The sequence below is a fragment of the Silene latifolia genome, chromosome Y (genome assembly GCF_048544455.1).
Source record: "Silene latifolia isolate original U9 population chromosome Y, ASM4854445v1, whole genome shotgun sequence".
NCBI classification, from domain to species: Eukaryota; Viridiplantae; Streptophyta; class Magnoliopsida; order Caryophyllales; family Caryophyllaceae; genus Silene; species Silene latifolia.
This window is the reverse complement of record NC_133538.1, coordinates 425989688-426061776: the sequence shown is the minus strand read 5'-3', so window position 1 is coordinate 426061776 and position 72089 is coordinate 425989688. Positions and strand designations below refer to the sequence as shown.

General features: G+C 38.5%; 1 protein-coding gene across 1 annotated transcript; it reads left to right on the top strand.

The window, feature by feature from the left end:
• The first annotated feature begins 35891 nt into the window (after positions 1-35891).
• LOC141633187 (NAC domain-containing protein 73-like) lies at positions 35892-52411 on the top strand. Its single transcript, XM_074445630.1, has 3 exons — positions 35892-36298; positions 36921-37113; positions 51612-52411. The coding sequence occupies exons 1-3, from the start codon at positions 36185-36187 to the stop codon at positions 52097-52099; spliced, it is 795 nt and encodes a 264-aa protein (XP_074301731.1). The 5' UTR covers positions 35892-36184; the 3' UTR covers positions 52100-52411.
• Positions 52412-72089: the final 19678 nt, after the last annotated feature.

Here is a 72089-nt window from a genome sequence, read left to right as displayed (position 1 = left end):
TAGTCTTGCCGGGCGAGAGAGGAATTTGGTTTTCCAGTTGGCGAGTTTAGAGTGGAATTTATTATGATTGGTTGGAGGTCAGCTTTGTTGGGCTTTCTAGGGAGCAAGGGAAACAAAAGGTAGGTTCCAAGGTTGGAGGTCTTCTTAATGTCAAGGGAAGTTTCGAAGAGGGAAATGTGGTTGGGGGAGGTTTTCTTAGAGAAAAAGAGTTGGCGTTTGAGGTGTTGATTTTTTCTCTCGACACAAGACAGAAGTTGTGGAGGACATCTTGGAGGGCACAGAGGTTCTTCTCAGTGGCTCTACCAAAAAGAGGAACGTCATCGGCAAAAAGGAGGTGGGAGAAGGAGGCTCCCCCACGGCCAAGGGGGAAAGGGGACCAATGGGACTCGGTGCAAGCAAGGTGAATGGACTTAGAGAGGGCTTCCATGCATAGGATGAAAAGATATGGGGAAATAGGGTCACCCTGGCAAAGTCCCCTAGAAGGCCGGAAGGGAGAGGTAGGGGTCCCATTTAAGGAGACCGAAGAGGTAACACTTGTTACACAATTCATGATGAGGGAGATAGTGTTGTTGTCAAAGTTAGCATTTGTGAGACAATCACGGCCAAAGTCCCATTCAATACGGTTATAGGCTTTTCCATATCAAGTTTGAGGGCGAACCACCCTTTCTTGCATCTAGAAGATTTCATAGAATGGATGATCTCGGAGGCAATGATAAAATGAGTGTCAGTGCCGCAACCCGGGATGAAGCTCCCTTGGTTGGGCGAGATGATGAGAGGCATAATGGGTTTGAGGCGGTTGACAATGACTTTGGTAATAATCTTGTAGAGAGTATTGCATAGGCTAATGGGGTGGAAGTGTCTAATGAAGGAATGAGAGGGACTTTTTGGGATGAGGGAAATAGAAGTTCCATTGATGTCGGGAGGCACACAACAAGACTCAAAGACACGGGTAATAAAGGGGATGAGGTCAGGGGCAATGGTGTCCCAGCAACCTTTGAAGAACCCGACATGGTAACCATCGGGTCCAGGGGCCTTATCAGACCCAAGGGAAAAGAGGGCAAGGTGAATTTCGTCAATAGAGGGAGGGTGGGAACAGAAGAAAGAGGGGTTCTGAACCTTGATGGGACGCACGCACTGGACCTTTTCAGAGGTGTAAAGGTTGAGGAAGAAATTGGCGATTTGATTGGTAAGGTCGTAAGGAGAGGTGAGAGTGTTACCAACATCATCCGTAAGGGAAAGGATGAGGTTGTGAACATGGCGGAGGGAGACAGATTTATGGAAAAAGGCACTGTTACAGTCCTCGTCATTGAGCCAACAAATGCGGGACGTATCTTTCCAGAAGGCACACTCAAGGTCAAGGAAATGGCTGAGGTCGGAGGTGAGGGAGTCATTTAAGGTGTTAAGGAAAGAGGATTGGGGTTTGAGATAAAGTTGGGTCTAGGTTCCTTTAAGACGGACAATAAGAGATCTTTTCTCTTTGGATAAGTTTCCAATAGTGGAAGATGGTCAAGACAAGAGATGGGTACTAAGACACTTAAGTTTGGAGGGGAGGGGGCCAGAGATGTCGGTCCAGGTAGTGTAAACAAAAGGGCGAAAGGTGGGCTCGAGAAGCCACATTGACTCGAACTTAAAGCTCTTAGGTTGGGAGGGGGAGTTAAGCATAGTGTCTAATAAAATGGGACAGTTGTCAGAAGAAAGGCGAATGAGGTGGTCATTGTGGGAGTTGGGGATTTGGTCAAGCCAAGTGTGGTTAACCCAAACCCGGTTAAGCCGTTCCAGAATAGGGTTGGTCCATCTACGATTGGTCCAAGTAAACTTAGGTCCCGTGAACCCCAAGTCAAGCAGGTTACATAAATTCATGGACTCATGAAAAAGGTTGACCCTGCTATATTTAATCCCCCTACCACCAAGCTTTTCACTAGGGCACGAAACCTCATTGAAGTCACCCATACAAACCCAAGGGAGAGACAGATTGTCGGAGATGTTCAAGAGGTTATCCCAAAGCAGTTTTCTAAGGCAAAATTTTGGACTCGCATAAATAGCAGAGAGGAAGAAAGTAAAGTTTGTAGAAGTTACCTTGACCACCACATTGATGAGTTGTCCTCCTTTGTTCACAACCGAAACCGAAGTATCCCTAGCATTCCAAAGAATAATGATACCACCAGTGAAGCCAATAGGGTCCAAAATTTTATGGGAATCAAAGGGAAGCTTCTGCACAATAGAGGTCGAGTTTGTTCCAGCAACCCTGGTCTTAGAAAGGATGACCATCTCAGGCTTATAGGTATTGAGAAGGTAGGATAGATGGGTAGTGAAAGAGGGTCGGGCGATACCACGACAATTACAAAAGAGAATTTTCATATTCATGGGGATAAGAAAGGAAACAATGAGTTCTGCTTGTGCTTGCGGACTTTGATTTTCCGCAAGTACATCGATTTCCCTTTCTAAATTGACGCTGAAAACTGACCTGAAGTTCCCTTCCAGTGTCGCTGAAATCATTCTCGGTCCCACAGAACGAAACTCCTCCCAGCTCATCCAAATGTCTAGTTGTCTTATCGGAAGAGCTGTCCGAGTCAGAATCAACCCCATTGGAAAAGCTTGCCATTCTAATTTCCTTGGATGTTAAATTCAAGGGATAAATATTCCTCAATCTAGGCAAGATGGGAGAAGGATCTAGGAGGAAGCTCAACTCCTCCGGGAAGATAAGATGAGGATTCGCCACAACTTCCTGGCGAACAAGCCATTGTATGAGGCAGCGGAGCACCAAAGGGAGTCCCTCTAGGTCGCTGAAGTCTGGGAGGTGGGCCGTATTATTTTCTGCTCGAAGGAGAAGTGGTCCACCATTTTTAGATCTAGAAACTCAGGTGGAGGGGAGCGTGGATAGGCCAGCAGGAACTTTATAGATGGGGCAAGGATTAGTGGCGAGCCTGGGTGAGGATCTTACAGGAAAGTGGTGGAGTTGAGTGGTATTCGGGAAGGGTTATAGGAGAGAGTAGGAAGCAGTCCACGACTGCTATTTTTTCTTCTAGGAGGACTAAGATGACTGGTGTTGGTCTGGTCAGAGGTACATTTCGGAATAGGAGCGGGGTGCGAGGTCGGCAAGATGGAATGAAAAGGCGAGATTGTTTGGGTGGGTGGTCCATTTGTGGAAGATGGAGTGATAGATGAGGGGGTATGTTTCTGAAGAAAGGATTTTTTTGGTGAGGTACTTTTATGAGGTGGGTTGAGGAGGTCCACAGAAGGTGTTATTTTAAGTGGAAAGGGAGACAAATTATTGTACGGGAGGATATTTAAACAATTATTATTACTCAAAAAAAGTTTGCAGATACTGGGAGGAGGTTTAGGAATAAAGTAATCTATATTGTTGAGTAAAGCTAAGATTGGGTCTTTTACTTTTGTGGAAAGGTTGAAAGCTTTTAGGGGCTTATTCTTAAAAGGGGCAATAGAACAAGTACCTGACTTTTGCAAAGGCGTGGGACTTGCAGCAAGATTTGGACCCGAATTTCGAGGCGGCAGCAGCTCCTCGACATGGTGACCCTGTTGGCGTTGAGTGGCTCTGCCCGAACATTTCCCGTTGCAATTCGATTTATAGAAAGGGCATATAATCTATTTATCAGCAAGCAGAATTTGTTGACATAATTTACCAATCCAAATCTTAGATGGAGGAGGGACGGACTGATCAATATGTACCGAAATTATCGCGAATCTAGCATTCTTGTTGAGTAACCCATTATTGTCGTGCTTGATAAAGCCCCCAAGTTTATCCCTGATGGCATAGAGGATGTCAGGCCGGTGATATTCAATTGGCAATTCTGGAAGAATTACCCAGGTTGGGACGGATGTGATGGTGGCACGAGAGGGCTGGAAATCGAGGGTCCTGTAATACTCCGTATTTAATAATTATATAATAATAATATTTTATTGTAATTATGCGGGTTATGTTGAGACGGAATAACAATAATAATAATAATAATAATAATAATAATAATAATAATAATAATAATAATAATAATAATAATAATAATAATAATAATAATAATAATAATAATAATAATAATAATAATAATAATAATAATAATAATAATAATAATAATAATAATAATAATAATAATAATATATGTAACACCCGCAATTTTTCCATTTTGGCAATTATAATTTAATTAACCGTTCTATTGTCTTATTTATATTTTAAATTATTTAATTTAATTAATTTCATTACTAAACATGATTTTTATAAATATTATATTTTTAAAGCTTAAGTTATACAAAATAAATATTTTGGTCGGATAATAATGATAATAATAATAATATTTTCCGTCTGGAGTTGTAGTGGGCTCGAGACGTAAATTCTAGTGTATATCGATTCAATTTTGCTTGTTGGGCCTAGTATGACCAATGGACTCACCTACTACTCCTTCCTCCTCATAAAAATAATGAGGGAAACCCTAACTACACCTCCCTCCTCAATTTTTCAGCATTCATCCTCAACAACAAACACCATTTTTACACTTTCCTCTTACAAATCTTCAAAACACCATAACTTGCTCAATTCTTGTCCGAATCAAGTGTTTTTCGCGTCTATCTCTCCCTCTCATCGCCCTCCATCTTTATAGGTAAGAAAGGAACCGAATTTCATCCATTCATGGGGCTGTCAACCCATATTACACACGGTACCCTTTTCTAGTTTCGATTCTTAGTCTTAATTTGTGTTTTCTTATGTTTAGGAGAAGGTTTAGTTGACCCGGAAGTGGATCCTTGAAAGGTAGACGAGTCTTTTGTGGATTTAAGTGCAAAAAGGTAACGGTGATGGGTTACTCGACATTATGTCAAGTTGGGTGTTTATATACAATAGGTCTTGGTATAGACGGGCGGGGCGAACAGACGGGTAAAGACCTCTAATAAAACGGGCAGGGGGGACAAGGTGGGACACCTCAATGTGCTTTCCACTTTATGACAAATGGGTATTTTGTGAGGGAAAATGGTATCCGTCTATACGTATAGACGGATAGTGCCCGTCTATAATGAGAATTTGTGGTTTATATATGTTTTAGTTTGTTCACATGTGTGTTAAAGTTAGAATCTCTTGGTGGTTTGAAGAAGTTTCTAGTCTTTTGTGTACATGGATGAATTACTAAAGAAACCGTCTTATTCATGCTTAATAATTGTGTTTAATTATGTCATGAAGTTGTTAGTTTGGAATTGTTTGAATTTGAATCGAACCTTGTGTTTTAATCCCTCTTCTATACTTTGATTTCACCCTTAATACTTGCATGAAGTTGTTTGGGTAATATTTGGTGCAATTGGGATAGTAATGGGATGATAAAAAAATGATTTGGGGATGAAGATGAATTTGTTGTGTCGTGCAAATCAGTGAATTTGCGGAGGATGCGCACCTCGGCGCAGGCTGCGCCACAGCCTGGACCAGTTTTCGTAAAATGGCCATAACCTCTTCATTACTTGTTTGTTTGAGACTTATGACCTACCGTTAGAACCTTAAGAGGATAAGCTATCAGCTCCAACTAGTTTCACCTCATTATCATGTTTAGAACTCAAGTTATGACCGTTTGAAGTTGACCCTTGTTGTAGTCGACTACTAAACTTGTTGTTATAGATTGGGTTTTGAGTTTCTTGTTGGGTATGCATCTTAACCTTGGTTATAATGCTTGTGTATGGTGTGTTGAGACTCTTTTATCATGGGAGTACTTGATATTTGTTATACTCTCGTTCTTATGCATGCTTCACATGAATTGTTTACGTTATGTTTATATAATCATTTTTACTCGTATTAGTGACCCCGTGTCATATGACATTTTATCGTGTTTATATTCACATGATCGTTCTTATTCTTTTTGTGACCCGAGTGTGACGTTTTACATTGTGTGACTACTCGACATTCGTTATTTATTTTGCCCTCGGACCTTGGGTCACGATTAGGTGCCATTGTTTCCGAGTTGGGCTATCTTCCGTCCGCCTCTTCGGACCTTGGGGGTACGGCTAGGTACCATTGTTCCGATTTGTGGTTACTCGACCTTGGGGCATGGCTAGGTGTCATGGATCGAGTCTTGGATGTGGATAGGTCACCGCATGTCGAATCGGGTGACATCCATCCCGAGAGTCTGGCCAGATTTAGACTAGGACCGTAATATGATCGTCGTCTTACCAGGAGGTTGGAGTCTAGGGGTTTGTCTTGTTTTGAGACAATCCTTTGTAAATGTCTTGCTTGTTACGGTCATTGGCATGTTCTTATATACGAGAGTGCACGTCTTCTATGATTGTTTGTGAGAGTCTTGGTCCTATCGGATACTAGTGGTGAGAAACAAGCCCCTAGTTGCGATATGATCGCCGGGATTGATGTTCCCATCTGTTCTTATGGTGCGATGCAAGCCATAAGTGTGAATGTGACATTAGTAGCCACGTCACGTGTTATGGTTGTTAAGAGGTTTTCAAGTAATGGTTATTGGTTTCCATCCATGTATCTTCTATTCAATTGATCCGTTGTTTACCTTCTTCATATGATTCGATGCCTAATCTAATATCCATGTTTGGTTACCTTGAATGCATGTTTAATATAATGTACCATGCCTAAATCATTATGAACGCACTATGCCTATCTCATTCTGATTATCGTTTATATCCCCTTGTTCATTATTATTCAAGTATGATGTATGATCAATATGTTTAAATAAGTTCTTGCTTACGTGTATTTTGACATATTGTGGCTGGGAGAACCCTGAGTTACTCCCCACTGACTGTAGCGTTCATGTTTACATGAATGACAGGTTTGTGATGCAGATTATGGGGAAGACGTGTGAGCTAGCGAGAACGTTGACCCTTGGACTTTAGTTATTGTTTTCTTAGACTTACCTATCTTTAGACTCGTGCCTATTCGTGGGATATCTTTTCCCCAACGCACTTTGATTTTAATTGTAAAACTTATTCATCTTACTTTTCATTTTCATTTGATCACTTATGGTGGATTTCACACTTTAAACTCTAAAGGTTTTAAAAATCCCGTATTTTCCGCTTAGATTTAATAGTTCTTTTGATGCCTCATCGAGGGGTGTCACAGTTGGTATCAGAGCATATTTTGCTCCCGACGCAAACACGTATACCCCGAATTTAACCTTGAACTTGACCTTGAATAATGAATGAGAGATGGGTAGAATTAAGGACCTAAGTTGGTAGTCTCTTTGTGCATGCTATTTGTTAGGTGCTAACATGATTGATTTTTTTTGGAGTCTTGAGAAGATGGTACGACCAACCAAGGTGGAGAATACTATCATGGAAGCCCTTACTCTAATTTTTTGGAATCAACGGAATGCTGATTCTCAAGTTAATCCTCGCCCTAACCGCCGTGGCAAGAGGCCATTTGTGTCCTCATCTTCGTCATATTCTAGCAAGAAGAGGTGGATGCCGAGAGTCCAAGGACAAAGAGTACAAGACCATGGAGGACAAGAGCCAAGAGTGCAAGAGCCGAAAGGACAGGTCCCTACATCTACTAATAGGCTTAAGAAGAACCGCATGTGCTTCAGGTGTGGGCAAGCTTATCACCCCGGGATTGGATTCTATGATGTGCCCTTGAAGTCCTACCATTGCAAGAAGCCCCGACATCTCAAGAAGGATTGCCCCGAGAAGAAGATTACTCGTCCTCTCCCTCATGCTCCGGAAGCCGAGCCAAGAAGAGTCATTCTTGTCGAGAATCAAGTCGGAACCATCGTTCCTCCCGACACTACTATGGGTGTGTTTTCTATCCTTGATCTTTCTTTCTTTACTTTTATCCTGTGATGCTCATCCTTCCTTTCTAAACTCTCTTTTGCTCTACCTTGGAAGCTAGTTTGGTACCCACCCGACCTATCCTTCGTTTTTGTTTATCCTTACATAATATCTTGCATATGGATCTCTTTCTCTTGAAGGATTTCTTTACCGTCTCGAAGATACCTTCCTCTCTTTGAGTGCTTTGTCATATTCCCTTGTCTTGCGCTTCTATACCTTTCGCAACTCTTATCACATATCTTGGGGGTTGTCTTTGTACCTTTTCTCCTTATAATGCCCCTCATGTACACCTTCATCTTTGCCTTATGGAATGTTAACTTTGGTTGGAAAATTTGACTTTTATGAAGTTTGTTTGTGTTTGACCCTTGACCCTAGTTTTGAGAGGTTGTGACGTTAGAAAGGCTTAGGTAGTGTGATGAGACATGCTTAGTGACTCTTATACCTAGTCCTTAATAAAGTGAGTATATTTGATTGGCTGAATTCCTTGTGTAAGTGTGAGTTGTATATGTTACTTAAGTCATAGAACTTGGCTTTGTTGTTTATGTTTGGGATTTGAAAGCTTAGCAGGTTGAGCGTTGTTACCTTAGGAGTAATCATGGAGTAAGGCTCATGATATGAACTTGGAAGAAAACCCATTTTTAGATGTTAATGATCCCATATATATTGGGGATGTTATTTGATATTAGTTGTCTCTTGAGAATTTTGTGGAGGAGTCTTTGTTAATTCATTCATTGGTTTTTAAAACATCAAGGTTGTGTCGAGAACTTGAGATAAAGAGATGTTGCTATACTTGAGTGGTAGACTTAATTTAGGGAAATCCTAATATGTGATAGGATAGGTGAACAATGAATCTAACCAATTTATCAACCCTTAAGAGAGCGTTCATTTTTACCTTGATCAGTCATAGAGGTGTAATCCTTTAAGAGAGACTTGCATATAAGGAATGAGATGAATTGCCTTGACCTTCGTTTTGGAATTTGGTCGTTTTGTTATTATGGTACAATATCCTAATAGGCGTGACCTTGTTAGAGAGAACCTTAAGTCTTAGAAAGCGTATGGTTTAAGCCTTAAAATCCTCCTTCATACCTTTAATCATCTTCCTTCCCTTCGTTCATACCTTGATTAGATTTATGTCTTAAGTATAAAAGTTTACTTGTCATTTCCTTGCCTTGAATACCTCTCTAATTCTAATATCTCTTACTGGTGTTAACTAGCTACCTTTATTATTTGACTCCTTAAATCTCACACCTCGTCATGTTCACGTATCCCTTTGAAATTTCCTATCATTTCCTGACCTGGTTATTACTCCTTGTTTCCTTAGTGGAGTGTTGCCGTTGTTGACTACGTTGTAGAATCAGTGAGATGCTATTTGAGGATTCTTTGTGAACCTCGATTTCGTCGAAATTGGATTAGTGGAACTTGAGTTAAGTTGAGTGGGAAAAATTGTATGACAAACCTATTTACTTTTGGTTGGTGGTCTTTATGATTTGGGGAATGTGATCATCTATGCTTGTGAATTCGGGTGTAAATAAGATTTTGCTTGGAGTGTTAGAAAGTATAAAGACCTTGAGATTTTAACCTTTGATTAAGGAGTTTACCATAGTGAGAACTCCTAGTGGTCGATAGTTGGTTATGTGCGTAACTCTTTTAGTAGTTTTGATCTTTCGTGGAAATCGTTTATAGATGATTTATATTTGAGAGTTATGGAATCACAATTGTGGTGGAGTGACTTGACCCACGGGATAGCATAGGAGTAAAGTGTGCAAGTATTTTGAGGAAATTCTTGGGAGTTATGTGGTTATGAGTTTTGTGGTTAGGAAATTTTCGGAACCGTTCAGAATGACCTTGTTGTTCGAGATTTAAGTATTTGGCGTTTCCTTGTTGTCTTTTTCCCGTCGTCTTTGACCATAAGTGTTACCGTTCATACCTCTCTTCCTCGTTTCTGCTTGCTCCTCCTTTAAAATTTGATGTTAACCTTTGAAATTCAATCTTTGATATCCTTGTAGATTCGATTTCAACTCTTCTCCTAGGAAGTTCATCATAGCTCTTTTGTTGGTTAAGTTTGAATCCTCTTAGCGTACCTTGTTTTCATGATGTCTAAGTTCTCTTCATTTCGTACTATTTCTAAACATTTCAAGCTACCAGTTTTGACCCATTGTTAAAAGTTTATGTAAATTTTACAAAACCCTGCCTATTTTAAAGGTTTGAAAATGGAAATTTGATTTAGTTCTCCTTTGTTCTATGAGTATAACTTCTTTTTATTGATTTTTAATTGCTAAACCCGAGTGACTTTTAACTTTGCTCAATTTCTAACTAACTTTGATCTACTTATGATTTCTTTATCAGAGTTTAATATTATGTTTTCAGGAATTTGACTTCCTTTTGAATTTAGAAATGAAACCTTTATTTCTATTTTGACCTTTGCAAAAGAAAATTTGAGTGAATTGCCTTTTCTTTTGACTTTGACGTTGATCGGATGTTAGAACTCGTTATTTGAAACGTTTAATAACTTGTTCTACGCTTGTCGACGAGTGACTTTTGTCTTAGATTTGTCTTTGACTTGGAGAGTTAGCGTTCTTGTGTGCACGACAAGAGCAATTTCGTTCCATGAATGAGACTTATACTTTTGAAAACTCTTCATTAATGTTTTTGAAGGTATTTTGATTTTCGATTTATACAAATGATTTGCTTTTGACCTTATCTTGGATTTGGAATGTGATGTTCTTGAATGCGCAACGAGAGCATTTTCGTTCCTTTGATGAGAATCTGGTTCTGTCGGAAGATTTTATCTGAGACTTTTGAAAGGATTTTGATTCTTACGATAAGTAACCTTTTAATGTTTTGGTTACCGATTTCAAAACTTCGGTCTTATTTTTATATGACTTTTCATTTCTATTTTCAAGTTTCGAGGACGAAACTTTTTAAAAGATTGGGTGATTGTAACACCCGCGAATTTTCCATTTTGGCAATTATAATTTAATTAACCGTTCTATTGTCTCATTTATATTTTAAATTATTTAATTTCATTAATTTCATTACTTAACATGATTTTTATAAATATTATATTTTTAAAGCTTAAGTTATACAAAATAAATATTTTGGTCGGACAATAATGATAATAATAATAATATTTTCCGTCTGGAGTTGTAGTGGGCTCGAGACGTAAATTCTAGTGTATATCGACTCAATTTTGCTTGTTGGGCCTAGTATGACCAATGGACTCACCTACTACTCCTTCTTCCTCATAAAAATAATGAGGGAAACCCTAACTACACCTCCCTCCTCAATTTTTCAGCATTCATCCTCAACAACAAACACCATTTTTACACTTTCCTCTTACAAATCTTCAAAATACCATAACTTGCTCAATTCTTGTCCGAATCAAGTGTTTTTCGCGTCTATCTCTCCCTCTCATCGCCCTCCATCTTTCTAGGTAAGAAAGGAACCGACTTTCATCCATTTATGGGGCTATCAACCCATATTACACACGGTACCCTTTTCTAGTTTCGATTCTTAGTCTTAATTTGTGTTTTCTTATGTTTAGGAGAAGGTTTAGTTGACCCGGAAGTGGATCCTTGAAAGGTAGACGAGTCTTTTGTGGATTTAAGTGCAAAAAGGTAACGGTGATGGGTTACTCGACATTATGTCAATTTGGGTGTTTATATATGTTATAGTTTGTTCACATGTGTGTTAAAGTTAGATTCTTTACATGTTTTTACTTGTTTGTTGTTGAATGAGTTTTGTGTGGAATCTCTCTTGGTGGTTTGAAGAAGTTTCTAGTCTTTTGTGTACATGGATGAATTAGTAAAGAAATCGTCTTATTCATGCTTAATAATTGTGTTTAATTATGTCATGAAGTTGTTAGTTTGGAATTGTTTGAATTTGAATCGAACCTTGTGTTTTAATCCCTCTTCTATGGTGCAATTGGGATGGTAATGGCATGATAAAAAAATAATTTGGGGATGAAGATGAATTTGTTGTGTCGTGCAAATCAGTGAAGTTGCGCAGGCTGCGCATCTCGGCGCAGGCTGCGCTACAGCCTGGACCAGTTTTCGTAAAATGGCCATAACTTCTTCGTTACTTGTTTGTTTGAGGCTTATGACCTACCGCTAGAACCGTAAGAGGATAAGCTATCACCTCCAACTGGTTTCACCTCATTATCATGTACAGAACTAAAGTTATGACCGTTTGAAGTTAACCCTTGTTGTAATCGAGTACTAAACTTGTTGTTATAGATTGGGTTTTGAGTTTCTTGTTGGGTATGCATCTTAACCTTGGTGCTAATGCTTGTGTATGGTGTGTTGATACTCTTTTATCATGGGAGTACTTGATATTTGTTATACTCTCGTACTTATACATGCTTCACATGAATTGTTTACGTTATGTTTATATAATCATTTTTACTCGTATTAGTGACCCTGTGTCATATGACATTTTATCGTGTTTATATTCACATGATCGTTCTTATTCTTTTTGTGATCCGAGTGTGACGTTTTACATTGTGTGACTACTCGACATTCCTTATTTGATTTGCCCTCGGACCTTGGGTCACGATTAGGTGCCATTGTTTCCGAGTTGGGCTATCTTCCTTCCGCCTCTTCGGACCTTGGGGTACAGCTAGATACCATTGTTCCGATTTGGGGTTACTCGACCTTGGGGCATGGCTAGGTGTCATGGATCGAGTCATGGATGCGGATAGGTCACCGCATGTCGAATCGGGTGACGTCCATCCCGAGAGTATGGCCAGATTTAGACTAGGACCGTATTATGATCGTCGTCTTACCAGGAGGTTGGAGTCTAAGGGTTTGTCTTGTTTTGAGTCAATCCTTTGTAAATGTCTTGCTTGTTACGGTCATTGGCGTGTTCTTATATACGAGAGTTCACGTCTTCTATGATTGTTTGTGAGAGTCTTGGTCATATCGGATACTAGTGGTGAGATGCAAGCCCCTAGTTGCGATATGATCGCCGGGATTGATGTTCCCATCCGTTCTTATGGTGAGATGCAAGCCATAAGTATGAATGTGACATTAGTAGCCACATCCCGTGCTATGGTTGTTAAGAGGTTTTCAAGTAATGGCTATTGGTTTCCATCCATGTATCTTCTATTCAATTGATCCATTGTTTACCTTCTTCATATGATTCGATGCCTAATCTCATATCCATGTTTGGTTACCTTGAATGCATGTTTAATATAATGTACCATGCCTAACTCATTATGAACGCACTATGCCTATCTCATTATGATTATCATTTATATCCCCTTGTTCATTATTATTCAAGTATGATGTATGATCAATATGTTTAAATAAGTTCTTGCTTACGTGTATTTTGACATATTGTGGCTGGGAGAGCCCTGATTTACTCCCCACTGACTGTGGCGTTCATGTTTACATGAATGACAGGTTTGTGATGCAGATTATGGAGAAGACGTGTGAGCTAGCGAGAACGTTGACCCTTGGACTTTAGTTATTGTTTTCTTAGACTCACCTATCTCTAGACTCGTGCCTATTCGTGGGATATCTTTTCCCCAACGCACTTTGTTTTTCATTGTAAAACTTATTCATCTTACTTTTCATTTTCATTTGATCACTTATGGTGGATTTCACACTTTAAACTCTAAAGGTTTTAAAAATCCCGTATTTTCCGCTTAGATTTAATAGTTCTTTTGATGCCTCATCGAGGGGTGTCACAATATATGTATTTATACACTCACCCCACATATATACTCCCTCATACCTTATCCACCCAACCCTATCCTAACACAATCCACCATAATCCATAAAAGATAAGGGAGAAGAGAGAAAGAGAGGAAAAGGAGATTCCGTCACCTCGCCTCAAGATCGTAAGGTAAACGGTATTATACTAGCCTTTATATTATTTTATTCATACCAATGACTCATCCCGACCTTGACCCACCTATGAGCCATTCTTGACCACCCATTTTACCGCCGTTGACCACCCATTTATGGGTTTGACCGAGTTTAAAAAGGGATTTTGGGGGGTGCATTTTTGGTGACCCGGTTTAGGGATTCGTTTTTGAAGGGGTTGCGGGTTGGTTTGGGTCTGGGTATGGATAGATCTAGGTCGAGGGTGGTGAGAGGAGTCGAGTGGTGGTTCTGGGTGGTCGTGAGGGTGGTTGTAGGTGGCGGGAAAGGGGAGAGAAAGAGAGATGTCGGGTTGGTTATGGTTGTTGTTGTCGTGGCTGTTGTCGCGGTTGTTGCCGCAGTTATGGGTGGTGGCTACCGGCATGGTGGCACCCTTGGACCCACCTTGGTCAGGCCGACACAGTAGTAGTGGTGGCGGCCACGGTGGTGGTGGTTCGTGTAGGTGTGTGGTGTGTGTGGTTGTGGTTGTTGCGGGTGGGACTGTTGGTGTCGGGAGGGTTGACGGTAGGGTCGTGGGCTGCTGCTGGTCATGGCCACCATGGCTGGTGGTGGTGGCTCATGTGGCAGCGGTGCTGGTGGTGGTGGTGGTTTTGAGTTTTGAGTCGGGATTTGTATAGTAAGACGGGTTTATTTAGTTTAGTTAGTCGTATACGTATTTGTATAATGTATTAGTATATTTATATGTATTAGTATAGATATATTAATATGTTATATGTATTGGTATACGTATTATATTAGTATATTTATACGTATTTGTATACGTATGTATATGATTAGATGAGTATATTTATACGTATTTGTATTATTATCGTATTTTAGGAAATGTGTTTTGTGAGACGGTTTTACGAGACAGACCTAGCTTGTGTGACGGTTTGCTTATGTGGATATTCTGTGAGGTAGGTTTATCCTACTCAGTTTTCATTGTTGTCTTTATTTATTAAATAGTCTTTTATCTTTAATTGCATTAAGTGAGTCGTATTGCATGTTGTTGGTCATGACGACTCGAGGAGTCGGGATATTTGAGGAACTGGTATTTGTGACATATTTGGCATATGTTGCGTTGTATGTTGTGATTTTACATGTGTAGGTGGATTGTTGTTTTTTTATTGTTTTGGAGACGGAAGGCGGTTGGGAGACCGCCTTCCGCTTGGATCGCCTCTTGGAGCTTTCCTACTTCAAGAGGGATGTGCACATTAATGACTTGAGTTTGGAGGGACTCGTGTGGTTGAGACACGACGTCTGGCAGGGGATCCGATTGGCTTCCGGACCCGGTACGTCTGGGCGTGTCCCGGTACCTGTTTGTGGTTATCAGTATGTCTGGGTATGTCCCGGTACCAGTGTGGTTATCGGTATGTCTGGGCGTGTCCCGCTACCGTGGTGGTGATTGTTAATGGTGGTTCATTCATATCATAGTCATGTCGCATGTTCACACTCGAGTCGAGTCACACTTTATTTATTTAATGAAACTGACATTTGTTGTGTCTGTGCATTGTCACCTATCTCTTTTGGGGTGGCCTGTGTCGATCCATATGATATCCTTTGGTTATATGAGGAGCAGGTTATATTCATGTTGTTTGGATAGTACGCGGGAGATGGGACGAGCATGATGATATCACGAGACGAGTCTAGTCGGCTAGAAGAGTATAGATGTCATGAGTTGTATTTTATTTATTCATTTGTTTACGTTTATGTAATTAATTAAACCTTACATTAATAAAATGTTCTTTGATTGGAGTTTTGAAACACTACCTCGGGAAACCGAGATGCTAACGCTCTAATTATCTTGGCCGGATAGTTTGGGTGTTACAAAGTGGTATCAGAGCGACGATTTTGGAACCTAAAACCAATGAACCAAAAATGAACCTAGGAGAGTATAAGTAAAATGAACCCGACATGAGTACAATAGGAGATCGGTTTTGGATGGGTAGGCGCCCGCATGCCAAAGCTAGTGCCTAGTGTCTTAGTTGGTCACTACGTGGGTGGTTACGTGTCGGGAAACGTAATGTGATATGTTGCATGATTATATACGTGATATGAATTTTGTTTAGCCTCTTGCATGATTTACTTATGAAATGTTGTGTGATTACATGTAGTGTTGATCATGGTTAAGTACCTTGCATGATATCTTGGTCCATTTGATGCATGATAATATGTAAAATGTGGTATGCATATATGTATTTTGTGACTCGTAATAGGTTCATAGTATGATAGAATCGCTCATGTAGAATGTGATAGCGTGTGATGAATGGATAAGTAGACTCATGTGAGTAGTATATCGTAGACATGATTAGTGTGTGTTGATATGAGAGACGGTAGTCTCGAGTCTTGCCATGTGGATGTCGTGTGCGTATTTAAGCTTGCTAGTATCGTTGTTAGAGTATAAATGATGATGGTTAGTGGTAGGATGATTATGATAATGAGAGTAATGTGCCATAGTTAATGAGTGTGAGGCCAAACCCAACCGAGTAGAGTAGTACTTGAGCGAGTTGACCAGTCACTCGACCGAGTGGACATTTCACTCGACTGAGTGGACCTGCCACTCGACCGAGTGGGCAAATTTAAGGAATTGGAAAACTTCTGGAAAGTTTCCACTCGATCGAGTAACCAGTCACTAGACCGAGTGGAGTTGCACTCAACCGAGTGCCCTAAGTACTCGGCCGAGTGGGCCTGTTTAGTTGAGAAATTCGTATAAAATTTGTTTTTTCTACCTTATCTTTCCATTTCTATCTCGAACTTCGTGACTTCGGCATTGATTTGTTTAAAATAATTCAAAATTTTCATATTGTGACTTATTGTTTGAATTACACTTTGCTATTCCACCTTTTCTTGATCCGTTTTCTCAAAATTCGACCATGTCATTGAATTCATCTTCTTCATTTTGCAACTTGAAATGGTTTATATATACACATGTTTATTCAAGTTTTATCAAATAATTGCATGAACTTGTTCAATTTCATAGCAATGGTTGATTTTTGATGTCATTAGAGTGATAAAAAATCGTATTTTTACGATAATTTTTTTTCCCACCATGGAGGAACTTGGAAACTTGTGCTTTTGAGTCGATAACTAAATTTTCATGATTGTTGTGGGGACATATTGAACAAGAAAGGCTTAACACTTGTTGTTAAAGTCGGATTTTATCTCGTATATGAATTTCAATTTGAAGGTTTTGACTTACTTTTCATTTCCAGGAGTAAAACTTGTTTTAATCGTCTTACAAAGACTACTATCATCCTTAGTAGTGCGGTACATTGTCTTGGAAACGACTATTTCATTGCAAATTTTTGCTTAAAATTTTGAACCAAGTGAGGAATATGAACATTTTGATTTTTAACCAATTATGGTTTAATAGTATTATAAAACTAATATTATTTTAGAAATTTGTAATAAAAAGGTGTGAATCAAAATTTTTCCGTCTTAAAGGTTGACAAATTTTCTGAAAAATGTTATGAAAAGTATACATAAGCTTTGGTTTTCTGCTTGTGACGTACCTCTTTTATTCCTCATTTCCCTAATCTTTGATTTTGACATTTTGTGAAGTCATATGTGAATAATTTTCCGTCTTAAAATTTAATTTTTCGAAAATGAATGACCTACCCACCCGGATATTCTGATTTTTCTAAGTTATGTTTTGCACTAATCAATTCGTAATGCTTTGAATTTGGCCTATAGTCACATGTACCATCCTACGACAAGTGACCTTTATGTTAAAATTTCATCATAGCATTTCGCAATTGAGTCAAGTTTGAGTGAAATTACATTAAAATCGAGTCTTGAAGTTGCATCGTCTTTCAAAGTTAATATATTTCAAATGGGCTATTAGGGCAATTTTAAGGTGTTGATGTAACACCCCTCGCACACCAGGACGCCTTACCAAGGACCATCCCCGTGTATAAAGGTGTTACCATCTCGGTCACCCGAGGTAGTAGATCAAATAGACCATAAAAGAACATTTATAATTAATTACTTTAACACTTTACAACCACGGTACAAAACTGAATACAGGTAATAACTATGACAGCTAAAGAACTCTTGCGTCTGACACCTATGCCGGTAGCGTGGTGACTCGATTCCCTCCATGCCCAACAGCAACAATCAATCAGTGCACTGCTAAGCCAACCGCTCACCATCCCCGAATGGATCACCGCAGTTTTGAAAACATAACACGGGGTCGATTCATCGAGCAATTAAGATAAGACAAGTACGATAAATAACCAGCTGATCATCCACCAACTCCGGTCTCCCGATCTCACACAGTAACCGACTACACACCAAGGTGTGCAGCCCTGCCAGACTACCCATCGCAACAGGTAGTCCACGGTGCCAGTGGGGGACCGCAGCCCATCCCCACCAAGTCCAGCTCCACAACGAGCGACTAACAATCCATGTCCCTTAATGTGCACATCCCCTCCCGTGACGGGTTCCACGGATGGCGAACTAGGGTGTGAAGCCACTCCCGCAAGTGACTCCACCACAATCACACACACCACAGCAACACATCTGTCACAACACCACAACCGTCACAACACAACCACATCACCACCATCAACACAACACTCATACTCCGATGATCAGCAGATAACAATAATTACGAACAAACACAATCTTAAATCATTTAACAGTAACCGAGTAGGGAAACCCTACCTCGTCGCAAGCCATGAAAAGCATCCACACACAGCCAAGCAAGACTCCAATATGCATCCTACAATGATAGTTATCCCCTATTATACAACTATCCTCAATAACCTACTAGAAGACACAAGGCAGAGACTTACCTAATGATGCGAATCAACAATGACATGGACGACGATCACGCACGCAACCTTCCTAAGCGAATCCCGTCTTTCCCATGGTGGAGATGTAGGCTATATATATGAGGGTGTATGGAGGTAGGGGTGATAGGAGAGAGGGGCAGGTTAGGGTTAGAGAAAGAGGAACTGTCGAGAAAATGAGAAAATGAAATGAATCTCGCGAACTTGCATTTTATATTAACACGTCAACAGAAGCCATACTCGGTCGAGTACTGGAGTACTCGGCCGAGTATAGGCGATACTCGGCCGAGTAGCCTCTGCTAGGTCGAGTAATCAATCCTATAAGGTTCATGTTCCAAACTTAGTCCCTCACCCATTCATCCCTAAGGTCTTTCTTGGTCAACAGGGTCGGTCAACAAAGTCCTAAAATATCCTGAGTATTACAGTCTTCCCCCCTTAAACAGAACTTCGTCCCCGAAGTTCAGTCCCCACGACACCAACAGCGAGGTTACGCATTATGAACACAATCCACATATATAAAGATATACGAACTCGAAGTTCAGTCCCCACGACACCAACAGCAAGGTTACGCATTATGAACACAATCCACATACATAAAGACATACGAACTCTGGCCAACCTTGATACCACCACCCCAACACATTATTCAAACAAATAATCATTTATTCAAACAAACAATCATACCACCATAACTATTCTCCCATGTGTTACCGGCCAACAACTATCACACACAAAACATACAGGGAAATAATCCTACCACAGATTCACAGCAAAAATATGTTCCTATCCCATACTACCTGTTTTTCATTATACACCATCTTGTTAAAAGTAACACAACGACCAACAAAGACACACATCCGCGAAATTTCCATGCAATTTCAAGGAATCATACATGCAACTTCAATGCAACTTCAATACATCTAATATAAATGTAATTTCAAATACTATAGACATAACTTCATCATTTGCTTTTGCGACATTACTCTTCTCCTCTTAAAGGAACTTCGTCCCCGAAGTTCACTACTAACAACTTCCCTGCTCCCAAAATAAACACATATATCCTAATACTGACATTACTCACAAACTGCGACTAACCTTGATTCATGCTACGAAACTCAATTTATGACGTTACACAATTACGACCCATAGCTATATAATGTGACGGAAATTAAGTAATCCATATATATACAGAGACATTGTTACCGAATAATAGTAACTCAATCGATTAACCGTTATCTAGTTGCGTAATGACCATTAAGTTTCACTCATCCAGTTGGACCTGCTATAATTGTAATCAATTACTAACACCACGGAAGATTGCATTAAATAACCAAGCATATATACGTACAGGACTTATGACAGCTACGACACTTCTTGTCATTACGTCATCATTCACGCATTATGTATATATATATATATATATATATATATATATATATATATATATATATATGTTTATATATATCGAATTGCAACACCTTGAACAAGATAAGAGCCTTCATGTTGACCATGGCAATGTGAAGAAACATTCATATTTTGACATATTATCCAAGAACATGCATACATGTAACATGATCGTAGTCCATTCTTGGACAATTGGTTACGCTAAGCGATACTATGAGGCACCCATACACTTGACACACCAATAATTAGATAGAACTGATGGTTCGGAAAATATCAAACACAAAAGGTTCCTATAACAGTCACATTCGGCCGAGTATGAGTGGCTACTCGGTCGAGTATAATAGTATACTCGGCCGAGTAAGCTTTACTCGGTCGAGTAGTGCCTTTACTCGGTCAAGTTTAAACAGACAGAGAGCTTTCTAAGGCACTGCAACACAATGCATCCTCGAATTCACCTGCAACCAAACTTACTACCACCATACTAAACATAACCAACTCAAACGAGTCACTACCTAATAAGCTAAATAAGTAACGGCCTTATGGCCGAGTACAGTCATCCAACAGTAAGAAATAAATCCGGAAAGTAAACATCCATTACAAAAGAAACAAATCTAGGAAATACAACAAAAGGATCAATAGCTAGGACCCTCCTCCATGTTCTGATCACCACCTCCACCAGAAGTACCTGCACCCGAGCTACCTGCTCCCGGAAAACCTGCTCCTGCTGAGTAGTCCCCTCCTAGCTGGCTGCCGTAGTTGGCTCCCCACGGTCCTGCGAGGCAGCCAAACCCGGTCTCCTCAGGTAGCCTCCAAAAACCGGGATCAACTCCGTAGCTGTGGAAGACTCCCATGTCCACTCTAGGTCCTCTCCACCAAACAGGTTGCGCTAGCTGTGCCCCTATCCCCTGATTAAGGGCCATCTCGTGCATGTTGCGGAGCACCAAAGTAGTGGAGATCCGCTCAGACAAGTCACTCGGTTGCATCCTAGGGTCATGCACCGTGGGGTAGGGCGAGTACTGGTGAGAGTAAAAGCCATGGGCAGAGTAAGAGGGCTTAGGTTCGACCGGGTCTGCCCTAGGCTTCCTAACCCTACAGCGCTCATGAGGTGGGGGAGGTGCCTTCTGTCTCTCAGGTACCGTGACAGGCTCAGGTAGATCCAAGAGAATGGTAGGATCAATCAGATAGGTTTGGGGCTCAGGTCTAGGTATAACACAGGGTTCCCACTCGGCCAAGTGGTCGACAACGGGGAGATGGGCAGGGTCAAGAAGTACCATCCACATAGATACCCTCACCCTCCAGGCATAAGACCCGTCATCCATCTTCCTCAACCATCTGTTCTGACGCCAATACTGAGCGTCCATGGTAGGAACGGTCTCCACATACTCATCCCCCTCTGGAGGTGGGGCCTCAAAATCAGCCAGACGCTGAGCTAGGCGGGTCACTATCGCCCCGCAAGCAATATGTCGGGTCTCAGACTGTGCCATGCGCTCCAGACTAGAGCACACTATCCCCGGAGCACTATAATAGAACGGCTTCCTACGGTGCAGGTTAAGGTAAGACATAAGCAACATGACCTCATGAGAATTAAGCTTGCTCACATCATCTCTCGCATACAACAAACAAGTCATCATCCTTAGGAACATACGAAGGGAAACATGATGTACATCAGTGATTAGCATAGCACTGGCACTAGGGGCAGGTCGGCCAGTCAAGAAAGGAAGGTAGAGAGGGGCACCACTGTTCTTGGCCACGTCACTAAGGTATCCTGTCCCCTCCTCCTCCAAACCAATATGGCCCGCAAACTCATCTAAATTCAGCTCGTGATCCTCATTCATGAGGCGGAAGGAGACGGTCTTCCCCTTCTCGTCATACTCGTATGAGCTCAAGAATTCTAAGGTCAGGTGGAGGTAGGACTTCTTTCTTAAATGGTATAACCCCTCCATTCCCAAAATCTCAAATATATGAATTATGTCTCCCTTAATCCCCAAGGTCTCTAAAATCTCTGGGTTCACGCACCGAGTAGGTCGGAAAGGATGCTTCATCAAGGCTATAAAGGCCTTGCGCTGCTTAAAATCAGAGAAAACTACCGATGGATATGCCTCCACCGGTGGAACCACGGGCTCATGGCTAGACTGACCCGTTTCAAGTTGAACATTTGGATGGGTCCTCTTGCTTATTAGACCTCTTGTTTTCACCATACTGCAAAGAGACAAGCTTTAACAAGGGAATCGACACACTAACAATGTTGCAAAAGATGGATTGTATTTCAATTGTATACAATTTTGAGACGAACTTTTAAGACAAATTTTCTCATCAAAACACCTAATACTTTACTTAAAACATCGTTACTGACATCCAAAAGCTTGAAACCGAATGATAATCAAACAAAAGATGAGGTATATCGATTTTAGCAAACCCTAAAATTCAAAAAAAAAATCTAATTTAAACCCTGAAATTGCTCTTGTGACGGTATAGTCGAGGTTTATATACAATTAAATCCAAGGTTTACAAGAAGGAGACTTAACTTCAGTTACTCATGATGGAATTTCAAAAAAAAATTGACAAAATCATACCATAACTTTGAAAACAAAGGAAGAAATTGATTTAAAACCTTACCTTGAATTGATTTGTGGCAAGTAAGAACAAGTTGACCACCAAGAATTTACCCAAAGAGCTTGAAGAAGGAGAAGTATGGAGTTTTAGAGAGAAGAAGAAGAAGAAGAGATGGGAGGCGGAAATAAGAAAAGAAGGGATGAAAATAGGGTTTTTGTATAACCCGAATGAGTCCCGATAAAGCAGTACTCGGTCGAGTACTGGGTATACTCGGCCGAGTGTCGACTACTCGGTCGAGTATTCTATATACTCGGTCGAGTTTTCAAGAGCAGTAGCGATTTTGATTTTCCACAAACTAAGCACTCGGTCGAGCACATACATACTCGGCCGAGTGTGGTCTACTCGGTAGAGTACGAATTTCTATTCGGTCGTCGAGTTTCTAAGAGCTGAGATAGAATCTAAATTTTAATGTTCCTACAAAACAAATAGCATAGTTCGGAGTTCCGTGCAAACGGCTCGTCACTCTTAGAGCTTACTTCTATCACATAAACACGCATCAACACGAATTTTTGCACATCCCTTACCAATTCGATCGTCATTTCTACTTACATTCCCTACTTTGCTATAAGAACAACTTACATGTCACCCTTAAGCATATGTAACAATTAACTACTGCACAAGTAAAGTTTAACTCATTTATCACATTATTACACATTCCACCGATCACATTGTACTCACCTTAAACTAAACGTTTACAAGACAGCAATCATCACATAACGCAACCATTGACAAACAATTATTTGACTTACCCCTTGTCACACATTTCATCAAACCCTTTAACCGATTCTATGCTTTTCCACGCACATTGATACACATTATTCTAACCACAGATGCACACAACAACCATTATTAAGCAACGACTCTTACTAGCTACCCTTTTTCCCGTGTCTGGCTTAAGCACGACTGGGCCATGATTTTGAAATGAGGGCGCCTACTCACCCAAAATCTAGCATCGGCTGGGGCTCCCAACGCACATACACCAGGTTCATTTTAGTTGACACCCTACATTCATTAGATTCATTGGTTCAGGTTCCAAAATCATCGGCTCTAATACCACTTTGTAACACCCCCGCACACCAGGACGCCTTACCAAGAACCATCCCCGTGTATGAAGGTATTACCATCTCGGTCACCCGAGGTAGTAGATCAAATAGACCATAAAAGAATATTTATAATTAATTACTTTAACACTTTACAACCACGGTACAAAACTGAATACAAGTAATAACTATGACAGCTAAAGAACTCATGCGTCTAACACCTATGCCGGTAGCATGGTGACTCGATTCCCTCCATGCCCAACAGCAACAACCAACTGTACCTGCTAAGCCAATTGCTCACCATCCCCGAATGGATCACCACAGTTTTGAAAACATAACACGGGGTCAGTTACTGAGCAATTAAGATAAGGCAAGTACGATAAATAACCAGCTGATCATCCACCAACCCCGGTCTCCCGATCTCACACAGTAACCGACTACACACCGAGGTGTGTAGCTCTGCCAGACTACCCATCACAACAGGTAGTCCACACCGTCAGTGGGGGACCGCAGCCCATCCCCACCAAGTCCAGCTCCTCAACGAGCGACTAACAATCCCTGTCCCTTAATGTGCACATCCCCTCCCGTGACGGGTTCCACGGAGGGCGAAATAGGGTGTGAAGCCACTCCCCCAAGTGACTCCACAACAATCACACACACCACAGCAACACAGCTGTCACAACACCACAACCATCACAACACAACCACATCACCACCATCACCACAACACTCATACTCCGATGATCAGCAGATAACAATAATTACGAACAAACACAATCTTAAATCAATTAACAGTAACCGAGTAGGGAAACCCTACCTCGTCGTAAGCCATGAAAAGCATCCACACACAGCCAAGCAAGACTCCAATATGCATCCTACAATGATAGCCATCCCCTATTATACAACTATCTTCAATAACCTACTAGAAGACACAAGGCAGAGACTTACCTAATGATGCGAATCAACGATGACACGGACGACGACCACGCACGCAACCTTCCTAAGCGAATCTCGTCTTTCCCATGGTGGAGATGTAGGCTATATATATGAGGGTGTATGGAGGTAGGGGTGATAGGAGAGAGGGGCAGGTTAGGGTTAGAGAAAGAGGAACTGTCGAGAAAATGAGAAAATGAAATGAATCTCGCGAACTTGCGTTTTATATTAACACGTCAACAGCAGCCATACTCGGTCGAGTACTGGAGTACTCGGCCGAGTAGGCTCTACTCGGTCGAGTATAGGCGATACTCGGCCGAGTAGCCTCTACTAGGTCGAGTAATCAATCCTATAAGGTTCATGTTCCAAATTAGTCCCTCACCCATTTGTCCCTAAGGTCTTTCTTGGTCAACAAGGTTAGTCAACAAAGTCCTAAAATATCCTGAGTATTACAGTTGACCCTTGACTTCCCATCCCCTCCAAGTTGTTTGATTTCCTATCTTTTTATATCCGTTTTGAATTGTTTTTAATTGCCATCATCCTTATCTATTGAGTTAACCCGGGGTATTCGGGCATAGAGTTGCGTGTGACCCAAAATAGTGTTTTCTCACTCTAGCCTTAGGCATAGGTTTCCGACAAGATAAGTGATTTTGGATATAGTCATCAAGTTTGATAAATTGGGAACACTAGGACAGTAGTTGGCCCATGTAATGTTGTGAGTATGGTGAATTGATCATAAGGAATAACTTATAAATGATGAGCGAAGTGCAATCAAAATAGGATATTTAGCGGTTGTGTGGACTCAAATTTGAGGACATGTGAGGATGACCTTTGAGCACAACTCAGATGTTCTGGGTTAGCATATGGTCGAGTTAGAATTTGTAGAACAATGTGGGAATAATTGGGGCACTCAGAGTAACAGAGAGTAATGACATGAGCTGATAAAAGTTGTGGAGAATGTGAGATGTGACTTCAAGAATGGTGTAAACTCTGATAAATGGTGATAAGATTTAGGAATCCGGAATACGAAAGAGAGAGTACTAGAGCGAGTGATGAGTTGGAGATTTTGCAAGTGGTAACCCGACATTCAATAAAGAATTTGTTTTAAGTTTTGAGTGAATCCATGTGAAGTGACCTAATTATAGATGAGTTGAGTTCTAATAATCGGGGTATATGTAATTATGGATTTGGTATCGCCAAGTGGGTTTTGTGGTCATGAGAGTAAGAGTGTGGCATTTAATGATTAAGGATTCAATATTATGGTTGATGAGTTTGATCATTGTGATACATAATGAGACGTTAACCTAAGTACATAGATATGATAGGTAAAAGTGGTTGTGTGGGACTCCGACCCTGAGAGTGGTAGTATAGATTTTGTTTGTAAAAATTGCCTCACAAGCTTAAGTGTGTGGTGATGTTGTTACTATTTCTTGAGAGTGATGAGTGATTAAGCCATGTCCATGAGATAGTTTAGTGCGTTATGTTTATCAATGTGACTAGAGTGTCACACTACGGTGCAGCTATTGATGATAAAATAGTATGCTTGAGTTGGTAGTATGCCTTAAATGTTTTATTTACGTTGTGTAGTAATGATAGAAATAAGACCAATGGATGTGCCTGATTCGGTTGTCTAACGGTATATGATTCACCATCGGGATTTATTTGCACCAAGTTGATGGAATATGAAAGTTTGGATATGGATTTGAGAACGGAAATGTTACACCCAGGTGACACTCGACCGAGTGCACCCTGCACTCGACCGAGTGGTCTCCTACTCGGCCGAGTGGTCTTCTGAACTCGACCGAGTGGACTGCTTCGACCCTTGTTTTGTTGATATTTGACCAAATATTGAGCATGCACCCTCATTTTAAGGTTTATATTAGTTGACTTGTGTTGGTTGACCATGATTGACCTTACATGTGTGATATGTGTGAATTGTTTATGCTTGATCGTATGGTGTAGAATTTGCAAGTAATGGAAATCATTGAATCGACATGAGTTGGTTGATGATAGAATTGATATGATAACCTTGTTTGATGTATGTTTAGCGACGTAATTCTATTTGGTTGTGTAAAGTAAGAGAAAATATACAAGTTGTGTGTTGCATAGTGTTCATTTGTATTATCGTGATTGTGGTCTTCCGTATGAGTGGAAGTTGTTGGTAATAGATGGGAATATATGATTGAAAACACATGTGTGATCATGTGGTGGATTTGATGCAGTATATGCGTGGCATGATTTCCGGAAAATAGAAATGTTGAGCATGGCTGAGTCACATGACGAGTGACGTTGCATTATTTGGTTGTTTCAGAGAGTCTTCATGCTTATTATTGATTTGCATACTAGTGTATGTATGAGATTAGATGTGATTTATATGTATATCGTAATGATTGATTTATACCCCGAGACTTATGCGTAGACTTTGAACCAATTGAGTTGGGTGTTGTTATGGGATTAGAGTTTCAAACCGTGGCCGGGACCTTATACCTTGACGTTTGGGAGGCTCGTAGAGTAGGGTATATCAACGGCATTAGGTCCATATTGGATTTATTTATGGGTTTGCAATAAATAGGAGAGAATGTTGAACCTAGAACATGGTCATTTTGGGAATTTAGTCTTGAGAGTATGAGACCGTATTTTGAGGTTGATAGTTGAACTTCGGGACGAAGTTCTCTTTTAGGGGGAGTGAATGTAACAATTCAGAAGTTTAGGAAAGAGAAAGTACGGAATATGTGAAAAAGTAGTGAGAATTGAGTGAAGAACTTTGGGATGAGTGTGATGTTTAGAAAGAGCGTATTCGGTTGATAAACATGTGAGGTGCGAGAGAATGCATGAAATTTGAGGAAATGAAAGAGTGAGGTGAACTTCGGGGACGAAGTTATTTTTAAGGGGGGAAGATTGTAATACTCCGTATTTAATAATTATATAATAATAATATTTTATTGTAATTATACGGGTTATGTTGAGACGGAATAATAATAATAATAATATAATAATATAATATATATGTATTTGTACACTCACATATACTACATTCACCCCACATATATACTCCCTCATACCTTATCCACCCAACCCTATCCTAACACAATCCACCATAATCCACAAAAGATAAGGGAGAAGAGAGAAAAAGGAGATTTCGTCACCTTGCCTCAAGATCGTAAGGTAAACCGTCTTATACTAGCCTTTATATTATTTTATTTATACCAATGACTCGTCCCGACCTCGACCCACCTCTGACCCGTCCTTGACCACCCATTTGACCGTCGTTGACCACCTATTAATTGGTTTGACCGAGTTTAAAAAGGGATTTTGGGGGGTGTTTGGTGACCTGGTTTAGGGCTTCGTTTTTGAAGGGGTTGCGGGTTGGTTTGGGTCTGCGTATGGAGAGATCTAGGTCGAGGGTTGTGAGAGGAGTCGAGTGGTTGTTCTGGGTGGCCGTGAGGGTGGCTGTAGGTGGCGGGAAAGGGGAGAGACAGAGGGATGTCAGATTGGTTATGGTTGTTGTTGTCGCGGCTGTTGTTGCGGTTGTTGTCGCTGTTGTGGGTGGTGGCCACCCTTGGACCCACCGTGGTCAGGCTGGCATAGTGGTAGTGATGGCGGACACGGTGGTGGTGGTTCGTGTAGGTGTGTGGTGTGTGTGTGTGTGGTTGTTGCGGGTGGGATTGTTGGTGTTGGGGGGGTTGACGGTAGGGCTGTAGGCAGCTGCTGGTCGTCGCCACCATGGCTGGTGGTGGTGGCTCACAGTGGGAGCCGTGGTGGTGGTGGTTTTGAGTTTCAAGTCGGGATTTGTATAGTAAGACGGGTTTATTTAGTTTAGTTATTAGTCGTATACGTATTTGTATAATGTATTAGTATATTTATACGTATTAGTATAAATATATTAATATATTATATGTATTTGTATACGTATTGGATTAGTATATTTATACGTATTTGTATACATATTTGTATGATTAGATGAGCATATTTATACGTATTTGTATTATTATCGTATTTTAGGAAATGTGTTTTGTGAGACGGTTTTACGAGACGGACCTAGCTTGTGTGACGGTTTGCTTATGCAGATTTGTTGTGAGGTAGGTTTATCCTACTCAGTTTTCATTGTTGTCTTTAATTATTAAATGAGTCTTTTATCTTTAATTGCATTAAGTGAGTCGTATTGCATGTTGTTGGTCATGACGACTCGAAGAGTCGGGATATTTGAGGAACTGGTATTTGTGACGTATTTGGCATATGTTGTCCGTTGTATGTTGTGATTTTACATGTGTTGGAGGATTGTTGTTGTTGATTGTTTTGGAGACGGAAGGCGGTTGGGAGACCGTCTTCCGCTTGGGTCGCCTCTTAGAGCTTTCCCAGTCCAAGACGGATGTGCACATTAATGACTTGAGTTTGGAGGGACTCGTGTGGTTGAGACACGACGTCTGGCAGGGGATCCGGTTGGCTTCCAGACCCGGTACGTCTGGGCGTGTCCCGGTACCTGTTTGTGGTTATCAGTATGTCTGGGCGTGTCCCGGTACCGTGGTGGTGATTGTTAATGGTGGTTCATTCATATCATAGTCATGTTGCATGTTCACACTCGAGTCGAGTCACACTTTATTTATTTAATGAAACTGACGTTTGTTGTATCTATGCATTGTCACCTATCTCTTTTGGGATGGCCTGTGTCGATCCATATGATATCCTTTGGCTATATGGGGAGCATGTTATGTTCAGGTTGTTTGGATAGTACGCGGGAGACGGGACGAGCTTGATGATATCACGAGACGAGTCTAGTCAGCTAGAAGAGTATAGATGTCACAAGTTGTATTTTATTTTTTTCATTTGTTTACTTTTATGTAATTCATTAAACCTTACATTAATAAAATGTTCTATGATTGGAGTTTTGAAACACTACCTCGGGAAACCGAGAGAGTAACGCTCCAATTATCTTGGCCGGATAGTTGGGGTGTTACAGGCCCAATCTTGAACATGCAGGTAATGCCCATGTATAAACCAAGGTCCGTTCTTCTTAATCGAATCAATAACCATCAAATTATCAATTTTCCAAGAGTAATAACCCTTACCAAGACTAATCAGATTAATAGGGTGCTTGGTTTTCCAGACGGTTTGAAGAGAGGAAGAGAGGTGCCCAGAATCTATCGATTTGCCCAAAATTTTAATTATCAGGGTGTTTTTCTAGGTGGAATGAATTGAATTAATTACCTCAGAAGGGAGGGAGATAGATAAAACAGAATCGGAATCGGTGGACGACGAGTTAGAGTAGAGGCGCTGTTGGTTGGATGTCGAGTTGAGGGGGGGAGAGAATGGAGGATGTAAGAGCGTTTTTGTAGGAGTGGGTTTTGTGGTGGTTGGGGGAAATGGGCGGTGGTCTGGGTTGAGTCGGTTGAAGGAGATGGGGTGGGATGGGGTTAGATGGCCAGCTAGACGGGGAAGAGAGGAGAGGCTGAGACAAACCAGGAGATCCGTTGTGCATAAGCTTAGGAACGGTGACGGTTGGTGGGGAAGAAGGACGGTCAGGCGGTGGTCCAGGTTGGGGATTGGTTGATTTGGGAGCACTCATCTCACTTTATCTCTCATCTATCCTTGTAATTGTTTATTGACACATTTCAGTATATGCTCTAACCATTTTCACTCAAAAATTTTACCACTCTTAATCCTAGCTTTTAATCATATATGGGGTTTGTACACTTTTTTTTTTTTTGTTATTTCTTGATCCCTAATTCTAATGCTTATTGGATTTGTTTGTAGTAATAATTCATTTTTTTTGTTAACTACGTTTGTTTGAGATAGATGCAAGTTTGCAAAGATATATTTATATGAATTTCTTACTTTTTGTTCGACATGGTGATGGTGTGCAGATGTTGAACGATTACGATTTGGAATATGCATGTGATGGTGACAAAGAATTGTAACAGATTGAGAGGAGAATGGTGTGATGAGAGGAAGAATTGGCTGACGAATTTATATGAATGACAATCTTAGAAACAATGTATTAGTATGTATTTTGCTTATTTACTTTTACAATGTGCATTGATGGAGGACTCTTAATTTTATATTAGAAACATTGTATATATTAGTATCTAGATATTATTTCACACCTATGATGTTTTTTTTGTGATTTTGTCTTTTTGAACATAGTTTTTCAATTATTACTAATATTCTTCGTGTAGTTGTACTTTGTACCGACACATTGATCTCAAATATTTTTTCCATGTAGTCTGTACTCTGTATCCACATTAATCTCAATTATATTTTTCATGTACTCTGTACTCTTGTATCCACACATTAATCTCAATTATATTCAATTACATATATATTTTTTTCCATGAAAGACTTATGAACACATTTACCTTGAAGATATTTTTTTTTTTCAATGACACATATCACATCCACACTTTCTCAACCAAAGTATATATATATATATATATATATATATATATATATACATATATATATATATATACATATATATATATATACATATATATATATATACATATATATATATATACATATATATATATATATATATAGGGGCGGGTTCGGTATTTAATCGCCTTAACGCTTGTCTAACCGCACGAACTAGCTTAATAAAGCAGTTTTTTTTTTTTTTTTCTTTTCAGATACACTTTATCTACTTACCATATACATCTCTCATTCAGATACATCTTATAACATATCTAGATACATTTTTTCTACACTACAATTCTAGATGCACTTTTACACTTTTTTTAACACTATTTTTTTTTGGAAGGTTTAAGACTAACTGCTAGATACATTTTGTACTATTTTCGGATACATTTTATATTATTAGCGGATACACTTTGTGTAAATTGTTACAAGTTTTAACACTAACTCTCGGATACGTTTTATATTTTTTGCGGATACATTTTATAATTTTTGCGGATACACGTGACATTAATGCCAGATACACATTATAATACTTCTGGATACACACGTTCATACTTCCGTATACACATCGTATTAATACCAGATACACATGGTTATACTGCCGGATACACATGTATCCCGTATTAATACGGTGTGTATTTGGGGTGGTATTTTGTGTATCCAATGCCACCACCATCACCGTTGCCCCCACCACCGTCACTACCACTAATAACGACACCGCTGCCACCACCACCACTGCTGCCGCCACCACCACTGCCAGCCTACCACCACCACCACCATCATTGTCACCACCATCACTGTCACCACCACCACCACGGTGTCAGCCACCACTACTCAGATACACAAACACAACAATCTAGATACACAAACACCAATTCTAGATACACAGCCCACCACGGTATCTAGTTTGTATACCTACTGTATCCGTGTATCAATCCCACGCATTGAACATCACGATCATCACCGAACCACCACCACCACCGCAGACCAAACACACACCACGACAAAATTACGACGCCGGTAAGGACGGTTTCAGACTCTAGAATTTCAGATCTAAATACTAGATTTATAAATTGGAAGTAAAATACTAGATTCACAAATTTCAGATCTGTCAATCTGTGGGTAAAGATTTGATTTGTGGATGTAGGAATTGAAAAATATAAGAAAAGGAGAGGAGAGATGCAACCATAGATAGAAAAAATGTGTGGAAAACAAAGACACAGACGATTTCAATGAAAGATAAGGATAGAACAAAGGTGGGTGGCCTTTACTTTCTTTGTCCCGCTTTTCCACACCTATGGCTGCAAACCAAATCTGCACTCCTTTAATTAATTAACAAACTAAACTATTTACTCCCTGGGCTAATAATTCAATTCTTCTTCTTCTAATTCTATTCTATGGGTCAACCCATAATATAAACATCACAAAAACTGTCCAACCGCAAACATTCAAGTCAGATAACCCGATAACCGATAACCAGCGAGTCAGCGATTTGGTTATTAGAGAGCCACTGCGCACTTCACGTCAACGCCCGCGATTACACCACCATCACCACAACTACCTTATCGTCTTTCTACCTTCGATGCCCCACCAAATACGCCATTAAAGAGCCAAATCAACAAACAAATCGCCAGATTTACAGGAAATGACGAAAACAAATCGCCTGAACCGAATTCGTCAATCGTCGACCACCATGTTATCATCGACCAGCAAACATCTTGGCTGTCCCCCAACACCAGTACACCACCGGAGTCATTTCCGACCGACGAGGACATTTTATGACACTAAATATTCCGACTATATCGTGAATTTGATTGATTTTCTGAAAATTTACTTCAATTTGAGTAGATCTACGATATACCTCACCAAATTTGGAAAAATGAAGGAAACCATCAACGCCGGTGATACCACCAGTGGTGAGAGTGGTGTTTGTGTGTGAAGTAAAGAGAGAGAAGATTCTCCAGTGATGACGACGGTGCCGTACCGGTGATATGGTGGACCACCGGAGGGAGGCAGATGATAGACAGTGGTGGGTGGGTTAGAAAGAAGATCTGAGAAAGAGTATTGTTGTTGTGTTAGAAAGTAAATGACAAAATAGTGGATTGCCTGAGTTATAAATAGCGCGTGTGTTTCTACCTAAGGTTTTTAAGTCAGTTCGTACGGTTCGTAACTTAATTTGGTTCGTACAGGATCCTGATTCTATATATATATATATATATATAGAGAGAGAGAGAGAGAGAGAGAAAAAAAAAGGATCATGTAAGTCCACCTATTTTGGCTGAGTCCATAAGTCTCAATATAAGCCTTTAGATCTAAGAGATGAGTGGTGAGGATTAAAAGAAAATGGAAGGCTAAGATTAAAAGCTCCCAAATCCCACCCAAACCTTAATCACTCTCACAAATCCTTCCACCCCTCTCTCTCTCTCTCTTCATTCTCTCTCAATCTCTCCCTGCCGCCGCCGCCCTCTCACAAATCCTTCCACCCCCCCCCCTCTCTCTTCATTCCCTTGCCTCCATTTTGCCGCCGCCGTCCTCCTCCCCTTCTCCTTTCTCTCTCTCTCTTTTTTTTTTTTTTCAGATCTGAAAAATTGAAGCCATGGTTGTGTTGGTTGTTGATGGGTGAGTTGTTATATTTTTGTGTTTTTTTTTTTCAGTTTTTGTTTTTTGTTATGGTGGTGCCGTGGTGGGTTTGTGTTGGTGATTATTTTTTTACTGGTGACGCAGGGGCTGGAGATGGGGATGGTGGTGGTGGTGGCGGCGGTGGTTATGGTGTTGGGGTGCGCGTGTGGTGGGTATGCCGTCTCCTCTCCTATTTTTTTTTCAGATTTGATCATAAGTGATTGGTGTTGTTGTTGTTTGTTGCGGTTTGGAGGTGGTGGTGGGACTGGTGGTCGTGTTGTAGTGGTTGGGTTAGGAGGTCGTAGGATGGTGATGGTGGTGGGGTTGAGAAAGAAGAGTTATTACTATGAAGTTACATTTTCCGTGACTAAAGTTACAAATTCAAGGATTAGAGTTATAATCGTAAGACAATAAAATTACACCTCTAATGACAAAACTTCCTCCACGCTAAAGTTACACTTTTGAAGGACATAAGTTACACTTGAAAGGACTAAAGTTACAGTAGTAAAGTTTATTAATTTAAATTTTTACATACAAACCACTATACGACTAAAGTTACGACTCCAATGACTAAAGTTACACTTAAAAGGGGTAAAGTTACACTCGTAATAGTATATAAATTCAAATAAGCCATCATACGACTAAAGTTACACCTAAAACGACTAAAGTTACATCTAATATGACTAAAGTTATACTCGTGAAACAATAAAGTTACATTTACTTTTGTTAAAATTATATAAATTCAAATTTATAAATTCAATTTTTCATATACACAATGACCTTAAAATGAAAAAATTACACTCATGAAGCTAAAATTACACTCCTAAATCAATAAATGAATAAAATTACACTCATACAGTAGTAAAGTTACACTCAGAAAATAATTGGCTAAGAATAGGACTTAAGGACTCAACCAAATTTGTGGACTTACACGAACCTATATATATATATATATATATATATATATATATATATATATATATATATATATATATATATATATATTGTATTGGTGGTTGTTAAATATTATAGACATTATACACACATACAGTCCAGGGTTCTAAATCTCAGCCGAGTTGTATCGAATTTTCACTCTACCGATACGAGATATCGCCCGAGAAATCACCGAGATTCTCCGCGATCCGTCCGTGATGATCGATTAAGGATCGATTATACCGATACCGCGACTATGACCGATACCGAGATTTAAAACCATGATACAGTCATACACATCCAAATATGTTTGTTTGTCACGTTTTCATGTTTCTTATAACTTTGTGCACACTCTATAGCATGACATACCCTCCCCCCTCCTTTCTCTCTCTCTCTCTCTCATGCATAACCTTACGTTGCCCCATCCTCACTCAACAGTCTTGTACTATTCCCTTTGTTTTCATTACGAAATTGTGATATTAGGTGATATTAGAATAATGTTAGGATGATATCAGATGGTACCTTGATCATAACTTTTACATCGAGTCTATTATATAATGGGCCCTGCATACTTGGATGTAAAGAGTGTTAGAATATAAAATCGATCTTGAGACTTTAACTATCAGTTTTAAGTTTTTTATTGAGATGGTTTCTTAACATGGTATCAGAGACATTGTGACTAAGAGTCACGGGTTCAAATCTCTCTTCCCCTCCTTTTTAAAGTGGAATAGGCATGCAGTGCATTCACGCTTCAAGCTCAATGGGCACCTTGTGTGAGGGGCGTGTTAGAATATAAAATCGATCTTGTAACTCCAACCATCAACTTAAACTTTTGGTTGATATGATTTCTTGACAAGGGGTGGTAAGACTTGATACCACATTATCTCATTTCCTATTATGTTCAACTCTCACAACAAAAAGTTTTATAAAACGTTGGTAAACACTTACTCCGTCCCAACTCCCAATCATGTTTTTGATTGAATTGATCTTTGGGTTATTTCAAGTTGTTGTAAAATATATAGCGGCTCTATAATTGATACTCTCACTTTATAATAGTAATAAATAAGATACATACGGTAATTGTAAGGTTATGCAATGTTCTTAAATGAGAAGAAGATATCTTAACCTAGTGGTTAAGATGAAAGTATATATAGACATTAAGTTCCACGTTCGATTGCTCTCACCCCTTCCATTTGACATAAAATAAATGTTCTTAATTGAGTATTAATATAAAGGTTACATGTAGTGACTCGATAGGTAAAATAATGTATCAAACATATGGTTGTTTCATTAAATATACAGCTTGTTTACGTCTAGGTTTCAACAAATCAAACTTTAGCTTAGGACAGTGTCAAAAGAGACATTTTTCTTCTCCTTTTAATAAACTTATATTCGAAACTTGATCTCAATAAAATTAAAAACTTATATTGCAAACTTAAGATCCAAGCAATCCCTTGCATTGTTTTACTCCCTTTTTATTTATTGGTAACTTATCATACTTAAAAAAAGCTCTTAAAATCTCTTATCAAAGATTTCCATTCTTCTCTCTTACTTAAACAAAAAGGGTTTCGTGGAAATCAATACCTTCCTTCCTAGAACACATATAATTGGAGCAAAAGTTACCAAATGATCTCTTAAAAAGTTGCTACCTTCTTTTGCTTTCTTCATCTTCCTCTAAAAACTTGCTACTATAATTTCATACATCCTCGACTCGATACGGGAAGATGATGAACTTGTAAAAAACTACACATATAATTAAGTTAAGCAAAGTAATATATAAGAGTATAAGTAAATAATTATCATGAGTTGGTCCAATGATAGCCATGATGATGTACAAACTGTTCAGAACATCAACTCCTCTTCAAGAATAAAGTCTTGTCCTTCTTGTGGTCACCAAATCAAGCTCCAACAACAGGTTATTAATTATTTCATATGCACTCGCTCCTTTCAAGTCATTTATGTATCTTGTTCAAATTATGTAAGAGAACTTTCGAACAAATATATGGAAATGACTTGAAAGGAGAGAGTATTTAGTACTCCTATGATTATTACAGATGTTTGTTAGCATAGAAATACCTTCATCAATTTTTCAAGATAGTTAAAATTCTTAAGATGAAATAAAAACTGTGAATTATACTCAAATTATCTTATACCATGAGTTATATAATTCAATTGTCTTATGTATGTAAGAATCAATTATTATTTTCAATTTGTCTCTCTTAAGACGTTCATATATATTTGTCTTAAGATACAACAAGTCAAATATCAACCTACTTGAATAGATGGGATAAGTTCGTTGCTAGTACTGAAGCATGCTGCTGGTGTCTCATCTATCTTATTTGACTCGTCACCATCTTAAACAAGGATTTGTGTATTACTTGTTATTACCTTTCTTTTCCATAATATGATTATTTTCTACAATGCAAGTGTGTAAGATGAATTTTGATATTAGAGTTCAACAAACCATTCCATTACCATTATATACACATGATCATGAAATTAAACCACTAATTATTTTGCTTATGGATATTGATTAGGCTAGGATAAATGATCTACCGGGATTACCGGCAGGCGTAAGATTTGATCCAACAGATCAAGAGTTGGTACAGCATTTGGAAGGGAAGGTGAGGCCGGAGGAGTCTCATGGCTTACATCCTTTAATTGATGAGTTTATACCAACCCTTGAAGGTGAAAATGGTATTTGTTACACCCACCCTGAAAAACTACCAGGTAAATAATCTTCAACTTCATTTTTCAGGTAAACTGTAGTTTTTGTATTAGTTGATTAGGTTTGCTACAAAGACATGTTGTGTTACTCCGTAGTAAAAAATGAGAAGTATTTAAACGAAACCTAAATCTATAATAATAAGGTAAATGTAGTCTACCAACCGAACTGTTGTGCATTGTACTAGTAGAGAATGGTTATAATTTAACTTAATATATGTTGTTTTACAAGAAATAAACCTATTGGAACAAAATAACTCACCAGTTTGATCATAATTACTCTCAGAAATCCAAATTCCCGATATAAGTCCCAACAATTTATATGTAAATGTATGTAATTCTAAGAACATCTACATATATATCCAAGCTAGATAGCAAATAAATTTGTCATGAATATGATCACAAATACTTAACAAAGCCACACGTTAATTTACGTACCAACGTGCTATATAAAAGAAATTTCTGTATTGAGTAAAACTTGTACCGCGAAAATAAATTCCGTAACCATGATAAATTTTAGAAGCACAAGTGATAAGCAGTAGGTGTCTTGAGAAACGGTGATAAAATGGGTACGTATAGACATGTCAAACAAGTCGATCGGACGGTTACGAGTTCGGATAGAATACGAGTCAAGTCTATTCCTAGCTTGAATACTGGTTTATACAATTTTCTGGACGAGTAAGGGTCATAAGCAGGTCGGGTTAATTATTTTACAAATGTTTATTTTCTTTAATTTTATTTATAAACATATAGTTATTCTTAACTTTTATAATTATCTAGGTTAATCAATACATATATATAAAGTAGAAATTTTTCGAGCGATATTAGAGAGTCCAACTTTTTTAGAAATCCTATAATTTAAAGAAAAATTTAATAAATTATCCTAATAAGAGTAGATTTCTAAAAAAAATATTAAATTTATAAAATTATCCTAATAAGACTAGATTTCTTAAAAAAAAAAACAAATTTTATTTAATTTTATATCCTAATATAAGTAAATTGAATTTATTGAATCACACACATATATGTAGATTTTAGTGATTATAAATTTATAGATTTTAGTGATTATAAATTTATATGTAATTGTGAGTAACAACTTCTTATTTTATCTTAAGTTGAAAATGAACTAAAATGTCATTTAATGTATCCTAATAAAAGTAGATTTATAAAAAAAAACAAAAAAAAAATTTATCCTTATAAAAGTAAATTTCTTAAGAACAAAGCAAATTTTATTTAATTTTATCCTAATATAAGTAGAAAATAAATGAACTAAAGTGTTATAGGAGGCGGTTTAGTACTTTATATTCCACGAGTATTTGTGATATTAGCATAGTGTTTTCCGAGTGGTAAAGCAAGGACCAGTAGTTGTATCAATAGGACCCACATTATCATTATCATATACGGAGTACTATAAAATGCAATTGTTCCTTCAAATTAAAGTACCAAATATATATTGATGAAACCAGTGTGTAAATGAGTAATAATGTATGCCGACAATTGTTCTTATTTAGAGTCTACAAAAATGAGTATTAGCTTGAAATAATTTCGTATATCTAGGTTATAGGTACAAGATTCATGTTAATAATTACATACTAAAGTTTAGTTCATTTAAAAAATTACACAAATTCTCAATTAAGATGGACATTATCCATCTTAAGCTTAAAACGGGTCAATTTTTTGTCTTTATTACCACTATGTGGTAGTCTTTGACCCATTTTAAGATTTAAGACGGATATTCCATCTTAAACAAGACGTACTTTTTCAATCTTAAATATTACGTAAGTAATCGTGCAGCGACACAAATTTTTATCCGGTCTTGAACTACTATAATATGATGGCTTGAGCTTCAAAATTAATTTTCACTAGAACGTCCAAAGAAAATCAAATAGTTACCTTATCTAAGCAATAAAAAATTAGAGTATACTTAGTGTAAGATAATAGTTATTCATTCCATTTTTATTGTTATATTTTCATTTTGAAAAATTTAAGAAATATAGGTGATATTACTACTCTATCCCTTAATTAAGAAGAAGGAGGAGAATGTCATCTTAATAGAATGAGTAATAGTATAAGATTAGGGGTAATAGTAATAGTCCATCGATTTTATCATTATCAGAGGATGGTTGATTTGGGATAAATTTTGGAGAAAAAAGGTCAATAAAAATAGAATGAGTGGCTTATTTAATGCTCCGTATGAGACTATAGTGACGTTTATGTGCATAACATCCCACTTTTGCCGACCATTTTCAAGTTATGTTAGCAAATCTAATATCTGCAAACTACTTAAACATAAAAGACAGTATAAAACTATAAATAAATACCCCGTATATGAGTTTTGGGTAGAGGTATGATTTTGAAGTGCCCTAACCATGTTAGACGTTGATCTGATCCTACTACTAAGTCAGGACTTATTACTACTACGTATATAATTTAGTTTAAGTACGTATATAATTTAGTTTAAGTGGACTATAATACAAATTTGACTCCTAATTCTATAAATAATCTTTTTATTACATTATTGATGTATACCAATAAGGTAATTATATTAGTGCATTGAAATAGTATACCAAATGCACAATTCGCTTAAAATTTCGAAAGATAAACTATTAAGTGCGGTGTATATAATAGAAGAGCAGAACCAGAGTGAGTCCTAATGTTTAAAAGAATTGATACGATTCAATAATTTTTGGCCACCCTTAAATTTGTAACCCAAAATAATATATTCAGCAAGTCAAAGAAAAAAAAATCAGCATTTGGCAGGGTATAACAAAATTTTGGTAAATAATTAAGATAGTAGGGGAAAAAAATGTTTAAATACAAAGTACTTTAGTTTATTGGAAACGAGAGAAATGTTTAATAATTTTTTGACAAAAAAACGTTTATAAAAGCAAAGTCAAAATCAAAACCAATTAGACATTGTATATTTTGTAAAAAAAAAATGGGCATATAGCCAAACAGAGCTGTATAATGATGGTGGTAAATATTATTAGTAGATTAATACAAAGCAACATATGTATATACTCCATAATTGTGATGAATATAATAAATAAGCAATTGGTCATAATAAATGTTATTTATCGTAAATATAAGAATAGTTAGCACTACAATAAGAAAATAACTTTTATTAGAAAGCAAACTCTATTAAAAGTGTTCAATTATATCAGTGCATTTGTTTTCGTTGGAGTGAATGTAAATGGCGATTTATTAGGCCGGTATTAAATTGTACATCGCGTCAACTATGGGCGTTAAGACATACATAAAGCTAATACTTACATCTTCATAACTCTTGAGGCAGTTATGGTTTCCACCAACGTTCATGCCCCTTCTCCATATGACATCCTTGCTTTTAAATGAGTCATTTTTTACTTTCATTATGCGCGACTTTGACTAGGTATTTGAGTTGGACTCGGCAAGACGAAATTTGCTCTTGAAAATTTCACAATAAAGTACATACACAATGAAGTTAATATAAATCATATTACCAGTTAACTAATCCTATAATCAATTTTTTTAATAAAACTAATATAGATCAAATCGGATTTACAAGTAATACCTACTATCTATCCTAAACTCTAAAAAATTAAACATTTACTCCTTCCCTGGTCAATAGTTTACACTATCCCTTTTTGAGTGTTTCAATTCAATAATTTAAGTTTTGTTTTAGGTATGTTTTATACTCTCTACTTTATCTTTTAGAAATATAAAATCAATTCCCCTCTCTTTGTACCTTGGTCTTTATGTATATATTTTTCCGTCCGATCAATTGTTATCTATTACTTTTGGCACAAAGATTGAGGAAATAAATATGATTGAATTTGACCACATGCACATGAGCCACAAAAGGTTGCCAAAAATGGAAATAGATAACTATTCAATGATACACCCAAAAATATAAATAGATAACTATTATTTGGGACGGAGAGAGTATATGAAGCATATGTAAACATTTTATTGAGACATATGGAGTATTTAGTTATTGGAGAAGTTAGTAATTCTCTAAGATATAAAGATACATCTATATAATAGACATGCAACTTTAATGACTCATATCTTCATAGATGTACACGGGGATAATGATGGGTTCTCAGATACAAAAATATATTTCGTGTTTAAACGGAGACAATATCCATTGAGGTCATGCTACGCCATGACGATAAATAGAGGTAAGAGGCAGTCACTTAATCATGTTGAAATTTATATAAACTCAGATATTAGTCATGGTTAGCTTTAAGTAACAACGTAAAAAAACATCACCAAGGGATGAATGCTCTACATTGTTGATAGGGAACAAGTATACCAATGCCACACGAAAGATATTGTTTACATGAAGCTCATAGGAAATAATCAGTCTTAATTGTAAATTATGAAAACAAATTCTATTGGTTAAAGATATAAAAATTCTCCAAACATGCTACATATATGATCGAGATACCCTGTTATTTTGCGTACCCTCATTCAGCTTTTACACCGTCTTATGCTTATAGAGTCGAATATATGGGTAGATATTGTAGGTTAATCTAATTTGCGAAGCACATAAAGGTTAGCTTCAATTATCACATGTTTATTTTGGTAGAATTAAACCACATTTGGCAATACCGTTTTATGTTAACTAAAAACTGATGGTACCTACAACAATAAAAATAGGTAACTACATAATTGAATAATACAACGGTCTCTTTGGATGTTATGCAAGTGATATAATTAATACCAAAGAGAGTAAATTTTATGTTATAGGGACTGAAGATCCAGCAGTAATCAACTAAATCAACCAGAAGTTTTATGCGTTCCAATTTTTAACATATTTGGACTTTTTTTTATATTTAGTTTAGTTGACTTCTGCTACCAAACATGGCAATGTAAACCAACGTTTACAATATGTTGTTCAAAAAATTCTTGGAACATTCAACATGCACATTGTTAAAGATAATCCTAATTGGAACCCCGTGCATCGCACGGGCTTTCCAACTAGTATATTATATTAATATAAAAAAAATTGTTTAATATATTCAATATTACAATGTTGTACGAAGTATGAAATTTATGGGTTGTTACACGTACTTGACAAACAGTCACTAGATTTATATAGTAATCATTTATGTAATTATTATGTGAAACTATACTATACTTTAAAACACATATAAGCATATTCTATTCAAAATTTTGGAAGTTTAGATAATTTTTGTCATTTCTATATTAGTTTGTTTATTTTAAATACAAGTTTTCAATAGATTTACCTATTTACGGGTTAGGTTATGGCTCGGGCGGATACTGGCCCTAAATGTGTGGGTTATTGTCGTGTTCGGTCATTTTCGAGTTCGGGCTTTTTTCGGACAGGTTTCAATCGGGGTCCGAGTTAATTATTTTGGGACGGGTTTCGGTCAGGATCCGAGATAGTTTCGACCGGGTCATCTTTAGGCAGTTCTAGATACGTATAATATAAAATGGTTTACTAATAAAAATAACTATATTTTAGTTAGTTTACGATAAAATGAGTATCTTCGTTATGAAAACATATACGAAATGAATGAGCCAATTTGAGCCAGAGTCAATGATGATAGAGTTATGGAAAATACATAAAGATTATAGGGGTAAGAAAAATGTGATCTTTCAATAACTTTGTGAAAGACCGTCTCTCACAAATCTTTATATAAGTATCCTTATTTAAATGTTTACACTAATTAGTGTAATTTCGTTTCACACTATTTTTTTATGCTTGTTTTATTTTATGGATAATTTTAAGTAGATGTAAAGAACTTGGTGATTCAGATGGAGTCAGAGAATATAACAATTATGTAAAACTAGGTAACTTAAAACACACATTCATATACGAGTATGTTTTTTCTTTTCTTGTGCGAGAGGTTTATAACTTTATCTGTTGCTATTACTAAACGATAAATACATGAAATTATTAGATTGATTGGTGAATTTACTGTTTCTCAAATGGCCCCATATCCGCAACTTCTCTACAACACCGAATAACCCATTAAGCAGTATAATCCAAAAGAACGATTAGACAGCGTATAACTAGAAAAGTTCCATGCATGGTAGTTTTCGTGTTTTCCATGGACCTTATTATATGAGAACGTGTAAGAAAAATAGAAAAAAAAAATACTAACGTTTCTAAAGTGAACTTATTACAGTAGTCCATTGACATGGAACCACCGTCACATTCTCACCCATCATGGGCTCATGGCCATCGATGCACTTCGTATATGGCACCCTACTTGGCCTTCTATTTGGACTTAATTTTCTCTACTTTTTTTTAATCAAACTTATAAAATACTAACTTTTTTAAACTGAATTTATAAAATCTAAACTGAATTTATAAATGTTGAACTTTTCTAAACTGAACTTATAATTGAATTTAGGGGGCTGTAAACCATAAAAAATTAAACCTGCAATAATAATTAAAGAGGAACAAATAATATGGAAACAAGAATTTATTTATAATCGAAAGATTGAGGGTTACAATTTTCGGGACTCTCTTGATTCCATCTCTAGGGTTTAAGTTTTGATAGTTTCTACGAGGGTCTTATCGACTTAATCTCGTAGGGAGAAAAGACGGGGTCTTTTTATGACTTATTCCATCCCTACCTACAATTTGGTAATAGGAAGACGGGGTCGTTTGAGACTTAATCCATCTACTCCCCTTTAAACCCTAAAGATGAAGTTGTATTTATAGTAAATGGCTTGGAGGGCAAGACGTCATATTCTAGAATATCCTAACTTCCTAAGATATTATCACAATATTTTTTTGATAATTATCTCTACATAATTAAGATACAATAAAATAAATAGATACCAAAATATAAAATTTTGGTGTCTACAAATGCCCCCTCGAAACTAATTGTAGAGACTTTGATGTCGCGTCGGTTACAACTTGGTCTCGAATCTGCTACTGAATTTGACCCTTGAGAATGGAGATGAAGGGCGAAAATCGTCCCACCGAGCGTGCCAATTTGTAACAACAAATTTGAACCTGCAATAATAATTAAAGAGGAACAAATAATATGGAAACAAGAATTTATTTATAATCGAAAGATTGAGGGTTACAATTTTCGGGACTCTCTTGATTCCATCTCTAGGGTTTGGGTTTTGATAGTTTCTACGAGGGTTTTATTGACTTAATCTCGTAGGGAGAAAAGACAGGGTCTTTTTATGACTTATTCCATCCTACCTACAATTTGGTAATAGAAAGACGGGGTCGTTTGAGACTTAATCCATCTACTCCCCTTTAAATCCTAAAGATGAAGTTGTATTTATAGTAAATGGCTTGGAGGGCAAGACGGCATATTCTAGAATATCCTAACTTCCTAAGATATTATCACAATATTTTTTTGATAATTATCTCTAAATAATTAAGATACAATAAAATAAATAGATACCAAAATATAAAATTTTGGTGTCTACAGGGGCGTTTGGTTGGGAGTCTATAAAAAAGGGTAAGGGAAACAAATTTATCCTCAATCCATCTAATTTCATACCCCCATGGCCCCATCCTCCCAAGGTATGAGATTGCATTACCCTTGTTACTCTTCAACCACCTTATTCACCTACCACCACACTTACGACTACCACCACACCAGCTACCACCAAAGCGACAGTGTCAGATGGGGTCGGGCGACGACGACAAGTAGGCGACAGTGTAAGGTGGGGCGACGCGGTGGGGTCTCAGTAGTGGAGTGGGGAGACGGTGGCTGTAGCTGTTTTCGAGTAGAAAAGTGGTTGTTTGTGGTGGTGTGTGTTAGTGGTAGGTGTGAGAGTGGGTGGACCATTATTTCCCTTTCTTGATGTAACCAAACAACTAGTTAAGTTTTAGGTAATCTCTTACCCTTTCTGATTTCCTTTCTCTTTCAATTTCTCCAACCAAACGCCCCCTTAATATATAAGGTCTACACTTATATAAAAGTGAGTATGAATTGAACTGAACTTATACATATGAACTACGTTTATAGAATCTAAACTTTTTAGAACCAAACATATACAATCTGAATTGAACTTAAAAAGAATGACTTTAAGTTAAAAGAACTAGAACCTAGAGACCTATAAACAACTATTTCAAATTGGCACATTGCAAGAGTCAGTTGAGTGGGTGGAGGGGGTGTCTTAGAGCATCCGCAAAGGTGAGGCTCCCCATATTTTCTCTTTCCTTTTCTTATTCGTCCACCTCATTTTCCACTAACTTTTCCATTTACCCTCCTCATTTCATAACTACATCTATGCAACAATGAGGTTCCTCAATTCACACACAAAAATTTGGGAACCTCCTCAAAAGTAAAACAAATTGCCTTACTTTTCTTTTGGGGACCTTCTCTAAAAACAGTGGAGCCCCAAATATTGGGGAGGTTGGTGCAACAATGAGGAGCCCCATATGAGGAAAGAGAGTGTATATGGGGAGCTTGATTTCCACCTTTGCGGATGCTCTTAAAATCCAATAATATCTTAAGAGTAATGGAAAACAACCCAAAATTAAAGCGTAGATGAGCGTGGATTACGCGACAAACCACATCCAACAAGCGACGGCTTGTAAAGCCAGCTCAACCAACATTCTTGGAAGATACTCCCTCCATACGAGATATTAAACTTACTTAATACGGCTGTACCACACCAATGTTAACATTCCTTATTTGGCCCACAACTTTACCAAATTATCCTTATACCCATTTGATATTTACACAAAATATCATTACATACCCTACCTTACCAACCCACAATTACATACCCCACCTATTTTTTTTCCCTCTTTACCCCTGCTTTTACCCTCTTTTCTTAAAAACCCCATTTTTTTACCATGTTACCATTGGTCTGGTATGGAGAGAGTAATTAGTTACGAAGTTCATATTTTTAAGCCTGAGGTTAAGCTTGAGCCTCACCTGATATTAGAATATCGTAAATATTCTCTCGTATATTTGTTATGATTTGATTGTGATTTGTTGTAATATCCTTTCCTTCATTATAGCCTTGTGTTTAGGTAATAAATATTTTGTATTAGCTAGTAGCTTGTATATATAGGTCGATTGATTAATGAAACAACTGAACGATTCAATCTCTAATATGGTATCAGCTATCTCGATCCTTCTCTAAAAACCCTCTTCTTCTTCTCCTTCTCGTCTCTCTATCTTAAACCCCCCCCCCCCCTTTTTCTTTTCCATCCACCATGCCTGACGAATCCGATGCACAAAAATCCACGCCCTTTCACCCTGCCTTCTCCGTCTCAAATATCAAAAACCATATCTAGATTACCCTCGAAATGGAAAATGTCCACTACGCCTCTTGGGCCGAATTGTTCTTAAACGCTGCTCAAGCATACGATGTCGCTGATCACATCGTGCCTCCCAAAAATGCCGTGATAAATAAAGACGCCCAATGGAGCCAGCTCAATGCGATTGTGAAACAATGGATCTATTCTACTATTTCCGTTGATCTCCTTCACACAATCCTCAAGCCGGGCGCCACTGCACAAGAAGCATGAGAGCGCTTGCAAGACATTTTCAACGATAACAAGAACTCGAGGGCTGTCTATCTTGAACAACAGTTCTCGAGTATTCAAATGGGCAACTACCCAAATGCATCGGCATATTGTCAAGCACTGAAGATGTTGGCCGATCAACTTGCCAACGTCGGGGCTCCGGTAACAGAGGAACGCCTTATCCTCCGACTTGTCGCTGGTCTCTCTTCAAGGTACGATAATGTAGGAACGGTAATTCAAAAAGGGATCTGTTACCCGCTTTCTATAAGGCCCGCTCAATGTTGACACTTGAAGAGGCCCGACAGAACAAGGCGGCTGCCACCGAAACTGGCCTTCTCGCATCTCAAAACGAGAACACCACCCGCAATTCCGACTCCTCGTCTCGCAATAATCAGGGGCACAAGAACTAGAAAGAAGGCAGGAGTAAACATTATAAAGGTAAAAATCACGGAAATCAGGGGGGTGGAAATTCAAATCGCTCCGACAATTCGCGTGAAAGTTCCGGCGGCCAACAGCAGTTACACGGCCCCCGTCAGTCCTGGACATCGGTCCCGCTCCATCCGTCACCTTGGCAGCAGCAGCAAGCATGGGCGGCGCCACCTTGCCCATATCCTACGTCGGGGTGGGCTCCCCCTGTTTCTAACCGTGGTGCTCGGATCCTCGGTCCCCGTCCTCATGCGTTTTTGGCTCAATCTCCGATGGTTAGGGCTCCTCAAGGTGCACTAGTTCCTACTGACATCGCTGCCACGATGAAGACGTTGTCCCTTCAAGCACCGGACGATAATTGGTATTTGGATACGGGCGCATCCTCCCATATGACGTCAAACGAAGGTACCCTTTCCTCTTATTGTAATTTGAGCAATAATCGGAAAATTGTTGTCGGTAATGGCTCTGAAATTCCTATTCGTGGTTATGGTGCGACGGTCTTACCGTCTCCCCTTCCCCCTTGTTTTAAAAAGTGTTCTTCACGCCCCAAATCTAATTAAAAACCTTGTGTCGGTCCGTAAACTTACCACTGATAATAATGTTTCTGTTGAATTCGATCCTCTTGGTTTTACTGTGAAGGATTTGCAGACGGGGAACCCAATAATGAGACGCAGTAGTACTAGCGACCTCTACCCCTTACTCCCGCCATCCACCTCTATAACCGCCTCACCAGAGGCCCTCACTGCCGTCACCGCTTCAACATAGCATGATCGCTTGGGACATCCTGGCCCAGCTATTTTTTCTCTTATTCGTAGTAATAAAACAATTGATTGTAGTTCTTTAAGAGACAATTTTTGTGAGTCTTGTCATCTCGGTAAGCACGTTAAATTGCCATTTTATACGTCGAATAATACTACCTGTTTTCCGTTTGATATAGTCCATAGTGATTTGTGGACCTTGCCCGTTGTAATTTCCATGGGTCAGCGGTTTTATCTGTTATTCCTTGACGATTTCACCAATTTCCTTTGGACCTTTCCTATAAATCACAAATCGGAAGTATTTAATATTTTTAAAAATTTATGCACCCTAATTCATACTCAATTTCATCGTCAAATAAAAACCTTACAATGTGACAACGGGTGGGAATATGAGAACTCTAAGTTTGACGAGTTATTCAAACAACAAGGTATGCTATTTCGGCATTCATGCCCACATACGTCTCCTCAAAATGGTAAGGCTGAGAGAAAAATTCGCACAATAAATAATATCATTTGAACCATTCTCTTACATGCCTATTTACCACCTTCCATGTGGCATTACGCTCTATCCATAGCGACCTATCTACATAACATCCTTCCGAGCAAAGCACTTGGTCTCACATCACCCACTTCTAGTCTTTATTTTAGGACACCGTCATACGCCCATCTACGGACTTTCAGCTGTCTGTGTTACCCTCACTTGCCGTCCCCTAGCATCCACAAACTTTAGCCCCGTACTACACTGTATGTCTTTATCGGGTACCCGTCTAACCATCGAGGCTATCTATGCCTTGATATGCGCTCCAGAAAGGTAATTATTGTCCATCATGTAACGTTTAACGAACGTGTATTTCCGTTCGCACAAACCAACACCATGACCGCCTCATCCTACGCCTTCCTGGACTCTGACTCGTCCCCTGCCATGACCCACTACCTCCATTCCCTCAACTCCCCTGTTTCCTCGACAGCCACCCCTGCCACACCACCTGTGTCAGCTCCTCCCTCCCTCACGAGATCAGCCTCGCCCACGACCTCCCCTGCAGACACTCCCCATGTCTCCCCAACGGCTTCCCATGCCTCGTCACAAACAACGCCCCCGACCCCACCTACATTGCCCTCCTCACAAATGACCACAAGAGTCCAACACAGAATCTTCAAACCCAAATCGGTGTTTGACCTCTCCGTCACCACATCCCTTTCACCTATTCCCAAAAACCCGATTGATGCACTTCATGACCCAAATTGGAAGCAGGCCATGACTGACGAATTCGATGCTCTTATTCAAAATAAGACTTGGGTCTTGGTTCCTCGACCGCCTAATGTTAACATCACTCGGTGTATTTGGCTATTTAAACACAAATTTAAATATAATGGTGATTTGGAGCGATACAAGGCTCGTTTTGTTGTCAATGGCAGGTCACAATAGGTGGGCATCGATTGTGATGAGACTTTCAGCCCCGTGGTAAAACTGGCTACAATTCGCTTCATTCTAAGCATATCTGTCTCCAAAAACTGGCCCATCCATCAATTTGATGTGAAGAATGCTTTCCTTCATGGGCACCTTGATGAAACCGTCTATATGCATCAACCTCCCGGATTCCGTGACAAACAAAAGCCTGATCACGTTTGTCTTCTAAAAAAATCTCTTTATGGGCTCAAACAAGCCCCTCGGGCATGGTACTAACGGTTCGCGAATTTTTGTCTCCTCCATTGGTTTTCGTCATAGTACTTCGGACAATTCTCTTTTCATATTTCGGAATGGCTCTGAAATTGGTTACATTCTGTTGTACGTTGACGACATCATTCTTGCAGCTTCCTCGGTCACTCTCCGTGACACGATTAATAGCACTCTTCGCCGCGCATTTGCGATGACTGATTTAGGCCCCCTGAATTACTTCCTCAATATCTCTGTTATACGACACCGCAACGGTCTTTTTCTTCATCAAAAGAAATATGTAGAGGAAATAATTACTAGAGCAAAGATGGCTAATTGCAAACCTGCAAAAACTCCGGTCGACACTAAGGCAAAATTAAGCTTTGAATCCGGTTAGAAAATCAACGACCCTACTCTATATCGCTCACTTGCTGGGGCTTTACAGTACTTAACTTTTACTCTGCCTGATTTATCATATGCGGTTCAACAAGTTTGCCTTTATATGCATGATCCCCGAACTGCTCTTCTTGCTGCACTAAATTGAATAATAAGGTACGTTCAAGGTACTAAGCACTTCGGTCTCCATTTAAATTGTTCATCTGTGACTAAGCTGACCGCGTACACTGACGCTGATTGAGGCGGCTGTCCCGACACACGTCGGTCCACATCCGGAAATTGCGTATATTTAGGAGACAATATTAGCTTGTCTCGTGGTCCGCGAAACGGCAACCTACCCTTTCAAAATCCAGCGCCAAGGCCGAGTATCGCGGTGTTGCTAATGTAGTAGCCGAGTCTTGTTGGCTGAGAAACCTTCTTCTCGAGCTTCAATGTCCGATCACAAAAGCCACGATCGTCTAGTATGACAATGTAAGCGCCATTTATCTTGCTAGCAATCCCGTCAATCATCAGCGTACTAAACATATTGAAATGGACATACATTTTGTACGGGAAAAAGTCGCGCTTTGACAAGTCCACGTACTTCACTTGCCATGTCGCTATCAATACAATGATATTTTTACCAAGGGACTACCAAAATCTCTCTTTGACGACTTCCACTCAAGTCTCAGCATTCGACCTCCTCCCGCTTCGACTGTGGGGGTGTATTAAAATATCGTAAATATTCTCTCATATATTTGTTATGATTTGATTGTTATTTGTTGTAATATCCTTTCCTTCATATATAGCCTTGTGTTTAAGTAACAAATATTTAGCATTAGCTAGTAGCTTTTATATATATAGGTCGATTGATTAATGAAACAACTGAACGATTCAATCTCTAATACCTGATCCCAAGCCCTAACTACTCAGTTGTCAAAATATTATTAGTACACCTGATCTTTGTCACAAAAGTTTCACAAGTAGATCCATCTTAAACTCAAAACGGATCATATAGATAGATGGATCAAATGTATGCCTAGGAACCAGCAAAAAATTTGCCACATCTATTTAGACGGGGTACAATTTGATCGGTTTTAGACAGATATGTTTGCCCAAAGAGAGATGGACTACAAAACTTTATATAGTACAAGTTTTTTACGTGGGTCTAAACTGTTAAATCTTTCGGTGAAGGGTGACCCGTTATAAAAGAAGCTTGACAAAACACATATGTATCTCACTCTAGATGTTTGGTAGCATTTCGGTTTGCATCAAAACTTGTACAATCGTAGATCCTGTATATCTTTCAGGCAAATCCTCTACTCCAACCTAAATGTGACCTTCCACCTTTCTGACAAAAAACAGCATATTTGTACCCAACAATTTTGGGGGACCCAAATAAATTTAATAAAACAATATTTGTTCATGCAGAGGCGGTTCTAGGATTTGATGGAAGGGGGTGCGTAAAATTTTTTAAGAATGAAAATATCGAGTTATATGAAAAAAAATATTGTTTAGTTGGACAAAATGTAAGATATATAACATTAAATAAAAATTGTTCAATATAAGGATATAACTCATGACCTCTAATTAATAAATAGTCTTAATAACCACTAAACCCACATAACTAATGTGCTCATTTACTAAAGATTACTGTAATTATTTTTCGGGAAAGGGGGTGCAGATCAACCCCCTGCACCCCCGCCAAAAACGCCACTGTGTTCATGCAAACATGGTTTGCAAAAGGGAGCGTACCGGTACTTGAGTCGATGTTAGATGAACAAAATTGCCAAGTAATCTAGAAACTAAAAACATAATACAGGAGTAAACAAAGACGGGCAAATCCGGCATTTCTTCCATCGTCCATCCAAAGCATACACTACAGGAACAAGAAAACGGAGAAAGGTACACACAGATGAGGATGGCAGCGAGACCCGTTGGCACAAAACAGGGAAAACCCGACCCGTTCTCATCAATGGCAAGGTGAGAGGTTACAAGAAGATCTTGGTGCTTTACACCAACTATGGCAAACAGAGGAAACCCCAAAATACTAGCTGGGTAATGCATCAGTACCATCTAGGCATTGATGAAGAGGAAAAGGATGGAGAACTAGTCGTCTCCAAAGTATTCTACCAAACCCAACCCAGACAATGCGGTTCCATCTTGAAGCTAAGCGGGAAGACAGCAAATGCAGGTATGAGAAACGAATCTAGCGAGTACTATAATCAAACCTCTATTATTTCCTTTGAACAGAAAAGCAACGACACAGGGACGGATCCCACAGTTGTGTTCCCATTTTGCTGCCCTTGATAGTTCCGATCTCAATCATTTAACATAGTACCTGATAACGAAGAGCACCAGGCCATTCTTCTTTACCAACATAAGGATGATACGCATTACTGACTAATTTTCCTAGCAAGTAAAAATCAAATCAACAGAGTATAAGACAGCCACCAATTTTTCGGGGTATAAATAATAATAGAATGATATATTTGTATTTTTAGTGTATATAGGGAATCGAATAATGTTTTCATTTAATGCACACAATTGTTTAGAATAACATCTGAATGTAATAAGCTAAAAGAAATTGATAATTATCTCTCATTATTTTCATGTAATAAACCACCTTGCTTCATTATCCTTGAGTACTGTCTGATAGGTTCTCGTTACGTCAAGTAAGCTCGTGGCACAAGTTAACCGCCAAATAAGATATTCACACCTAAAGTATGATAAAAGTAAAGAACACTTCTAAAATTTCACGGTAACGATAGATGACTACCACTTTTAATGCTCGTTGTTACAAAGAAAACAAAGGGCAATCTCTAAGGATGGGAAGCTGTAAGGCTAAGATTACTCACCAGCTCAGTCAGCAAAGCAACTTTAAAACTCATCACTCCTAAACTCAACTCCTGTGAATCAACACAGAAACAAACAACCCTTTTGGAGGAACAAGCTTTGTACACTAGTCACGAGATTTGTAATACAATAAATTCAGATGCGAGATTAGAATTTCTGATTCTGTGTATGTTGGCGTATTACAACATATTAGATCAAAACAGGAAGATTTTGTATTGAGATGATTAAATGATTACAAAATAAGTCTTATTTATACTAATAAGACCACAACTTCTTAAACTGAAAATAAGGAACTAACCCACAACATTAGGCCACTAATCTATAATTTAGGAACTACCCACTCAACTTATTGACTCCTAAAAATACTCTAACAACTGATGACCATGACTACCATTTACCACATGATCCTAAATAATAGTAGTCAACTTTGAATTAGTTTCCAACACTCCTCCTTGATTCAAAGTCACTGACACCCAACTCGGACATAAAGAATTGATGCTTGGCTTGCGGAAGCGATTTTGTGAAAACATCAGCAACTTGCTCATTTGTACCACAAAACTTCAATACAACTTTTTCATCAGCTACAAGCTTGCGTATGAAGTGATATTGGATGTCTATATGCTTTGTTCTTCCATGAAATGCTGGATTTTTCGCCATTGCAATCGCAGACCTATTATCACAATATATGACAATACCTTCATTTTGCGGAATATGGAAATCGCCAACTAATTTCAGCAACCATAAAGCTTGACGGGCTGCTGAACTCACTGCTACATATTCTGCTTCGGAGGATGACAATGCAACGGTCTCCTGCTTCTTTGAACTCCAAGTTATAGCACCCAACCGAGACTAAACACGTGACCGGAGGTGCTCTTCCGATCATCTATGCTACCCGCCCAATCACTATCATCGAACCCAACTAGCTTAAAGTTTGGGCTGGCACCTTAGAATACCAAATGCCATAGTTCAAAGTTCCGGCAACATAACGAATAATCCGTTTCTTTGCTCCTAGATGTTGCTTGGTCGGGTTGTGCATATACCTAGACACCACACTTTTGGAAAAGCAATATCCAGGTCTTGTGTGGGTGAGGTAGTTCAAACCTCCAACAATGCTTCTATAAAATTTTCCATCACTAGGCCCGGTTCCATCTTCTCGCTGCAACTTTTCATTTGCATTCATAGGTGTAGTAGCAACTTCACAATTGGACATGTTGAATTTTTTCAACATATCAGTGGCGTACTTCTCTTGACAGAGAAATATACCATCTTCACTTTGCTTAATTTCGAGCCCCAAAAAATACTTTAGCAAACCCAAATCAGTCATTTCAAATTTGCTCATCATACATAGCTTAAATTCATCAACCAAGGACTGAGACGAACCCATATAAATCATGTCATCAACATAAAGGCAAACCACCGTAAACTCGAATTACCTTCTTTGCTTGATATAAAGAGTGGGCTCATTTTCCCTTCTCTTGAATCCGGTAGTCTGAAAGAATGAATCGATCTTGCTATACCAAGCACGCGGTGCTTGTTTGAGCCCGTAAAGAGCTTTTCTCAGCCTATAAACTTTGTTTTCATTTTCCGCCACCTCAAAGCCTTGTGGTTGTGAGACATACACCTCTTCTTTCAAGTCTCCATTTAAGAATGCAGACTTCACATCAAATTGATATACAGCGGTTTTGTAATTGAGCAAATGAATGACAAGAAATACTCTTACCGTCTCAAATCGTGCTTGGTGAGAAAGTCTCATCAAAGTCCACCCCTTCTGCTTTGTGAATACCCCTTAGCGACTAGTCTGGCTTTGTGCTTCTGAATGCTACCATCGGAATTGTATTTTGTGCGGTACACCCACTTGAGCCCGATGATGTTCTTCTCCACCGGTCGATCAACTAATTCCCAAGTCTGATTCTTCTCAATAGAATGCATTTCCGCTGCATTGCCTCCCGCCATTCACTACTCTCACAAAGACATCATTATAAGTATTAGGGTCGAGAGACATATAAGGCAAAGTTACACGACTCATAAATATCTCGAAGTGATCGGAAATTTTTTGGAGGCGACTCATTAGATGAATCTGAAGCGGAACTTTGTGGAGATGAATTCCCTCTACTTGCTGAAATAGTAGAGGATGGGCTCTGAGGAGTTGTTGGAGTACCAGGTCGTGAGTCATTTGAAGATGACGAGTCACTGTTTTCGTCACCTTGAACACCCACCGGATCAATCGCTTCATTTGGATGCTCTCGAATTTGTGTCATTAGCACTCCATGTCCAGCTTTCTTCTTCATTAAACCTGACATCTCTACTTACAACCACCTTGCCACTCACCGGGTTATACAATTTGTATGCTTTAGATTCAGTACTATAGCCAACAAAAATATACTTTTCAGATTTACTATCAAGTTTGTGGCGTAAGTTGGAAGGAATTAAAGCATAACCAATACAACCAAAAATTCTCAAGTGTCTCACCCGAGGTTTCTTTCCCCTCCATGCTTCAAAAGGAGTTTGATTCATCACAGCTCTAGTTGGTGATATATTCAGCAAAAACACAGCGGTTGTTACTGCTTGTCCCCAGAATTTGTTTGGAAGACCCTTTGCAAGCAACATGCTTCTAGCCATCTCAACTACCGTTCTGTTTTTACGATCTGCCACGCCATTTTGTTGGGGGGTATAGGGTGCAGTGAGCTCTCTCCGTATGCCATGCTCATCACAAAATGCATTGAACTCATTTGATAAAAATTCACCACCGCGATCACTACGAAGAGCCTTTATGCGACTGTCACTTTGGTTCTCCACTAACTCCTTAAATTTTTTGAAATACTCAAAGGCTTCAGACTTTAGTTTCAAGAAATAAACCCAGCTCATCCGAGTATAGTCATCGGTAAATAATTTGAAATATCGACTACCTCCGATGGACTCGGTTTTCATAGGCCCACAAAGATCGGTATGAACTAGTTCAAGAAAATGACTAGCTCTCCAAGCATTTCCAGAGGGAAATGGCAGCTTACATTGCTTACCATACACACAGCCTTCACAAAAACCATGTTCACCAATGTGCGGTAACCCAATGACCATTTCATTTTGACTCAAAACTTTTAAACTCTTCATATTTAAATGACCAAAGCGTTGATGCCATAGCCTAGTTGTACTATCTCCTTTGACAACCAAAGCCTCACTCACATTATTTGACACATCTAGTGGAAACATTTTGTTTTGAGTCATAGGAACACTGGCTATCAAATTTCCATTTTTCTTATCAGTGATGGTGCAACCCTCATTCTCAAAGGTAATAGAAAAACCACACTTAACCAGCTGACCAACACTTAAAAAATTATAAGCTAAGCTAGGCACAAAATTAACATCATGAATTAGTTTAGTATCACCTTGTTTTGTTTTTATGCTCACTGTGCCTCGCCCTTCGACCCGAATTGGTTTGTCGTCACCAAGGCGTACCTCACTTTTCAGAGCCTCGTTAAGATCTTTGAACATAGACCTTGAACAAGACATGTGGTTTGAACATCCGCTATCAACGAACCATATATTATCAGCAACACCACCATGGACTGAAGAATGAGCCATAAACAATTTGGACTCCTCTTCGACTTTTTCGACAAAATTTGCCTTCTGGTCATTTTTTGGGTTGTACCAGCAATCAGCTTCCTTGTGACCATATTTCTTGCAGCATCTACATTGCACCAAACTATTTCCCGAACGCCCTCGTCCGCGTCCTCTGCCACCACGGCCTCGGCCCCGAAAACCTCCACGGCCGATTCCTTTTTCAGATTTTTCAGTCTTCCCCTTAGAAGAAGACTCCCCCTGCACTTGAAATGCCTTCTCCTCTACCTTAGGAGACGATTTTGTAGCCCGTTCTTCATGAGCTAACAGAGAACTCATCATTGCATCAAATGTATAAGTGGACAAGTCATTTGATTGCTCAATAGCAGGCACAACATAATCAAAAGAGGCATTCAAACTGCGTAAAACTTTACTTACGATAGTTTCACTATTCATAACTTCACCCAAAGACCGCATTTGACTGACAAGGTCAGTCACTCTTGACAGATAGGATTGGACCTTTTCTGTCTCCCCCATGCTTAATGTATTAAAATGGCGACGGAGTGTTTGTAAACGGACCTGAATCACTCGCTTGTCGCCCAAATACTCAGTTTTGAGTATTTCCCATGCTTCATGAGAGGTGCTGGCATTCGAAATTCGCGGAAAAATATCTTCATCCAAAGCCGACTGCAAGAGAAACAACGCCTTTGCATCCCTTTTGCGTGCGTCCTTCAGCGACTGATCGGGCACAGTTGGTGCCGGAGTCGGTTCAGTGTAACCGACTTCTACCAAATCCCACAACTCTTGGGACTTGAACATAGTCTTCATTCGAAGACTCCATAAATGATATTTTTCACCCTTAAAAATTGGAATTAAGGGTTGTGATGAGGAATTCGTGCCATTAGTAGCCATGATTAGCTTTTAATTTTTGATTTTAGATGGGGGTTCTGGGTTTCGGGAAATTGGGGATTTTTTTTTTTTGTTTTGGTGTGAGGGGAGGTGTTGGTAGACGAAGAAGAGTTTGGTTGGTGATTTCTTTTGTTTTTGTTGTGTAGGGGATCAAAACCCAAGTCTCCTGATACCACTTATTAGATCAAAACAGGAAGATTTTGTATTGAGATGATTAAATGATTACAAAGTAAGTCTTATTTATACTAATAAGACCACAACTTCTTAAACTGAAAATAAGGAACTAACCCACAACATTAGGCCACTAATCTATAATTTAGGAACTACCCACTCAACTTATTGACTCCTAAAAATACTCTAACAACTGATGACCATGACTACCATTTACCACATGATCCTAAATAATAGTAGTCAACTTTGAATTAGTTTCCAACACAACAAACATAATTCGTACAAAACACAATCTTTCAAAAGAATAAAAATCAAAAAATAATATGTTGAAAAATACTTAAATAAGAGAGATTTATCAGTTCATAATTTGTTATATAACCTTCAAAAGTAAAATAACAAATTATGAGGAAACTCGAATTACTAGCAGAAGAGAAAATTGATCATTCTCCTGATCGCATTCTGCTACATGTCTTTCGAAAAATCGAAAAAAAAACAGAGAAGTAAATTAACTAGCCGTGTTGGGTTTGTGCTTTGATTTGTTAACCGCCGCTTCGAATAACTGTTATTGGGCTAGGTCTGTTTTGGCCTTTATTAGGTCATTCTGTATTAGGTCTTAGAGAGTATTATATAAACTCTCTAAGCCTCTACCTAGCAGTCATACCGTCTGAATCTGTAATCTGAAAACTCCTCACATATCAATAAAACTCTCTCCCTTCTGCCCTGTGGACGTAGCTAACACACCGTTAGTGAACCACATAAATCTTCTTGCTTCTGTTATAACAAGCCGCATAAGAGAAAACTGATCATCATCTTTGCTTCAAGGTCTCAACCATTATTCCAACCTTCCAAAGTTTCCCAAGTCATCTCTTGAAGCTTAGCAGATGAATCTCTTAAGCTCAGACATCCCATTTTTAAATGACCCACACTTAAAATCATGGATGATATTATTTGAGTAAGCTGAGAACAGCTTGGCATATTTATTCCCTATGAAAAAAGGAATATTTGGTTCAAAGGCAGCCCAATTACATGTTTTAATCATGGATGATATTACTTGGTGGACTTCTTCATGTTCTGAGCCTCGAAATTGGTTTAAATTGCAATTCGCAACCTATTCTTAATTCTTTGGCACGAAGAAATTGGAATTAAATATTTATTCGTAATATGGTAAGAACGAAACAATATAAGAGCTCATAAACTTGTTTTTATCATTCAAACATTCGCCTCATATCTCGTTTTACGATTGGTTATGTGTGTGAGACATTTAGGGGGTGTTTGGTTGGGTATATTGGAATGGAATGGAATGGATTAGATCCATTCCATTGTTTGGTTGGGGTGATTTGGAATGGAGTTAGATACCCAATGGATTCTAACTCCACCCCAACCCCTTGGAATCCCATGCCCACCCTTCCCCCTTGGATTCAAACTCCATTCCTCCTCTTTATAATTTGTGGTGAACCAAACAACATTAGACAAGTATGGATTTAGAACCCCATACCACCCTACTATCAAACTCCATTCCATTCCATTGCGACTTGTTGAACCAAACGACCCCTTAAAAAATTGGGATGTTGAGACTGATAATCTTAGTATAGAGGATTTATCTATTGAGCTTCAACAAACTTCGATAGAGGACATGGGAAAGACAGAAAGCAGGAATAATAGTTGCATCGTTGAAGTAATGGTTGAAGGTTTGAAGCAAAGATCAGTAGCAATATCAATTTCTTCTTATGAGGCTATTTATTTATTTCTCCTCTTATTTCTTCATGTTGTTTTTTATGTTTCGAAATGTAAGTTCTTATAGTCTAAAATAACATGTTCTAGGCTTATAATGAACATGTATAAACTGAATGCGGAAGCCATAAAAGAGATCGATTACTTACCTACAGTCATTGCTTGAAATAATTGATCCGTCTTAATGAATAACTCAATTTCTTATGCCCCAAAACTGATTTGGCTTCCAAACCCCCAGCCTCACAATTTAGATAGACGCTTGCCATCAAAGAGTCAACTGGACAGTTTCCTAAATTGCGAGTGGTAATTTATGGGAGATATTAGTGGAAACAGAATCATAGGTAAATTCCACCATACAATGGACCAACTTAATTTCCATAAAATAACTTAAATAAATATTAATAAAATACTTATTTATTTTATGGAATATCTTACATTCTCCCACTTGGTCCAATTTAAAAAGAGATACAACATATGGATTGATACCCGTCGTGAGGTGTCAAAAATAAATTTATAATTTCGAACTACAACTATAGCTAGCGGCAGTCGGGTCGAACCACAGAGAGGCAGACGTAAATTCTAGTTGTTTAAATTCAGTCTAAAGTAACAATAAGGTGGTGGGGGGGGGGGGGGGGTTGATTGGATTGGTCTATAGCTAATGAGCGATAAAATAAAGTAAACTAAGCAAATAGATGAAATCAAATATAAAAGGAGGTACTAGGATGGTCGGTTCGTTATAGCTTCGGCGCAAAGATACTAAACAGTCTAAATCGAACACAAGTGAGGCGGGAAACAAGAGGTCCTCTCGGTCCACTCTTAACAAATAGCATCTTTCGATCTCGCTATAGGTCCCTAATATCACTAATACTGACTCTCGTCCTGAAAAGTGACTAACGGTCTAAACTCTACTTATCTTTCGATCTCAGCACAGTTTAGTCATCTTAATTGGTGATCTAACAACTTTCCCTATCTTTCGATCTAATGGGTCAGTCATAAATTAAGCATCTAACTGGTCGCATGCATTCGATTCGTTAAATACATCATTAAAATCAATTAAAACGAAAGGTAACCTCACGTGGTCAGTCGATCGACCGGGTAAGGCAGTCGATCGACTGACACGCGATTCAGTCCAATTTAACACTACGCCGCCTACACCATAATTCCCCTACATCCTAGCACAAAATATTTAGCTACTCATGCTGAAGGTGATAACAACAATAATACTAGGGCATAAAAGTACTGAATTCATAATTAAAGCGGTAGGACAAACAATTAACATGCAACAATAAAATGGTTTCGGGAATCTAACTAGCAATTCTATACTAATAACGAAATAGAAGTGAATTGAAATAGGGCAGAAGAATACCGAGAATAGCCGAAGAACGATTAAGAACAAGAGCGAGAATTCCAATGCTAAACAATATTCCAAACCCTAATAAAACTCAATGTTACTGTGTAAAACTTAATGTAAAAACTTGATAAAAATCGGATCCCTAAAACTGGTGTTCTAAGTTACGTTATATAGCAAACATACGTAACTTTTATTTCCAAAACTTAAACTCAATGGGCTTGCACTTCCTCGGTCTTTTAATTCTCGCGGAATAGCAAGTTTGGTCGATCGATTGCTAGGATCGGTCGATCGACGGTCTTGATATCTGATAGCTTAGGAACCGGGTTGGTCGATCGACCGATGGCGGTGGTCGATCGACCGCTTGTTTCGCTATTTGACTTCTATAATCTTGTGGATTTGTCTTTTGGGCCTTGAATTGCGCACCAAGCTCGTTCCTTAAGCGAATACTTCACGTCAAATGCAATGCAAGATACTCGGGGACGGATTTAGCTCGATTTCCGCTGGATTCTTCACATTTCTGCAATAATGTACAAAAATACGGAAGTAGACGGAAATAGGGAGACATGGCAGCTTAAACTACACAAATGAGCTCTGAAATGCGTGTAAAATGGGATGTAAAACATCATATAAAAGACACGCATCAAACTTCCTCTAACCAAACCCTTGCTTGTCCCCAAGCAAGAACTAGACTCGATCTAATGACCTAATGGAACGAGTTCAATCTCAGAGCGAAATGCAACATGTAAAGCCTATACCGATTTAATGCACAACCAACAATCGATTAGCAAATGAATCATGCGAACGAGTTATGGAGCCGTTAAAACTACTGAACCGTCAACTGTAGAGACTTATCAAATTGGACTCTCACGGGTCGCTCATACCACTCAATAAACACAGGTGAATATACACTACAACAAATCATCACTTGCGCCACGAATTATGCCACGGGAACTCACAATTCATGGCTAAATTTTGCTTAGCCACGGGAAAAACTTATTCATTATTTTGGAAAAAAATTTATGCCACAGGATAACTTTTCCCGTGGCAAAAAGTCACTTCCGCCACGAATTATGCTACACCCGTGGCAAATAATTATTTTAGCCACGGCCTATGTCACACCCGTGGCGAAATTTTATTTAGTCACGAATTGTTCTGTGGCAAATATTTTTTTAGCCACGAACAAACAAACACCCGTGGCAAATATCTCTTCCGACTTAAATCTGAATGAAATTTAATCAAATATAATAATATGAAAATACATTTGAATATAAAAATTTAGAAACACTTTGATTAATTTAATTAATATTTTTTATTGTTTTATTTGCTTTAATAAGAAATTTTAAAATTTTATAAACTTATATGCAAGCAAAGAAAAGTTTATCGTCTAATTTTTTGATTTTTTACAGATCACATTTTTGTTTTGTAGTTTTTCAAAATACTAGTTTTAACCCGTGCAAAAAATGCACGGATTTGACGTAATATTATTGTCAAGTTATAATACACTAATTTGATATATGATGATAATACCATTTTATGAATATATTCATGTGGATAATTTCACATGATTGAATATTAAAGTACTTGCTAAATTCAAAAGTAGTGAAAATAAATTCTACATAATTATAATTTAAATGGTTATGAATACCTTTCGATATAAGTCGTGATACTATTTAACTTGTAAGCCTGAAATGAGTAATGTGAATGCTTATAATCCCAAAATAATTAAAAATAAGCCCTAAACTAAATTCAAAAGCATTGAATGACAAATTTATCGCCTCTAGAGTCTGGATTACTCGACTCGTGTGTGGGTTGATTTGTGTCCTGAATTAGTTACTCATATTGTAGCCTCCAATTTCATTTCGGCATTTGATTAATAAAAGTATTCCTTTTTCCCCAAAAAAAATTATAAATGCTCATGAGCCTATAATTAAATTAAGTCCAAATTAGAATTTTCTAAGGGGGAATAAAGAAGGTGTAAACATAGAACGGAGGGAGTATTATACACTAAACACCCATAACGAAAACCTAAATCCACCGGCCCACCTTTACTAATCTAATACCCTCAGTAACAATTGTGAACAATTTTTGTATCACAATCTAACCCTCAATTTCACTCTATCACTCTATCCTTTCCGCCTCCCGCCTACCTATGTCACTCATTTACCTTCCTTTTGTTTTCTACTAAACCTATCACATTCCAAAATTCATCTACCATCATCATTCATTATTGTTCTATTTTTTTCATCATGTGTGATTTACATAAAAAAGATCTTCAATAATTTGTAAGATTCATGAAATCGTCCTACAATCCTATTAAATTTCAATTGTTTTGTAAATCGATATTTTAATATAATAACTCATTTGCATGTGATATTTAGGAGCAAATATTTTTTCGTTTTTAAATCTTCATATTAGTAGATGTTAAATCTTGTGTAATTTTTTAAACACTACTATAACTTCGATTTGTTTTATTATTATGTACTTAATTTTAATTTGACCGATTTCTTCAAATATTTACTTCATATTCCGTATATATATCAGGCTATACAACGATTGTGTTTTTTTTTAATTTACGTCAAATCGATTCAGTTCTAACTATCCAACTTTTATTCTATTACGCTGTTTTCTATATTTATCCTACAATTTTTTTCTATTAACCTTTTTCTACTTTAAAAAAATTTGGAGTTTTTTATTTTATGTTATTTATGCAAAGATGTATAATCTATGATTTTGTATTAATGAATTAATTAGAATACGAAATCTGGAAGAAAGAAAGTAATTAATTGCTTAGTGATCGTGGGTACTCTCAATCAGCAAAAATAAACTTTGCATTTTCATTCCCTAAATTGAGGAGAGAGAGAAATTAAAAGTGTAGATTAAACGTGGGTGAATTTTTTTTCCTAAAATTATGGAGCCAATGAGAATCATCTATTGGCTTCAGCTTTTATAGATAGGGGATTGATAATTTAAAAAAATTGTTTTAGTATATACTCTGTTTATTAAAGTCGGGAATTTCTTTTACTTTTTTTAAATTAAACTTTATAATCTTGAATAACAATCTTAAATGATCGTATCACATTTAAAGATATAGCATATCAAATTGAATAAAAAAGTTATTTACCATCTATCTTTGAAAATCCAAAATTTGTATATTGTTAAACTATTTCATTCAAAATTTTATTTCCAACTTTATTTGTAGTATATTTATAGAAAAATTTAAATTTGATATAAAATTTACGGAAATTTCACATGGTACCCTCGAACTTTGCCAGATTACGCATGGTGCCCCTTATTTTAAATTTCTACATATGTTGCCCTTGTGTTTACCTTTTTCATTCCCAGAATACTCTTTCGGGAAATTTCGTCATAACGTCGTTACTCCTATAAGTAATTTGATGAGTAATTGTGTATGTTATGTTGTTATTGTTATATTATTTAGGTACTAAATGTTAGTTTATTTGACAAAATAAGGATTTAGGTATTATTAGATGATGAATTGATAGTGTATTATATAACAAAAAAAGGCGTCACAAGGCATATGAGTAGCGGCGTTATAACGGAAGTTTGTCAAAGGGTATTTTGAGACTGAAAAACGTAAATACAAGGGTACTATATGTAAAAACTTTAAAAAAGGGTACCATATGTAATCTGTCAAAATTCGAGAGTACCGTGAAAAATTTACTTAAAATTGAACTTGCTGAGAAAAAAAATTGGAAAATTTTTTTCATTGAAAATGAGCACATCACACGGAAAAATATATAAATTATAATAATTTAAAGTCACATGTGCAAATAATGTAAAAATTTTAAGAAAAGAAACGATAAGTTCATAACAAAGAGAAATCAGTTTAGGAAAATAAGCGATTCTTTTGTACAATAATCTTTTTCGTGGTTTTTGGGTAAAAAAGTGACTATTTTTTGGTTAATAGTGATCACTTTGGGGAAAAAAGACCTTTAATTATAAAAAGCGGTCATTATTTTACCAAAAAATGGTCTCATTTTTCATATCTTAGGTACAACGGTTATACAATAGAATTTGCGAAGAAAAATATACGAAAAAATGAGTACATGAGAAATGAAACTAAGTATTTCGATAAACAAAAGATAAAAAATGTTAGGAAAACACAATTAATTTTACTTTTTGAAGAAAATGGTTTACTGACTTGGGCAAAAAAAATGATGTCAAAATCATTAATCAGGAGGTTAATGTCGAAATTTTAATTGTTTCGGCCAAAATAATGTTTTTACCGCAAAAAATTGTAAAACATGTAACATATATGTAATTAAATAGTACTAAAGGTAAGATTTGAAAGAAAAAAAATAAACTTAAAAGGATTCAAAGTGCTAATTATATCAACAAAGGTAACATTCAATTTCGGTGGCACATCAAAATAACTCTACAGTTAAGCGTGCTCAGGTGAGAGTAGTGTTAGGATGGGTGACCTCCTGGGAAGCCTCTTCGATGCTAAAAAATGCATGACTCGTGAAACGAAATAACGTTCAAATGAATCAAGTTAACTAGCGAAACAATTACCTAGATTGTCATGGTTCCGTATATGATAAAATACCCATTGTGAAAAATAAAAAAATTATTTTACGTTTTATATATTTAATTTTCATATATATTGTTTGCCACGGAAATTATTTTTTCGCCACGGGAAATTTCTTTGGCCACGGGAGTTATTAGGCACAAGAGAATCCGTGGCCAAAAATTCAATAATAGCCACGTTCTTGTTTTTCCCATGGCTATCTCCTTGCCACGGCCACTTACGCCGCGGAAGGTATTCCCGTGGCAAAATGATTTAGCCACGGAAATTTATTACTTGCGCCACGAATTTAGCCGTGGCCCAAGTGCTCATTTGTAGTAGTGATATAAGAGGATAGAAAGAATTGGTTTTGTAAAGACTCTCACCTAACTACGACCTATAAGAACATGCCTGCAGTCTAATATGAAAGCAATCTCTACAACCGTACATACGCATTCCAACCAACAAGAGACCATGACACATGCCGAGGTATATATGTGGATATGTGAGGTATGGGTAAGAAGAGGCAAAACATTTATGGAAAAGTGGAGGTACAGGGGATCAAGCTAGTACCGAAACAGAACCATATGGCAACATCCAACTTCTTGCTCAAAAACAAATGGAACGGTGCTATAGCAAGCACAAATCTCACAATCTCCAGGTATAAAGGTAATCAACTAACTCCCCATAAAATATGAATAATACATGGGAGCAAAAATCGCCAAAAGATAAGGATTTGAATTATGCGAATTTTATTTCTTTTCTTTCTCTCGAACCTCAGTCGATCGACCTATAATGCCAGTCGATCGACTGCTTAAACAGTACAGAACCTCTTTTTCAGTCTTTTTTCGAATCAATTTTCATCTTTTTTTTTTCTTTTCTTTTCAACTTTGTTTCTTTCCTTCCTTTATTTCATGTTCCCAATAACGTCTCAACAGAGCATATGCCACCAAAAATGAGTAACAACCCCAAGAACACAGACTACTAGCTTGATAAAGGACAGGCTAAATGTAGGATGTAGTAAATGGGACAAAAAGGGATATTTTTGGCAGTGTGGAGTTCATGGGCAAAAATGAGAAAAGGAAACCTCTACCACATGTGTCAACTAACCACAGACCGAATGCATATAGGTATTAAGCAGATTAAGTTCATATTTATGCACATTGATATGACACGTCTTATAAGGAGTACTACTCACATTCCTAAATAAACAGGTCATAGATGCCACGAGTTATAGGCTCTAAATCTCAGAAATATGATGTAGTTTGCCAATTTTCTAAGTCAAGTCTCAAGTCCAGCAAATAATTAACGAAAACTCGTAGATATGCACTTATACGATTCTACTAATAACATGTTAATCAAGCAAGGCTCAGGCAAAATAGGTGCAAAATGCAATATCATCCTTGAAATACTACCGTTCCGACTCGACCTATATGCTAAAATAAACGTGCATTTTTTTTTAGAATTTTTTGAAATTTTTCAATTTTTTTGAATTTCGTATAAAATGAAATGAACAATGCAAAACAGAATGTAAACGTGAATGCAAGCAAATGATATGCGACGCAAAACTCTTCCCCAAACCAAATCGCACAATGTTCCCATTGTGCAAAATCATGTAATGAAGAAGAGAGAAATGGGAATTTGCGAGAAAATGAAATAAATAAGACAAGAAGTGAAAATCGGGAACTTACAAGACTTTAAGCGCAGCAAAAAGGTAACCTCCCCAAACCAGCGTGAGCTAGGAGGTTTCAGTAGCCAGCAGTGCTACTAAAAGGTACCTGAAAGACAAATAAAACCCACGCATAAAATGGAGAAGATAATTTTGAAGCGGTAAAATTGTGCACAAATGAGAAATTTAGAAGAAATAAATAAATTGACGGAAAGAAAAGTGGAGTAGAAAACTCCCTTAAGTCCGCATATCGACCAAACACAGCAGGGGAGAGGTCGTGAATAAGTACAGCAGCGTCCTCAGTCGATCGACTAAGGACGACAATCGATCGACCAAGGTGTCAGGAACAGTAGCTCCTGGAAAGTGCAACTCAGTCGATCGACCAATGTAGCCAGTCGATCGACTGAGAATACTACTGTACTCCTTATTTCTTCGTATTTGCTCAATTACTTAAGCTAATGAGGTCTAAAAACCTGCAAGTGCACAATAATACGCGCCCAAAATTGCGCAAAACCCAGAATAAAGTCTCAAACGCATAAAATCTAAAGCGAACAAAATAAAATGCGAAGGTTCGCGCACACAAAAGCAATAAAAAGTGTCAAACAAAAGCAAATAAGATGTTTGGAAAACATGTGATCAACTAGTAGTTGATCAAGAACGGCCACGGAATGGCCCACTTTGTCGGCTTCTGGCTACTAGAGGTAGCATCAACGGTGCTTATCTTAGCAGCTACACCCTTCTTAGCTTCCACGTCCGTATGGCTCAACGGATCAACACTTTCATCATCTCCCCAGTCAATGACCTCTTCTTGCTTATCAAAGTCAAAGTCGGACTTCCGTGCCTTGACCGGTTCGTCATCAACTTCCTCATCAATGCCATAGCTAAGGCAACCAAGACATCCTCTTTGAATGATCGGCCTCTTTACAGCTAGAGTGACCTGCAGCTCTGCCTTCCCCAAACCAGCTCCTGCATTATCAGAAATAGACAAATCTTCCTCCAATTTGCTCCCAGTCTGGGGCGGAGGGGTTACAACAGGAATAGAGATAGGTAAATCCGGAAGCACAAAGTACGATTTCTTGTCAGAAACCGTGTTACAAGTCACAGGCCACATGGGGTACTTTTTCTTAGCCGGTTGGGCAAAAACAATAGAATGCTTGCCTACTTTGAAAGTCAAGGTTCCTAGACCGACATCTATGACTGCACCAGCAGTGTGCAGAAATGGCCTACCCAAAATAATGGGAATATGGGCATCCTCAGGCATGTCAAGTACCACGAAGTCGACGGGGAAGAAGAACTTCCCTATTTGGACAGGGATGTCCTCTAAGACTCCTATTGGCTGGACCGCAGATCGGTCAGCCATCTGTACTGTCATATCTGTTACTGCAAACCTAGTCAATTTGAGCTCCCTAGCTAGACTCAAAGGCATGACGCTTATACTAGCTCCTAAGTCACAAAATGCCTTCTCAATAGAGAAGGTACCTATATTGCAAGGAACGGAAAAGCTACCCGGGTCCTCTAGCTTGTGAGGTGCAGTGTGAGACAAGTAAGAGCATGACTCTTTAGTAAGTGCGATAGTATGAACATGTTCAAGTGACTTTTTCTTAGACAAGAGTTGTTTCATGAATTTAGTGTAGGCTGGCACTTGATTAACTAACTCAAGGAAGGGTACTTGTACATTCAAGCTACGAATAACTTTTTGAAACTTACTGAAAGATACCTGTTCCTTTGTCGGCACTAGTCTCTCCGGATATGGGGCTGTAAGAAGTACCTTAGCCCTCTCCTCTAAGTTGCGCATGCCAACATCCGTGGACTTAGGTGGAAGTCCCTTTGCTTTATCCTTGTTGAAGCTCGAACCCTCCTCAGACCGTCTCAAATGTGAGCCATTAACCGTCATCGGATCGAACTTCGGAATCGGGACTGGCCCATTAGCACTCGGGTCTGGCCCTAACACTTTCGGAGTTGTCGTGCCCCGAAACAAATGGTCCCTCAAGTTATCGGGCATCGAAGGACGAAAAATCTCGCTATCAGCAGTGATCTTAGTCGATCGACCACTATCCTCAGTCGATCGACCAAGGTGTCTGATTCAGAAGCTTTGTAACTGCGTATCGATCGATCGATCGGGTGTATCGTCGATCGACCGATTTACCTAGTAGACGCCTTTTTCTTTGAATTATTCGTTACAGCTTTCTTTTGACTCGGATCCGCCTCATTCTTTTCAACAGCGTCCTCGACCATGGCAGGCCCCACCAGGGTAGACCCACTCCTCAACGTGATGGCGTTTAGGGTCTCCTTTTGGTCGGTTTGAGTCAGTAAGTGTCCTGGAGCTCGAGTGGTACTCTTACTAGCCAATTGAGCAATTTGGCTCCCTAGTAGCTTCATCCCGGCCTCTCTTGCTTGGGACTCCTTCAGCAAACAAGTTCTTGAACTCAGCAAAATCAGAACCATGGGATTGTTGTTGCTGCTGCGGCACATAAGGAGGTTTTTGATATTGTTGTTGCTTTTGATGAGGGGGCACATAGGGTTGCTGATGCGGAGGTGGAGTTGGATTTAGGACATTCTGGCTACTCCACCTCAGGTTGGGATGAACATTAGGCTCATAGTAGATGTTTGTCTGCCTATAATGTTGAAAGGCAGCACAAGACTCAAAGGGATTAGGACAATTCTTCGAAACGTGTCCCTCAGCTCCGCACCTTCCACAGACGAAAGGACCGTCTGACACAGCATTTACTTGGTACATACCCCCTTTGAAGCTCCTCCTAGTTCATACTTATCAAATCTCGCAGTGAGAGCTTCAAGTGCGGCTACTGAGAAGGAGATTCGGCGCTCCTCCTTTGATTCCCTCCGGAATTCCCATACTCGGCCTTGTGGGTGGCTAGATCATCAATGATCTTCCACCCCTTGGTTTCTCTCAAATTCTCAGCAAATCGGCCACCCCGCAAAGCATCCAAAATAGCCCTCGATCGTCATACAACCCATTATAGAACTGATTGCACAAGCTCCATTTTTCGAACCCATGGTGCGGTATGGTTCGCACCAACTTCTTAAAACGGACCCATGCTTCGTGGAAGTTCTCGTCCGGCCCTTGTTTAAAGCTCGTGATTTGAGCTCTAATTGCATTGGTCTTTGAGGCAGAAAAATATTTCTTGTAGAATGCCAAAGCCAATAAATTACAATCGGTGATCCCATGAACGACTCGGTCCAGATCTCTATACCACTCCCTTGCAGCATCACGAAGGGAGAAGATAAACATAGTCTCCTTGATCTGGTCTTGGGTCACTCCGGCTGGTGGGGGTATGGAACAACAGTAATCAATAAATGTCTCCATATGCTTAGCTGCATCTTCATTTGCAGCTCCCCTGAACTGGTTTTTCTCAACCATATTAATGTATGAAGGCTTTGGTTCGAACTTCCTGTCATCTCCTGGTAATTCGAACCCCTTATATAAATTTGCAGCTGTTGGCTCAAAATGACTAGCTATACTCGCTTCCTCAGCCATGACTGGAATTTCTGGAGAAGTGACTGTCTCGGCTGAAGAAGTGGAAACGGGTGAAGAATGTGGGTCTTCCTCGAACAACTCGTTCTCGTAATAGCTTGACAGAGTACTCAGCTCTTCCTCTGTCGGTAATATCCTTTGTGATCGTCTCAACTCGCGCAAAGATTTCTCAATCTCAGGATTGAATGGTACTAGTTCACCACCTTGTGACCTGCGCATAAGAAGAAACTACAAAAAGAATATAAGAAAAGTTTAAGGAACAGAAGTCCCTTAAACTAAGAAAGACTAAAAATAAAACAACTAAAATTAGAACTATTGCCTCCCCGGCAACGGCGCCAAAATTTGATACCCGTCGTGAGGTGTCAAAAATAAATTTATAATTTCCAACTACAACTATAGCTAGCGGCAGTCGGGTCGAACCACAGAGAGGCAGACGTAAATTCTAGTTGTTTAAATTCAGTCTAAGGTAACAATAAGGTGGGGAGGTTTGATTGGATTGGTCTATAGCTAATGAGCGATAAAATAAAGTAAACTAAGCAAATAGATGAAATCAAATATAAAAGGAGGTACTAGGATGGTCGGTTCGTTATAGCTTTGGCGGCATCATACTAAACAGGTCTAAATCGAACACAAGTGAGGCGGGAAACAAGAGGTCCTCTCGGTCCACTCATAATAAATAGCATCTTTCGATCTCGCTATAGGTCCCTAATATCAGTAATACTGACTCTCGTCCCTGAAAAGTGACTAACGGTCTAAACTCTACTTATCTTTCGATCTCAGCACAGTTTAGTCATCTTAATTGGTGATCTAACAACTTTCCCTATCTTTCGATCTAATGGGTCAGTCATAAATTAAGCATCTAACTGGTCGCATGCATTCGATTCGTTAAATACATCATTAAAATCAATTAAAACGAAAGGTAACCTCACGTGGTCAGTCGATCGACCGGGTAAAGCGATCGATCGGCCCGACACGCGATTCGATCAATTTAATACTACGCCGCCTACGCCATAATTCCCCTACATCCTAGCACAAACTATTTAGCTACTCATGTCAAGGTGATAACAACAATAATACTAGGGCATAAAAGTCTTGAATTCATAATTAAAGCGGTAGGACAAACAATTAACATGCAACAATAAAATGGTTTCGGGAATCTAACTAGCAATTCTATACTAATAACGAAATAGAAGTGAATTGAAATAGGCGGAAGAATACCGAGATTAGCCGAAGAACGATTAAGAACAAGAGCGAAAATTCCAATGCTAAACAATATTCCAAACCCTAATAAAACTCAATATTCTTGTGTAAAACTTAATGTAAAAACTTGATAAAAATCGGATCCCTAAAACTGGTGTTCTAAGTTACGTTATATAGCAAACATACGTAACTTTTATTTCCAAAACTTAAACTCAATGGGCTTGCGCTTCCTCGGTCTTTTAATTCTAAATGCGGAATAGCAGTTTGGTCGATCGATTGCTAGGATGGTCGTTCGACCGGTCTTGATATCTGATAACCTTCCGGAACCATGAGTTGGCGATCGATGATGGCGAGTGGTCGATCGATCGCTTGAGCTGATACTTGACTTTTATAATCTTGTGGATTTGTCTTTTGGGCCTTGAATTGCGCACCAAGCTCGTTCCTTAAGCGAATACTTCACGTCAAATGCAATGCAAGATACTCGGGGACGGATTTAGCTCGATTTCCGCTGGATTCTTCACATTTCTGCAATAATGTACAAAAATACGGAAGTAGACAGAAATAGGGAGAAATGGCAGCTTAAACTACACAAATGAGCTCTGAAATGCGTGTAAAATGGGATGTAAAACATCATATAAAAGACACGCATCATGGATCATGGCGACGAATTCTCTTAGAGCAAGAATTAATCTTCCATGTATCACAATATATCAAGTCACTCACACCACACACATTTAACTTAATGAGTAAACCCCATGTTTACCCGAGGTTCAAACAAAATGATATTTCTCAACATTACTTTATAAATATGCGCATATAAATCCAACGAGAAAATATCCA

Bases quoted from the DNA above. Each gene is read 5' to 3' on its own strand.
- LOC141633187 (XM_074445630.1), top strand. From the start codon at position 36,185: ATGAGTTGGTCCAATGATAGCCATGATGATGTACAAACTGTTCAGAAC. The intron at 36,299-36,920 runs GTTATTAATTAT...GATATTGATTAG, and splicing joins AAATCAAGCTCCAACAACAG to GCTAGGATAAATGATCTACC. The intron at 37,114-51,611 runs GTAAATAATCTT...AACATAATACAG, and splicing joins CCACCCTGAAAAACTACCAG to GAGTAAACAAAGACGGGCAA.